At 25.6% G+C, this 72,089-nt stretch overlaps 2 protein-coding genes across 3 annotated transcripts; both read left to right on the top strand.

Annotated features, from left to right (window-relative positions):
* Positions 1-18,509: 18,509 nt before the first annotated feature.
* LOC145841865 (vacuolar protein-sorting-associated protein 36-like) lies at positions 18,510-19,879 on the top strand. The gene has a single exon (XM_082949153.1). The coding sequence runs from the start codon at positions 18,528-18,530 to the stop codon at positions 19,683-19,685; it is 1,158 nt and encodes a 385-aa protein (XP_082805279.1). The 5' UTR covers positions 18,510-18,527; the 3' UTR covers positions 19,686-19,879.
* A 295-nt stretch (positions 19,880-20,174) lies between these two features.
* Positions 20,175-49,499, top strand: LOC145841864 (uncharacterized). 2 transcript variants are annotated; one of them, XM_082949151.1, is made up of 16 exons: positions 20,175-20,526; positions 23,130-23,284; positions 24,617-24,814; positions 24,946-25,089; positions 26,268-26,306; positions 27,794-27,841; positions 29,183-29,405; positions 32,009-32,209; positions 35,288-35,461; positions 40,468-40,598; positions 40,946-41,152; positions 42,887-42,952; positions 44,237-44,381; positions 47,094-47,205; positions 48,635-48,694; positions 49,111-49,499. In XM_082949151.1, exons 1-16 carry the CDS (start codon positions 20,421-20,423, stop codon positions 49,223-49,225), a joined length of 2,124 nt encoding a protein of 707 aa, XP_082805277.1. In that variant the 5' UTR covers positions 20,175-20,420; the 3' UTR covers positions 49,226-49,499. The 2 variants fall into 2 exon arrangements, with proteins under 2 accessions (XP_082805277.1, XP_082805278.1); XM_082949152.1 differs by having other exon boundaries at positions 20,184-20,526; positions 47,106-47,205; positions 49,111-49,497.
* The last annotated feature ends 22,590 nt before the right edge of the window (positions 49,500-72,089 follow it).

The raw sequence follows: 72,089 nt of genomic DNA, 5'->3' as shown, positions 1-72,089 counted from the left end.
TCATTTAATACGAATTCTAATCTGCAAATTTTTTAATAGATTTTAAAATGATTTATTTTTTCTATAAAAAGTTTCTACATAATTAGTACATACATTTGATATAGAAAGTCAAAGGCAGTCAATGAATAAACGTAGTTTTGTTTACGAGCATAAAGTTATTGTTATAGGAAAATTTATTAATTTTTCAAAAAACATAAAACTTTAATGTCAATTATTTTCCTTATCTTAAAAGCTATCTAAAATTTTTTTTTTTTATTTTAGAGAACGCACCTTTGCCTTTAATTAAAAAAAAAAATATTTAATTTGGGGTTGGAATTATTTCATGGGGTCCCTCCAAAATTAAAGGTTTTTTTTTCGTTTGTTTTCATCAAATGGTATTAGAACCAAAAATAAATATTTTTTTTATAATTTTTTTTTTTGATTTCCCTTAGTTTGCATGTTATAAAAACTCGTAAATAGTTATTTTATAAATAATGTTAATATCTTTTACGATTTGGCCCAAAATCAAAATGTAGTATATTACACTATCATTTGCCTTGGCCATTTCCTAGATAAAAAATTGATAAAAGGAAAAAAAAAGTTAATAAGAATGTGAATTACATCAAACTTATTTAAAATAAAATAATTTTATTAAATTTGTTGTATATTCACATTCTTATTAACTTTTTTTTTCCTTTTATCAATTTTTTATCTAAGAAATGGCCAAGGCAAATGATAGTGTAATATACTACATTTTGATTTTGGGCCAAATCGTAAAAGATATTAACATTATTTATAAAATAACTATTTACGAGTTTTTATAACATGCAAACTAAGGGAAATCAAAAAAAAAATTATAAAAAAATATTTATTTTTGGTTCTAATACCATTTGATGAAAAAAAACGAAAAAAAAACCTTTATTTTTGGAGGGACCCCATGAAATAATTCCAACCCCAAATTAAATAATTTTTTTTTAAATTAAAGGCAAAGGTGCGTTCTCTAAAATAAAAAAAAAAAATTTTAGATAGCTTTTAAGATAAGGAAAATAATTGACATTAAAGTTTTATGTTTTTTGAAAAATTAATAAATTTTCCTATAACAATAACTTTATGCTCGTGTTTTGTTTTTATAGCTGAGATTTTTATTAAACATTTAATTTAGAAAGTGTAGTAATACATTTATCATATTTTTGCATAAGCTAAGAAAAGTTTGATTTTTTTATTTTGAAAGAAAAACGCTTCAGGATGGTTTTTGTAAGAAAGTTTATATCAGTAGAAACATTTATAGTGTAAGTGCACAATGATAAGATGCTGATTAATTTTTTTTAACTTTAGTTTTTTGTTGTTGTTTCGTTTTATATGTTAATTTTGACTTTATAAAATTTGTAAGTAGTTTTATATTATGTCACATTAAAATTAGCCTTTCTTTTGCAGATATTCTGAAATTTTTGAAAAAAAAAAAGATTTTTTTTGTCTTTCTGGATAAGTGCGTACTTAAGGCGGGGTGCGTACCAAAAAAAGTGCGTACTTAAGCGGTAGTCTACTGTACTGGTGCTTTACAATGTGACTTGCTATAATTACTGAATTTTATTAGCATATTAATATAGAAAGTCCTGAAAAAAAAAGCACAAAATATTTTTTCTTCCTTTTCGAATTGCTTCATGTGGATTTAACTTAAATATACTTTTTACTAATGTTTGTGAAGAATTGAACTTAATAGTTTGAAATGTGTTTTGATTGTTAAATTTTGCATACTTTTTATCTAGCTGGACAAAATTACTCGATTTAAATTTTAACTGTAAGCTTTTTTTGTTTGTTTACAAGCAATTAACCAGATTATATAGAGTAATCAAATAAAAACAAAACTTGTTTTAACTTTTTTTCTCTAATTTGCAGCACAAAGCTGTTAGAAATCTGAACTACCTAAACTGGTCACAAAATAGCATTTCTATGCACAAAATCAAGCTAGAAACTTAATTTTTTTTTTATCTTAATCTTAATCTTTAAGATTAAATAACAAGTATTAAAAGTAAATCGTGCAGATTTTTTCCTTTGATTTTACAGCTTAAATTTTTTGTCCACAAAAGTCATTGCTTTAATTCATAACTTTTTATACCCTGTGTAGCATACTACACTTTGAAAATAAGTTGTTAATTTACCTTTTAGTTACTATAAAAACATGTAGCAACAGTGAATATATCAATTTACACAAGTTTCTGTAAAAGATTTCGACTACAAAGAACTTTCTTACGTTAAGATATAATAAAAGCTTGTTTGTGATTAAGTTGTAGTTTAGCTTTTAACATTGACTAGAACAAGCTTAAAATATAGCTAAAAAGCTTTAGTGTTAGTTTAAAATTAAAAAATATATCACTACAGTTACGAAATTTATTAGTATGTACTTGTCAAGTAGTTATATACTAAAAATAATCTTTTAAAAAAAATTAATAGAATATATTCCTACTAGAATACTTTAAACAAATAATACAGCTTTTAACGTTAGAAATTTACAAAAAGTATTTATGTAAGCAATGATAAATTTATTTAACAGCATAAACTAATTCATAAATTGTTTGAATATTGAAATACCCAGAAAGAAACAGTTTTAAACTGTTTTTCACCATAATTTTATTATAGAGGTCTATTGAACAGGTAAAAGTATTTTGGTAATTTTATTGGAAATAACGTTTAACCAAGTCAATTACATAAAAAAAGGATTAATGACAATTTTTGAAATACTATATTTAAGCTGTTAAGACTTGATCGACGGCTTGAGCTTTGTGTTTATTTTTAGATCACATTTTGAACGAAATTAGAAGTTCATATAAAGATAAAACCTTTATGTATGACCAAAAAACATACAATTTACGGCTTAGTTGTCATTTTAGATAACATTAAAATATGGAAATGATATTTAGCATTTAAATTTTTGAATTATTTCAGAACTGTTCTAAACATTTAAATATTCTTTGAGCTTTATGAAGTTTTTATTTATTTATTTTTAAAACGTTTATCTCATTAAATATGTCGTGTATATAACAAATAATTTCTTATAAATTCTTTTAGGTACATTTTTAATGCAACTTACAAACTTTTAAAAGACTAATACTTAAAAAAATTCAATAATTAAGTTGCGTTTGTCAGGAAAATTCCTGTTCTTTAAAACAAATTATTACAAACCAATAATTTACTAATTTACTAAAACAACAAGTTTTTACTATTGTTATTGAAAAATAATAAAGTAGAACTTAAATTAATTTTTTTTAAAGCAAGCTAAAATTTTTGAATCATGTTTTTTGAAGTATTTAAAAGATCATTTATGATATTTTTTTATTAGAAAAATGAGTTTTTTAACTTCTTATTTTTACCTATAATTAAAGTTTAAGTTTCTTGAAGTGACAGTTCATACGTAATGATTAAAGAGATAGTTTATAGATATTAAACTAATCTTTTATGTTACTTAGAGTACATATTTGGTTTATACTTTATATGTAAAATAATGTAAATTTCAATTGAACCCCTAAAATTGTTTTTTTTATACATTACCAGATAGCCTTTAAAGGTTTTAGTGCGTCAATTTTTAAAAAATATAAAAAACAAACAAGTTGTGTTTTTGTTTTTAGTTTTTATGAAACTTTTGAAATAAAAAGTTTGCTTTACTAAGGACATTCGTTTTAGATTATAGCTATCATTAATGTTATCAGATGCAAAGCCAGTTAATTAGTCATTCATATATTGTTTTACTTTACAATTTGTTAGGAGTTTAATGTTTAAAACAGAGGTTATCAGCTTTTTTATGAGAAACGGCTTCTTTGCGGGTTATATATAAAAAATCCTTGGTGCACCATAGTATAAAATAATATATTTTTCATAAAAGTTTGTGTGTGTAAAAGTAAAAATGTCTCCCAATTAAATATAAAACAAGCAGCACTGATTATTCATAAGCATTCAATTACTTAAATATTAGATATCATGATCCAACAGTATTATATGTCATATATTAAAATTATTTTTTAAACTTTTGCTACAAAAAAATTATTTGAACATTGGATGCTTAATAGATAAATATACCTCGCAAGCCAGAAGCTTTTCAGACGTAAAGAAAAAATAGTCGAAAAGAAATAAATATATAGAATATATTTTCAAACATACCAACTTTAACTTTAGTTTTGTAATAAAAAAGCCTATTTAAAATGTATCTGAAATCATAAACTTTTTATAACTAAGTCAAAACACTAGAAACCAAAGAGGTTGTTTTAGACTAGTTAAAACAAAATTATAAGCATAAACATCTGATTTTAAAAACTGATTTAGTAAAAATGATGTAAGCGTTGTAAGATTTTGTTTACAATATAGTTGAAACGATAAATATTTTAAATATCAAAACATGCTTGTCAGAAAAAGTTTAATTGATTTTACCGACGAACTTTAAGTAGTCTTTTGAACGAGTGAAAAAGTTTTAGTAATTTCGTGAGAAGATAATTAAGTGCATAAAACGATGAATGACCTTAAATGAATTATTTGGATAAAGCTGCTAAAGGTCGACGGATAGGTAAAGCTCAAAGTATAATTTTAGATCATCATTTAAACTTAAACTAGTTTTGTGTATTACAATTTTATTTCAAATTGAATAAAATTTAAACAAAAGAATGTTTTTAGTAAAGTATAATTTGTAAAAAATGAATCTAGAAAAAAATAGGACTTAAATCTTCATCTTGCTCTAGAATTTGAAATTTTTTATTTTCAACTTAAACACAACAGGCATTTAAGTATAGATAGGTATTTGTTATATAATTTTTGATTGTAACTTTATACAAGATATGCTAGTGATTGTTTTTATGCAAATATACTTAATTAATTAACAAGCTTAATGTTTTCTAAAATATTTGTTTTTTATATACTATATTTTTTATTTTGAAAAAAATTAAAGTTGATGTCGGGAAATTTACATATGCATTGTTTTTAAACAAATTTCAACATTACTGAACTTTCTATTCTATAAAACAAACTTAAAGTTTTACTAATTGACAGCATTTAACAATAAATTTCAAACTATTTTATTTAAGTTTGTCGTTTACAAAACAAAATTTTTATTATTCATTAAATTAGGAATTAAAAAATAACTTAGACAACTTTTTTTAATCTTTTTCTTATGGATAGTTAACGAGTAATAATGTTTTAAATAACTTAGAACAAAGTTAAAAAATAACTAAGAAATTTAACATAGCAGTAGAGTATTTCTTACTTAAAAAATGTATCTTCTTTCGGAATTAATAATTAATTTTAACTTTAAAATATAAAATGTCAATAAAAAACAAAAACTAAACAAAAGTGTGTCTTGAATAATACTATATTAATTAAAGTACTTTCGAAACACCGAATTAAAAAAAGAAATTAACTTTAAAACTTTAAAATTTATTTTTATAAAGTTTTTGCACTTAACTTCATTTTGAATTTATAACACCTTTTAAAAGCCTTTGTTTAAACGTTTAAAACTTGTTTATTTAACGCTACAAACTTTTGTTTTAATCTTTTTGAGATTAGCTCTTTAGTATTTTTTTAACTGAGATTTTTATTTTACTTTCTTTGTTTCTTAAAAATGATAGTCTACAAAACTGCAATTATAATTTATTTAAAACTAAGATTAAATGTGACTTATATTTATCTTGCTTAAAAAAACTTGAGGTATTTGAAATAGCATAGTTATTTCATAGCTTTTATTACGTTTATTATTTTGCCTTTTTGATGTAAATTAAAAAAGGAAACGCTACAATATGTTTTTTTATAATTTGTAAAACTTCGTAAAAAAAACTAATTTTGTATTTAATTCTGATAAAACTTATAAATGTTCATACTTATTTTGGTGTTTTAGTTGTAAAATGCAAATTTACTAAAAACTTCTATTGTTTTCAGCCTACAGGTTTTATAGTAGTTTAATTTTTTATCTTATAAGATCTCGTTTTAGAACTGGTGCTAACTTAAAAAATTGATTGTTGAATATTTGCAAGAATGTAAACGTCATTTTCTGAATGTCAAATTTTGTAAACGTTCTGTTATAAACAAACAAGCTATATGAGTTTACATGAGCTTTAAGTGTGTTCTAAAGTAAGAGTTTCAGCTTCATATTTAAATGTTTTAATCTTTTGAGCTAAATATTTTTAGTATTCTTTAGATAGATAAAACAAAGCTAACATATGAGAGTCATGTATTTTACTACAACATATCTTATAACTATAGCACTAAAAGTCTTTTGTTTTCAGAGGTTTCAAACTGTCAGAAAATTAAGCAAAAATCTTGCTTTTATGTAAATAGAATATCCGTTGATCTTGTATTTTAGATGCATTTCAATAACTATAGTTTATCTTATAACTATTGCACTAAAATTCTATTGTTTTCAGAGATTTCAAATTGTCAGAAAATTAAGCAAACATGTTACTTTTATGTAAATGGAATATCCATTGATCTTTATTTTAGATGCATTTCAATAATTATAGTTTATCTTATTGTACTTAAATTGAGTCAATTTAAATGATTAACACAAATTTTCATTAAAAAATAACACTTTCAGTAGTCAAGAGATTCTGTAGCAAACAACTTTGATTTGTGATGTGCTATGCAGAGGTAATTTAAGGTTGAGAAGAACTGCCATAAACAATTGTATCTAATCTATAAAATCTTAATTTAAGACTTTAATAACATAATACAAATAATATACTTATAACTAGTTTAATTAAGGTATAAAAATAAAATTATACTGTTTAAAGGCAAAATTCTACAATAAAATAATTTCTTAGTTACAAAGTTTACAGAAAATTAAAAAAAAACTGTTAAGACTGTATTTTATTAAGTGTCTTAAATCTTCAGTAAATAGTTCATTAAAAAATTATTTGTTTTAACTTGTATCTTTCATTCTTTTAATATGAGTATATACACAAACGCTGTCAGACTTTGATAATAATTTAGCTTGAATTTATGGGTGAAACTCATGCTGAAATAACTCTAACCGTTAAAATTGAAAAAAAAATTGAAAAATCAATAATGATTAGAAATGTTGTTTGTTAACTTGTTAAAATGTCGCATTCATTTTAGTGTATGTTTCGATCAGTTTCAAATGAAACCCTTTTTATTACAGTTTATTAAACAATAAAAAACGCTCAAAATTTTTGGTTATAGGACCTGCTACCAGAAAAAATTATGGTTATCGAGTCGCACACCACGGAAACCTTTTAATGTTTTTTCCAGTAAAGTTTTATACTTTGTAAGTTAAGGACAGTTTTTGTTAATATGAGTCCAGTAAAATTTAAGTTGGATTTAACATTTTTATTTTATTAACTATAAAATCATATAAAAACTTTTTTATATCTATACTTTAGATCGAATTCTGTGAGCTGTTTGAGGAAAATAATTAAAATCTAATAAGTAAGATATAAAACTTTGAATTTTACCGTAATATGAAAATGTTTAGATAAGATTTACATTTTTTAAATCCGCTTTGCGGTGAAACAGTGCAGTTACGTTTCTTTATAAGTAAAACTTTAATATGACAATAGTTTATACTAAATTTTTTTACTACCCATAACGAGTTGTTATCCTGCTGCACTGTTTACAGGTTATACAATCGCATATAAAAATGTAGTACAAGGAGTTAAATAAACTTTAAAAGAAAACAATAAAGTATCAGCTATTCTAAGGCTTTTACCTTGGCTTGCTTAAGTAGGGTTTACATTTGCTAACAAACATCAGTTGAATATTTGAAAAAGATTATGCTAGATACTTTTTATTATGAAACGAAAAGCATACTAACGTTATTTAAATAGTAAACTTCCTAGGTCCTTTACAACAGTCACTATTTTAAAAAACTTTTTGAAAGTAACTTAAGTTCTTACTCAAAGTTTTACAGTCGAAATGTTTAGCCTACTCAATTGTATCTTTGGTAAGCATTAAAATACTAAAACGTAAAATATTTGCTAAAGATAAGCTATATTTATTATTTTAGACATTTGATAAACACAAGTATATTTATGACTCACAGTCACAGATAATCAAAACGTTTTTTCGTACACCGGGTCCTAAGACGAACTATTTTAAGCGTTTTTTAGTCGTTCAATAAATATTTCAATAATAAAAAATTTATCGCAGCATTGTTAATCGTAAAAGCATTCTTATAAGTTATAAAATTTTTTGATTATGCTTTTAAAATAAGTAATTTTTTAGTAAAGTTTTCTTAAAATAACATTACATATATTTATGCTTCCTGTATTATTGTTATTTGAACACAAAATAATTAATTTATTTCGTTTTTGATTTTTTATAATCAAAAAATTAATATATTTAAAAGAATTTAAACTGAGTAAATATATTAAATGAAAGGTACAAAAAGTTAATAGCTCAAAAAAACTTAAAAAAGGATACTGTATAAAATAAAATAAAGGTTTTTAACAGGGGTTGACAAACTTCAGCTAACCTGCCAAGCAAAACTTTTACCAGCGATATGACTTTTAGCTGAACGCTGAAAACGTTTTGTGGCTTCTTAGTAGCTAAATAACAGACGCCTAAAAAAGCGCTTGGTCCTTGTGAATGTAAGTTTATATTTTTCTTACTTTAACCACTGTAACTTTGCTATTCCACGCATTAAAGTTAACTGGAAGTGAAACAAAGTGCAGGTAGATTTTTATAAAAGTTCTACATTTACTAAATTATCGCATAAGATAACCATTTGTTCTAACTAAAACAGTTGTAACTTCTACTAAAACTTTTGAACACATTGAGCGTTTTAAAAGTATAACACTGTAACTTATACTATTACCTAATCTGAACTTAGCATTTCTTTTATTTTGTATAGTATAATACTGTGTTCTTTGTTAAAACTCCAGCATAATTTATTTCAGTTATTTTTCAATAGAAAAACTTTTAGTTGACAAAAATTTGAAACCAAAATGTAAATAAAAAATATATAGTATATACCAATTCCCATTAATTGAAAACAAGGTATATTTGTCAACATAAAAACGACAATTTTAGAAATTAGATTTAAAAAAGGAATTTTGCTTAGATTAAACCGTTTATTTAGATGATACGGTAACCTAACCGTTTAAAACTGAAGTTTTGGTATACTTTACCTTTGCTCCGTTTAAAAGTTGCACAAATTGTGTTATTCATGTGAATTACTTATGCTTTCATGTGTATTAGAATAGAAACAGTTGTAGAAAACTGTGTGACGTAAAGTTACATATCGTATTTATAGTATAACAACCTTTTGCCAAAAAAATAAATCAAACAGTTTTTATGTTGTAAAACTAATCAACAAGTTAATTCACACAAAAAGTTTTCACTTAAAAATACATAAGGCATTTACTTTACTTTATTATCTGATGGAACAGTGGTTTAATGGCAACAAAAATAACGTTGTAACAACTTTTACAAATTTAGTTTGGAAGTAAAAAACATATATTTGGCATTATTGAAATTAATCTTATGGTTTTATATAGAGCAAATTGATTTGTTTAAATTTTTAGCTAATTTAATCAATCAGTCAAAAGTAACCTTAAACTTGAATATTTTTTTAATAACTTAATTTTTTTTTTGTACTCATAAAACTAAAATTCTAACAATTACTTAGTTCTCATTAGAACTATTTTTTCACAGAACTAATATATTTAAAATTATAAACTTATCAACTGCAATAATCTTATAATGATAATTTTTGCAAAAAAATAATTACTCCTTTGTATCAAGTTAAATTTTAAGAAAAATTAATGCAAACTGGCTCATAGATTTTTAAAATTATTTAGAAAATACATTTGTAAATGTTTCAAAAAAACTAATTTTAACTTGAAGTATCTCTTAATCTCACTGCCCTGCTATAGCTTTTCACATAGCAAAGGGGAATGTAAAACATTATAACAACAAAAACAAAAGTTATAGGTAATTTCATTGATAACTAATTATGTAGTTAATAGTAAATAATTTCTAGATTGTAATAGCTGTAACCACTTGATGACCTAAAATGAAAATATAACATTAAAGCATTTTATTGGATAAATACTTTTTTTTAATAAAAGTTGTATTTTAGTTTTCAATCAAAGTATTCATTCTCTGACTGCATCTTATTATTTAGTTCACTTGAAATTTTCAAACTTAAAAGTTATACCTTTTCATATTTTCAGTTTTAATATTATATAGAATGTTAATAAATATAAAATGTTCAGCTGATCTTTTAGTTAAAATGACTTATTAATGCATTTCAGTGTTTACTTCTTAGTCAACAAATCAAACTGAGTATTAGTGGTAAGGTAATATAATTTTTTTAGTTAATTTGTTTTTCAGAAATAATTTTTCATACACTAATGACTTATTATAACTGAAATAAGCTTCTTTTCTTTACTGTTAATTTTTTTTATAGTGAATTATACTTTTTTTTTAATCTTTGTTTTTTATAAATATTGCTTTTTACTTTTCAGCAGTTTTTTTATCTAATACACTTATGGTAGCTGGTATTCGTTTTAATTTATAGATAAAGTTTAGTTAACTAATTTCAAAAAAAAAGTTTAAAATTTAAACAATAAAAAAAATTGTTAAAAAACAATTGAAGTTACCCACAGTTATTTATTTTCTTAATAATTTAAAAAAGTCTAATAGCTCTTTTTTTTCTACAACAAAATATATTTTACCAAGAGCAAAACTTAAATTGTAATTATATTTTTGTACTTATTTGAAACTTAATATTTGTATTAACTTAGAATAACTACAACTTGGTTATTCTCAATTAATAAAAACAAAATTCTGTAGAACATCCATTAAACAAAGTAAAAAATGTACTTGTTTTCAAAAAAATAACTTGGATATTGACAAATTTTTCTAAGACCATCAATTTCATAATATCTGGTTTAGAAGTTTAGTTTTTACTGAGTATTTTGAAATTAAAAGAATGAAATCAGAAAGAAAGACAAAAGCTATAAAATTAAGTCCCTATTAAACATAAACAAAGGCATTAAATAATATTGAAAGTGTTTTTTAACATGGATTTTTTAATTTAAGAAAAAAATAAATACCTGGAAAAATTCATAGTAAAAGTTCTAGTTTTAAATGATTTCAAATATAAAATAATGAAGTTTTGATAGTTACAAAATAACTAACATATAAAATTGACCATGATTTTATTTCAAAGAATTCCATTTTAAAACAATGATGTCCTATTTAACATTTTTAGTTGAATTAAACTGCTCAAATTTAATTTATTGATTGTTGTTTACTATTAACACATTAATGTTAAAGTTAAACACATTAAAGTTACAGTTTCTTTTGGTTTTTTTTTTGCCATAACTTAAATTTTAAAGTTAAATGAATATTTAAGCTTTTACTTCAAAAATCATGAAGCATATTAGACAACTTGAAAAAAAATTCTAAAAAACCAGTGGTCACCCTGTAATAGTTTAAATACTTCATTGATATATTCTTTTTTTAATGCAGTTCTAAAAAGAAGCTTTAATTTTGGCAAAGTTACTACACATATGGTTATAAAATTTCTTTAGGTAGTATTGAAGACTTTATTTTAATTAAGTTTTTGGTTTAAAATGATCTATATTTTTTACAGTCTGTATTTTGTAAAACTTGAGTTTTTTGGTTAAACTTTATAGTTATTAAATGATTCAACTTGAAATAACTTCAACTTATTAAGAATAGACTTTAAAAAGGACTTCTATATTATGTAAACAGATTTTTGTAAATATTTATGTGGTAATTTTACTTAAAATAATTAAGCTAAAAAGAAGTACTTGATACTTAAAAGTCATAAATTGATAATATTTAAGTTTCAAGAACTGGAAAACCAAGATATTACTTATTTTATCAAATATGAAAAATACTTTATGTATTCCATAGTTATCTAAGTTAAAAAAAAGTTGTCAAAGTTAAAGATAGGTAAGCTACTAAAGTATGGTTTACTTTATTAGGAGACAGGAGTAAAATTATTTAATTTAGTTGTATTTTTTATATTTCTAACCAAGCTACCCATTGCTATTTAAGCTTCTAGTAGTTCTTGAAATATAATCAATTTAAGTATGACAAATTCTATAGGTTACATATGAAATGCAAAAAACCACTATTTAACTAAAAATCTATTTCCTCCTAAAAGTTTTGGTTAGTTCTTTTTTAATTTTTCTTTCTAATTTTTATAAACTTTAAAAATAAAATATTGAAAATAAAGTTTTATTATAAATCTCATATTCTCTAAAATCTAAATAAATCTTAAAATATTTGTAAAGTTTATACATTTTAGTTTTAATATGTGTAACCTCCTATGGCCTTCATTTACTGAAGATCCATTAAATACTAACTTGATATACTTTGATTATATAAAAAAAAAATTACCACATAATTTTGTTTTGTTGAGTTTTAACTAAGCTACACTAATTATTGATATAAATAAACTTATGTTAAATAGATTTTTGATGGGAGGTAAAAATAATTGAATTGGTGGATAAATAGACATAAATAAAAACCTATCTCCTCTTATACTTTTTGAGATAAATATTATAAATTTTTATGAAATGTTCCTTGCAATATCCTAACAATTCTGTTGCATAGAAATTTTGAATTTAAACTTAAACTTAAGAAAAACAAAAAAAAATCAACAATAAATTTGCTTTTGTTTTTTACTCACAAATTAAAGTTTTTAAATTTTGCAACGAACAGGGTTGCCACATTTTCAGGACAACTTAGAATATTTTGATATTTTTTAAATAAATCTTATTAACTCAGAGTATTACAAAAATATACTTTAAACTCAGGCTTACTCAGAATATTTTTGTATTTATTTTATAAAATACTTTATAAAACATTTTTAAGATTTAAAAAAAATCAAGACAAAATTGTTTTATTCTACTTCAATATTTTGTTATTTTATACAACCAATTTTGTTCAAATTTTAGATTCTAGGGTATTTTGATATTTAAAAAAATCTTAGAATGAATCAGGATAACTCAGAATATTATGAATTTATATTTTAAACCAAGGTTGACTCAGGATATTTTGTTTATATTTTATAAAGCACTCAGGATAGTTTTAAGATTCTTTTTTAAATCTCAGGACAATTTTTTTAAATTCTGTTTCAGTATTTTGTTATCTTATACAACCAATAATGTTGTTCAATATTTTTATAGATTTTGAAATGCTTTTTTTTTTCCCTGCAGCTAGCTCTTCACTAATCTTAGAAATGTTATTGTGTTTGCACCTTTTAAAAAATCTATTTTTAAAGATTTAAAAAACTCAGGATGACTCTGTTTACGTTAAGGTGACTCAGGACAGTTTATGATCACTTAGGACAGTTATTTTGACTCAAAAAGTGGCAACCTTAAAAGAACATTTCAAAAAAAGATTTAGGTATTTATCTCAGAAAATGTAGAAGATGATGTATTATTAGTTGTTTTTATTTGATTACCATTTTAGTTTTCTCCTTTCATAAGGAACTTATTGTACTCTCTGACTTAAGATGGCTATATTTAAAGATTAATTTGAACCTTAAAAAGCTGTAAATGCAACATTAAACATAGTTAAAACTCTACAAAATAAGATTAAGTTGTAAAAAAGTTATACCTATGGTCTTAGTACATATTCAACTTTTAATAACTCTTTTCACAGTATCTTATGATCTGATTTAAATTTAAACTAATTTTAATTTTTTTATCTAATTTTATGCCATTTTGTAATCTAAAAGTAGCCTTTTTTTTTTCTTTGACAAATTATTTTACTAATTAAATACATACTTCTTTTTTCAAAGTGGTCTTAATTTCCGACATTAGTTTATACTTATGTAATAATACTGAGCACATGTCTTAGTACATAATTCGAATTTAGATGATTTACATTTAAAATTATCTTTTGTTTACCTACAATTGGTACCTGTAACTAATTGAATTATTGAAAATATTTTTTATAGGTGTTATTTAGAAATATTTTTTCACACAAATAAAACTAAGTTTTATTTATAAAACGTTGTATAAAACTTGTTAATAGTTTATAATAATTATAACACAAGCACATTGTGAACAATATTTAAAACGATTTAAAAAAAGTTTTATGGTGGCATTTTTTGTTTTTATGTAATTTTTATTACTTTTTGTAAGTTTTCTCAAACTTCCTTTTTTCAAAAAACAAGAAATACCACCATAAGACTTTCTTTAAATTGCTTTAAATTGTTCATAATGTGTTTGTGTGATAAATGACCTTATGTAAAAAAAAATTCCAGCTTAAAACTCCAAGGTTGCATTTTTTGGATCCCTTACATTTTGCATTGGGGTGGTTTTTAGAAAATTGGTTGGTGCCAAGGTGAAAGTTTCTGCAAATCATCTAAAACTTTGCACAGGGTGTTTTTATGATATTTCAAAAGCATTAGTTTTTCCAATCAGAAATTCAATAGTAGCTAAAAAATAAGCACCCTATAATATTTTTTTTATACTAAGTTTTAGTAATCTCTAATGTTTTTGTGTAAGTAACAAAATTACTAGGTAAATCACAAAGATTGCATATTTAAAAATTTTTTTTTAGTCTGTCAAATTTTTATTCCTTAAATGACCTTTATATTCCCTATATCTATACTGGGTAGTAACCTCATACTATAAATCTTCTACTTATTAATTGTTCCTTTTTGTTAAACTTTATACTTAGGTTCTTTTACTCAACGTAAACTAAAAACAGGAATAAAAAAAACACAATTTTTTTTAAATTCTCTGTTTAATTTGTAGTCTTATAGTAAAATTTATGTTACTGAACATTTTTAATTCTTTAGAAATAGTTACCACTGAAACAAAAGTTATTGTCAGGAAATTTTTTTGACAATTTTTGAAAAATGATCATATAATTGTATTTATAGATTAAATGACAATTACTTAATATACTTAATAATAAAATAGCTTGTGCAAAGAAAATAAATTTAAGCTTATATTTAGACAAATTTTTAAATATGTCTTTAACTTTACTCTCATTATACAGCAGTGGCTATATATGATAGTTTTTTAGGAAATTGTCTAAAAATATTACTGTAAGTAAATTTAATTAATTTAGCTTAAAGCTACTTTAAAGTAATTATACATATATTTCTAAATACAAGGTTGCTGTATTTACACTAAAGTTATTTTAAGTTTTATAGTCTATATTTACAAATCTATAGAGTTGGTACCTTGGTGATTTGTTTTTGTATATTTTATTAGTATCTATGTATGAATATTACCAATAAAAATTACTTTAAAGGTTTGGTTGGGTTTTGAACACAATTTTTTTATACATAAAATTTTGTTACTAGCAGGTATTTTTCAATTTTTGTATTCATCTAAAATTTAATTGTTCTCATAAATTTGAAATGTTTTGAAAACATGAAAAAGTTGAAAAAGTCTTTAAAGTTTGATATTAAAAAGTATAAAATATATAAAACTTTTAACCACATTTAGTAATATTCATACATTTTATAAACATCAACTTTTATATAAACTGTAGATCTTTTAATGTTTTTTAATTTATTTTATTCTTGATTGAAGTTTATCCAAGTTTTACAATAACAATATTTTTATAGTTAAAGTTTACAATATGAAAGAGGAATTTTTATTTAAAACTATAAAATTTATTTTTTAATTTAGTAAAATAAAACTAATAAATCAATTAATACACCATTTTAAAGTTTTAAAACTTGATACAATAAATATTATGTACAAATGTTTTACATTTGTTATCTGAAGTTTTTGTAGCACTCATCTTCTTTCATTGTGTACAAAAGTAAAACTAGTATTCTCTTCGAAGCAGATGAATAATTTTTTTTGATACAAAGAAGTTTTTAAAACTTAAGTTTGAATGTTTTTACAAATCGTGTGTTTAATTTAAAACTAATTTCTTGAGTAATCTGTGCTGTGTGTTTTATAAGCTAGATCAAGCTTAATCTATCTCTATTAATATATAATAATATTTTTGTATTTTACAGTTTTGTGATCGTGTTTTAACTATTTAAAATTCAGTTATATTATTTTTAGGTTTTTTAAATCTTAACTAATAACCGGTATAGTTTTGTCTTACTATTTTTTACTATTTTAGTTTTGAACGTTTATTTAATTTACTTTACAATTTTAATCCTAAACATTTCAGGAGCTTTGTCCAGTAAAACTTATTTAACTTAAAAAAAAAAAAAAAAGTATAAGTATTTTTTAATTTATAAAGTCATATGTTCGCAGTCTAAATAAAAGAAGACATGTTAGCTTTGAAAAATTAAATGTTAAATGTAAAAATCATTAAAAATTTCAAATTATGAACAATTTGTTCACAGATAACTGTTCACTCATAATCAGTTAGTTTTAATTTTAAGTGTATTTCGGCTCATAACTAATACAATCATCTTATTAAAAAAAAACAGTTTCATTACACATTAAACTTTGCAGCATGTGACTTGTGATTTTCTTGTGCAGCTTACTTGTTAATTCGCTTGCTGCTTAGCGCAACAATGGCAGGAAATTGCAATATAATACAATTTTCCTGTCAACTTTTGCACACAACTGCCTTTGTGTGCGAACCAGTTCTTAGGCGGGCTTGCTGTTTTGTGTATTAGAAAAAAAACACTGCTGTTTTGCTTTTTAATGCAGTGCTTTGTTTGAAAATCTAGTCTTAAGTGGGTTAGTATCGAAAGTTTGTATTATACAGTTATACTAAGCTTATCGTTTATAATTTTTTTTTATTGAATAAAGCTGTATTAAGTCTTATGTTACACTATTGTATATTTAGATTAAAGTTTTAAAATAAACAATAAAACTGGTTTAGTTTTACTGTTTTACGATTAGCACTGCGTTTTGATATGTGTTAAGTATTATGTTTAAGATTAGTTGTTGTGGTATAAACTGACAAATTTGACTTCGTTTGATGTTTCGAGACATGTATATTTTATGTGTATTCGACTTTTAAGTCAAACAAAAGTTGTTGCTTCTACTATAAACAATTGAGTTTTAACTTTTATATAATTTACGAAGATTTCTGTTGAATTAAATTTTTTTTAGCTTGATGCAAGGTCTAAAAGGATACTAATAAATGATTTTTGTTATATTGATTTCAAATGCTTTAAGATTGTTTATTAATGTTTAATATTTAAATTTAATTTGTAAGTTTTACATGCTTTTAATACTCTGTATGAACAAAGCAAACTTAATTAGAACTTTTTAAAACTGTCTTTTAAACAAGAACATTTAATCTTTAAAAAATACTTAAAATCTAAATTAGATTGTTATGAGTTAGCATTTTTAAATTGCACAATTAGTTTTCTGATATAGACAATTTATATAGTTTATTTTGATTACTGTATAATAGAATTATATTATAATACTTTTTTAAACTGTTTCATATTATTTTTTACAGATAGTATTTAAAGCATTTTAAATTTAGTTTAGAGAAATTCATCATATTTTTATCATTTTAAACCTTTGTTTATTCACAGTAAAATTTAAAAATTGTTATAATTTGTAGAGGAAGTGACTTACAGAAAATAACTTCAAAAAGTTATAGTACGTTAAGTTAAAGTAATAAAATTAGTTCTGGATAGTTTTTATTTGTTAAAAAGAACTTGTCCTTTATACTGGTAAATATTATATTTTTGATATTTTAAATATATATTTAAATGTTTCAGCTTAAAAGTTCAAATTCCTTTTTAAGATCAAACTTATTTTTTGATGTTTTGTTTTTAAACTACAAAGTTCATGTTAAAGTTATGTAGCTTCTATTTAGACTTTTGTAAAATCTATGTTGATGAAGTTGTTTAAAAATTTAGCTTGTAAAAACAAAAATGTTTAAAAATAGTTCAAAGTCCCAAGGTTGATCAAGTTTGCTGTAAAATTTACTCTGCAATTATTATTAAGCTAAAACATTAAAAGCACTACCTTAAACTTTATTTTTAATACAAATAATAAATATTTAAATTTTACAGCTTTAACTGTGTAATTTTATTAATGTTTAATAATTATAGATAATTCTTTTTGTTTTGAAAACTCAATTAAAGTGTTTACTTTTAATAAACTTTGCTTTTAATTTTTATTTAGTTTAAAAAAATTTAATTTAAGTTTTTGTTGTACAAATACACATTGGTTTTTATTTACACAGGTTTAAATGGCAAATATTGAGTTAGGGCTTTGTTTATAAAAGTTATTAAACTGATACTTTAGTAATACTATATGTCATAAATACAGTTGAGTGTTATCATTTTGATAAGCTATAAAATCAAACCAATAGTTTTAAAACTACAAAAAAAAAGCATTAGTTTATTTTTGAACTGAGTAATTTTTTTTATCCCAAAGCTGTTTTAAAGTTAGATTTCTCCGTTTTTAACTTACTATTTCAAAGTTTTAACTAAAATAATAATTTAAAATACTTTTCAGTAAAAATATATTCAGGTTGTTTAATTTTATTATTTCCCACAATACATCAACTATAATAAATATACAAGGAAATGTTAAACATTACTATCAACTGTTCAACAGATGATATTTTAGTTTTTATCTTTTGCAGAATTTTTAAAACTTTACTAAAAAATGGACCGATTCGAGTGGTGGTCAGGGAGCTATGAAGTTGGCGAGGAGAAAGTCCACCAAGCAACGAACATCCGCTTGTACGACGGCAATGACAAAACTTCATACCAGAACGGAGTTGTGACCCTCACCACTCACAGGCTAGCCTGGCACGACATTTCAAACAGCAGCGTTAAGATGTCACTCCACCTTTCTTACGTCATCAACACGGAGCGGCATCCTGGCGGCTTGGCCAGGTCGGCAAAAGTGTCATGTCAGCTCATGGAGGTGAAACCCAATAAAAAGCCGGGGCCTTACTCCAGGAGCAGCCATAATTCAATAAAAATGGGCTTTAAAAATCATGGAGACAACGAGTTTTACTTGCAGTTGAACAAGGCTGTTGAGAAACAGCAGTGGGTCTCCAAATGCCAAAAGTCCCCACAAAACCTGAACCAGCCTTTGGAATCCCTGAACATCAGGATGTCAGGTATTTCAGGCATCAGGAACAAGATCGAGGCGAAGAACAGGAAGAATGAATCTGACATCTCTGACGCCTTCCAGGACCTTAAAAACCTGATGGGCAAGGCGAAGGAGATGGTGGACCTCAGCAACGCCATAGCAAAAAAGATCAAGGAAAAGAACGGAGACATCACGGATGATGAGACGGTTAAGTTCAAGTCCCACTTGTTGAGCCTGGGCATTGCCAACCCTGTTACCAAGGAAACACACGGTGACAGTGTCCACTTTCATACCCAGGTTGCCAAGGAGGTTTGCAGGTTGCTGGGGGAAATAGTCACTAAGGAAGGAATGATGTTGCTAAGTGACGCTTACGTCAGGGTCAACAGGGCCAGGGGCACTGAGCTGCTCTCCCCTGACGACCTTCTCCAGTCCTGCAAAGTCATGGGACCCGCAAAATTATCCCTGTCCCTTCGAGAGTTTGAGAGCGGGGTTCTTGTGCTGCAGTCCAGCCAGCACAGTGATGACGTCATAATCAAAATGACGTCAGAGAAAGTGACAACCAATGAGAGCTTGTCAGCGCAGCAACTGGCAGACATGCTGAAGATTTCGGTTTTGCTGGCAAAAGAGCACTTGCTGCTGACTGAGAAAAGGGGAAATATTTGCAGGGACGACAGCAGTGAAGGACTGAGGTTTTACCCTAACTTGCTGTTGAGTAAAGTATAGGAAATAACAATAGAGAACCAAATACATTAAAATAAAATCATTGCGCTTGTCTATTGTTGATTATTGGTAATTTTAAAGGGCTGAGTTTTACATTAATTTGATCTAGATTAAAGCTAACAATAATATTTGAATGCTTTAAAATTTGTCATTTGTTAAGCAGAATAATGAACCTAGTTATCACTTGTTTTTGTTAATTCTTTAATATTTTAATATTTTGAATTTTTCTCTGTCTTTTTTTTAAATGTGTATATACTTTTTTTTTACCTAAGGAATATCTTATAGATCATGAAAAGAGTTTATTATAGATTTAATAAGTGCAAAGAAAACAATATACGTTTTTTTGAAGTTTTATTTTAAAATGTTTGTCAACTTTACCATTTTTTAACAATTAGTTAACTTCAAAACTCATTTTAAAAGTTTTTACTTAACTATATTGAGTTAAAAACACAATGCCTTATTTAAATTATTTTTTAATTGTGCTTAAAAATATCTTAAACTTTTTCTGTTTAAATTAAATCTTTTACTGAAATTTTTCAAGCTATATAGTATAATTTTTATTAGTTTTTTTTTAACTAGATTTCTAGCATACTCTAAATTTTGTCAATCTTTCACTTATTAAAATGTCAATTTAAGGAGTTAAAGTCCTCGTCTCACTCTAAAAATTGAAAACAAACATCACTGTTTATAAACGACTACAAATTAAATTTTTTGACAGTTATATATAGATAACAAGTAATGAAGCAGAAAAACACTTCAGCTTCAGGACGGAAGACCAACTCCAAGTTGAAGCGAAAGAGGAGACTGGCCAGGGAAGCTGCCAAAACTAAAAAATACGTCTACAGTCAGTTTTTTTGATATATGAATATCATAATAATATAAACAGTTCTGTCAATTTTAAAAGAAACTTTTTTCTAACTAAATTTATTATATACCAATTAGTATTTGTACACATTGATTTCCGCTTTTCCTTTCTTAAGGTAAAATATTGCACTTCTTAAAAAGGATGTGTAAACAAAAAAATACATCATCAGTTAGTTTTGTGATGTGTTAATAAGATTCTAAAGTAAACATCATCTTATAAAGTTTCCTACTAACAATAGTTGTTAGTTCAAGTTTTGTTTGGACAAAGACACTACCTATGAATAGTTATTACTTCCTAAAGACGTTCTCCTAGAAAACAATTTTAAAATATTATTTTATGTAAATACATTATTTTCAAGTTATATGTAAAAAGTTTTTATTAAATTTTACTATTAATAGAAAATAACTTATAAAATTAAACTTTTATTTGATTATTAGAGTTTGAAGAGAAACTACTTTAATAAAATTGCTTTCAATTGTTAAATACGCATAGTTTGACTGAATATATTAAAGTTTCAATAAACTTATACACAAAGTTTTTGTAATAGCTAATTTAAATATACTTTTGTAATTTATTGGTTATTGTTTCATTTTAAATCTGCATATTACTACAAAGAAAGCATTATTGACACCAGATTATCAAATATAGGCTACTATAGATAAAAAGACATCATTTGTTAACAGAATATAAAAACTTAGAGAAAGGTAGAAAAAATCAATTCCACACGTACTTGTTTGTAATATTGAATAATCTAGTGTGATTGTTTTAGTATTAAAAAAAGTGTCAAGAAAAATACTTCAGTTTAAATGATACAACTAGTATTAATATTTTTTTTTATTTTAGGTTCTTATGTTTGTAAGAAATATTTAGAGCCAAGATTAATAATACTTTTTGACAAATAATTATGTTTTAGCAAGTTTTTCTGAGCAAAAAATACAAATCTATACAGATTACTTTGCATAATTGCTTGCTTTGAGAAAAGTTTGTGAAAAAACAGTTTCTAGATCTGTAGCTTACAGGGTTGCAAAAAAACTTCGAAACCAGAAAAACCTGGAATTTGACAATTTAGGCTAAAAAACCTGGAATTTAAGAAATTTTGAAAAAAAAAACTGGAATTTTACACAATTTTCACATGTTGAGTAGAAAATTTTGATTTGACACAAAAAGTCTACCATATAAGTGAAAAGGTAATCATAATTTTTGTCATAATCAAATATTTTTATTAAAAAAACACATTTTAAGTAGCTTTACAGCATCTTTTCAATGTTTTTATACTATTTGACACAGTTTTCACCTTGAACTTAACTTTAAACCAAAATTAAAACCAAAAAAAATTTCAAAAAGTAGTGCAAGTCAAGCAGAGATGGTTTAGAGCCTACATATGCCTACAACTCCATGCGTATTATTTTTAATATCTCAAAACTTGCAGCGATGATTTTTTATGTATTGTCTTATAGAGGAAACAGCGAGGCACCGCGCACTAACTTCTTCAAAATCACTCTGCCCACACACTTCCTCCATCCAAACTTCTTTCATTCAAACCTGCTTATTTACTTTTTTGCTAAGTTGAAGCTAGCTGATTGTTTGAAAAATAATATGTTTTAATGTTTTGAAGAATGTTAAAGTTGAAAATAGTTCTGCCGCTTCCAGCAGATAGTTATGACAAAAAGGGTCTGTTTTTTGCATGTTCTCAGTAATAATATATAAATAGTATTTTGTTCTAAAGAAAGTAGTCTTAGTTTATTTTGAATTATAATTGAAAGTTAGTAGAAGTGGAACTTGATTTGTATAAACTTTGAGTTTTTTAATGATTTGGGAAAAGTCATTTTAGTGTGTTTTTAATTTAATGAACTTAAAATGGGAATTTCTCATGGTTATAATACGCGTCATTTATGACAAACTTTTTCAAATGTTTATGTTATATACTTTATTTTGTTTTGGCTTGAATGTGATAACCATGTTCATTGTTTCTAAGTTCAGTTAGTTTATTTTCTTAAAACAAGTTTTGATTAGTTTTGTTTCACTTTTTCACCCTTTTATACATTATTCATCTTTAGTTTAATATATTCATTTAGCAAAAGTTTCATCTCAAAGCAAATATCATTTTAATTTAATTTACCATAATCATTTGTTTTTTTTAAACCTAGAACATTTTATACAAGTTTATTGTTGCAGAGTTTTGTTTCAGCTATTTCATTTGATAACTTAAACAAAAGATATTTCTTTATGAATTTTATTTAAATGCATGCAATCTTAAGTAGTATAGATCTTTGTTGAGAAATAGTAGTGTCGATATACAGTAAAACTATTTTATGTTATCACTTTCAAAACAGCCTAATATTCATTATTATTTAGTCTGTTATAAACTATTATAAAATAAATTTTAACTAAAAAAGAAAAATCTTTAATTTATGACACACAAGTTCTGATAATTTGTTAAACTCAGCACATGCATTTAAGAGCCATAGATAATTGACAACTGTACCTCACACCTAAGTTTAAAATAACCAACATGGCAAATCAAACTTTGTGCTTGTGTAAAACTGAAACCTACTTGTATTAAATAAAAAAAATTACTTCAGACTCAACAGACGAGGAAAAGGAAAAGAGTCCGAATTCGAGAACCAATAGGAAACGGAGGAAGAAAGAAGGGAAAAGCGATAAGAAATTGCAGGTTGAAAAGAATTTGGAAAAGAAGGTTTCACCTGAAAAACCCACAGAAGAACAACAAGAAAAGGTATGTTTGTTTTATTTTAGTTTTTATTTTTTATAATTTTGTTAAAATCCAAAGTTGCTGCTGTATATTTAATTGTACTTTTGAGTAACATAAATAACTTGTACTTGTATGAAGCGTGTTTTTGTAAAATAATTGTAAGTGGTAGCGTATTATGTAATTTTGTTAAGAATGTTAAATTCCACATTGACGAGTTTGCCAAAGTTTATTTTCTACTAACGATTAAACTCTTAAGTAATCTTCAGTCTGAGCTATTAAAAAGAAATTAAAGACATTTGACAAAAACTCGAGTGGAGTTTAAGTTAAAAGTTATAAAAGCTTTAAAAAAGGAAAAGTATAAACTTTTACGAATTTTTTAAACACCGTGCTTAAATTTTTGTACGCTCAAGCGTTTGAGTAGGAGGAATGTTTGTTTGTAAACAGTTTGTCATCGCTCAAATAAACATTTAGTCTGTTTAAAGTAAACAGTGAATTGTAAGTAGCTGATGTGGTTTTACAGAGAAAACTACAGTTGTGAAAGTGTGTTTTGCATTGTAAATCAAGTTGTAAAAAGTTGTGTGAAAGTTGGTATTTGTTTTATCTAAAGACTTTAAATAATATAAATAACAAACAAGCAGTTTGTTTTTTTAAACATTCATGAAATACATTGCTTAACTTTTATTTCTTATAACAAGTAAAAGGGTCGTAAGCTTAAATTTTCAACCTATAAAAGTGTAAACAGCTAAGCTGCCGGAAGTTTTTATAAAACGATTGAGGAAAAATAGTTTGTGACAAATTGCTTGTTTATTATCAACTACTTAGAATTTAGGTGATCAGTACTACTAAGTATACTTATTTTGTCAGTGGTTCCTTAGTTTTTTATAGCTGTATGCAGCAAATTACTAAAAAAAATTATGCAAATTAGATTGCATATAAGTATTTTTAAACAAATTGTAAATATAAATGTGCACATTTATATTTAAATAAGCTCTTACGTTTCAGTAAATGGAGAAATCTTTTTAGTTGAGACAAATAACTATATAAACAAATTATAAAAAACAATTTTGTTTAATTTTATGTGCTAGTGCTCAATGTAAAGCAACTGATTAAAAAGTATAAAAAGCACACTTTTGAATAAAAGTGCACATGCAACCACTTTCACAATATTTCAACTGCTAGTCAAAATTTCGGTTTGGGCTCAAAGATTTTTTGTGTAAAATTTAAAAGCCCACAACTTTAAACTGTCAAATGCTAATTTGCTATTACACCAGTTGTTTCTCTTTCACGCGTATTTAAAATACTTTTACAAAAATTCACTGAGACGCCATAAAGCATTTTAATTTTCATCACACACAGAACGCGATTGAACCCAAGAGGGCGCCGGTCTTCGTCAAGACTCCCAAGCAGGAGGTGATCCCACCCAACCAGCAGCAGCATGAACAGTTTTCAGATGGGGAAAATCCCCAAACCGATCCCGACGAGGTGGTGGAGTACATCGTGGAGGACTTCAGCATCATATGCGCCGACTCCTTCGAAAAGTTGGAAGATCCCCAGGTAATTTTTTTTTTTTTAATTTGAGTCATTTCAAAGATAAATATATTTTAGTCATAAAAACCTTGAATTAATTATTCGTTATTGTCGTTATTAGAGTTTTTTCTGTTAATGCAAGAAACTACTAACCCCAGGTGACCAGGACAGTGTTCGACATGTCGTCCTATGACGAGGGTGAAGTGAGTGATGTTGGCACTTGTGATGAGGAAGGCGAAAATGAAAAAGTCCAGAACAGTCCCGAGACTCAGAGCTCGGGTATTCCCCTCGAAGAGTCATGTGTTAGTTGTTTATTCTTTTGTTTAAAATTGTGCTTTGACATGTAAAAAGCTTGTTTGAAATATAAATGTTTTTTTTTAATCCTAACTTATTTAATACCAGAACTAAAATTATTTTTAAAATGTAATTATAATCAACGCAAAAATATTTTTTAAGTATTAATAATTTTAAAATTGTTCTGTACTAATTGTTACTACTCTTGTTTAAAAATTTTTAATCTAAGACTTTTTATGTTTTATAATAATTTTTTTTTAACTTTTTATATTGCTAAGTTGTTTACAGTTTTTTTAAAACACTTTTTTTTTATAAACTATAAATTCAAAGTATTTTTAGTTTAAAGGCAAATAAACTGACTTTTTTTGTACTAAAGAATAATCAGTAAACTTTGATTGTTCAAACAAAACTTCTTTAAAATTTGTTTGTTTAAAATTGTAAACTAGTTGACCCAAATAAACAAATACCATGCCTTATTCATTGTGCTTTAAACATATTTTATTAGTTTTTCTCAAAGTAAATTACTTTAACTATTCTGGAAATTTAAAAAAAAATTAAAGTTCACTTAAATTTTTGAACTGAATTAAAAAAATTCAACTTGATTTTAGCAGTAAACGGTTAAAACTTTGCAAGCAACTGTTCAATGTTAACCAGGACAACAATAATCAATATAAATATTGATTTTTTGTGTGTTTACTAACGTTACAGCGTTTGTGGTCATTTGTCAATAGTGAATTTAATCTGAATACCAGTTTATGTGTTAAATAAGTTTATACTCTGTAAAGTTAGCACGTAGTATTATACGAAAATATTTTGGGGAGTTTTTTATTATTTTTTATACTTTTGGGTTGTGTTTTTCTAATGCTTTTATATAAAACCAAATGGTTGTTTGATTTTCGAAATAAAGTTAAAGCGTTTTATATCGTCTCACGCAATAAAAACTAAAAAAGACAAACAAGACAATAAAATGTTCATAATCCATCAAGCTGTTGTATAACATCACGAGTTTAATTAATTCTTGTTTTCACTATTCAAACACAGCATCAATAATTTTCAATTTCTTAGTTCTGAGTCTTTACGAAAACATATAAGCGATTAGCCTGCAGTGCACAGAAACCAGAGAATGTAATTAACGACAATAATTCAAATAAACAATCTGGTAATTAATCTTCTTTTTTTTCTTCAGACAAGCAGCGTGAGTACCAGAAGCGCGTGTGGATATGAAGTGAGTTATTTTACAAATTATGAAACTAAAATATTACATAACTTAACATAGTAAATAGTTTAGCATGATAAATGATTAGTTTTAAAAATTTTAATTAAAATAATTTTTTACTTAGTAAGTGTGACACAGTTAAAAGTTTTATACATGTGTAGTTTTTGACACAGCGAAATACTTGATGTAACTTTGACATGTTAAAATGTATAACATGATGCGGCGCAATGTAACATAGAGATTTATTTGACATGAACTTAATATCAAATTTTGAACTAAGACATACATAATTCAATATTTTTGTACAAACTTTGATAAACAAGCCATAGTGCCACAATGTTTAAAACAAACCAACAAATTAAAGTGTTATTTTGTTTTTGACGAAATAAATGTATAAACTTTGCTACTACGCGCGAAGTGCCACTTGTAATAACACTCACAGCTTCAAAATGACAAAATCAACAATAATATTTGTTTGCAATTCGAGCATTGCGGTTTGCAAGTGTCTCAACTTTAACAAATGTTTTTTCGAACCGCAGTTTTATGAAGCACCAACAAATAAAAAACATAAACGTTTTGCGAACGTCAATCACAGATTAGATCGATAAATTAGTTTTTCTAAAGCGTGATATTTTAATGTTGATAGCATAAAATGTTCGCAATTTTTTTTCAGTTTTGTTTGACTAACTGCGCAAATATTTGGACAACAGTTTACACAAGACTTTTTGTTTGTAAACGTTTTTTTTATTGGCTTTTCCAAACTAATAACGGGTTGTGTGTAACTAAATTAAGTGGGTTTTAAGACATTAAAGCGTTAAAACGCACATAATTGCCATTAAGTACTTTTTTAATAGCCTAGAAAGCTGATGATAAAGTTTTATTGTGTGCTTTTTATTAATAGTTTTATTTTGCCATTATATTTTAGAAAATTATACAGCAACAAGGGTTAGTAAGAAATATTATCATAAATAGTTAACTTAAGCTAACTTAATTTTTATTTTAGACAAGTTTTATGACATAGTTAACTATTTCCAAAAACTTTAAAGAAACAAAACTTATATAATAAAAATGTTGAGTAAGAAATATTAGCATTAATAGTTGACAAAATCTTTCCCAAACCATAATGACTGAATTCTTGTTTTAGATAAGTTTTATTATTTTGTTAACTTAAAAGAAACAAAAAATTATATATAATTTCAAATATGAATAAATTATACGATATCAGTTTTCGGCCGTAATCTCAAAATAAATCACTTTGAAGATATTAACATTTTATCATCAATTAGAATAAAAACAAATTGTGTTTTTATGATTTAATTAAACTGATAAAAAACTGTTTATGGACTAAGTATGTATTGTGTGTTATCTTTTGTTTTTAATACAATCGAATAGGTAACAAACAAAATGTAAAAGTTTTGGCTTGAATTGCAGTTTTTATTTATTTTTGCATGCTTTTATTTTACTGTTTTTTTTATTTTTTATTTCTTTTATTTTAGGGTGAAATTGAAAGTGATTCTGAGGAATTATCAAAAACGAACAAAAAGGTAAAAAAGAGTATTTCAATACATTGTTTTTTTGTAGTATTTGTAATTTTTTTTTGAGAAAATTTTAATTTTATGATTTTTCAATCTAATTTAGTGTGCTTTGGTGAACAGTTTTTTATTAAAGCATAATTTTTTTTTTAATAATCCCATATTAGTGATGACAAAAGTAGTTATGTTAAAGCAGCCAGTGTTCATCAATGCGCTTTTTAAAGTGTCGTTAATAAACTTGTTATATTTTTGATATTTATTAAGTTATACTTTAGAACCTATCAATCAGTTACGTTACAAAATGACATGTGTAAAAAACAACAGGTACTTGGAAAATATTTTAAAACACCATTTTCGGCTAAACCTCTTCTAAAGTTTTTGTTTCATTCAATAAAGTTTACTTATTGTTGTCCAATGAAAGTATAAATAATTAATTTGAGTTTCATATTTTTCTACGACATGGTTTTTCTCAGGTAAAAAATTACTAGTTTTAAATGGTATAGATTGTCAAAAATAGTAAAGTTACTTATGAAACAGCATTTAACAATGCAGTTTATAAAAAAATGTTCAAAGAAATAAAACCAATTAAAATGTTGTATCAAGTTTTTTTTCTAGTATAAATTGCAAAGAAAAATGTTCTTTTTAAAAAGCTGTTTAACAAAACAGTTTATAGTTTGTACACGAGACTTTTTCCCATCAAATTTAGTTTAATGCATCTAAATATCGGCAATTCACTTTTGCACATCGTTAAACTTTTTTATTGCTTTTCAAAGTCAAATTGAGTTCAAAGCATTTTTTCTGGGCAGAAATCAAACTGTGCTTCTGTAAAATGCAGCTGTAAATTTACAAGTTTGGGTTTATAAGAATGATCAAATTTTTTTAAACTGTTTTATCACATATTAATGAGATAATTGGATTCTATTATACAAGATGGATAGCTAAGTATTAGTTATGCAATTTTTATGTGCTATTAATCAAGCTTAAATGTTATGTCTGCGTTAAAAAAAATCGTCTGGAGAAAAGTCTAGTGTTTTGTTAGAAAAAAAGTATATATAACAGCAAAAAAAAATTGAATACGATAAAAAAACGTTAGAAAGCTTTTGAAAATAATTTTTAATATTTTGAGATAAGTTTTTGACTAGTTGTTTAAACTTAATACGAACGAAAACTTTTTTTCTTTTCTAAATGTGTGTAGCTAAAAAAAATATCAAAACTAGCTATACCAAATGTTTTGTTACATCAATCAAAAATGTTATTTCAAATTACCTTGATGGTGAATAAATGGTGGTCTTTCATAAAATTTAAAACTTTGAAAAGTTTTTTTTTTATATTTTTTTATAATCAATTTCAAAGGTGAAGCCCTTAACTTCGGTTGCCAAGACGACCAAGTCTCAATCCGGGGACCAGTTCTTCGTTCCCGCCCCCAGGGACCACCGGTTGAAGCCCCAGCACTATAACAACAGTGACAGTGACGTCATATTGTGTCCCACCCCTCCCCCTACGTCACTACATAACAACCAAGCGGTTGCTATGCGGAGGAGAAAATTGCAGAACTCAAAAGTCAACATGATACAGCGTTAGTTGCTACGTCATAGCTAGTTATTTAAATAATCAGAATAACGTTATTATTAAATAAATATAGAAAAAAAGTTTATAAATTAATACAAGTTTAAATTTTCCTGAAAGCTGGTGCATAATGAAAATAAAAAGTGAAGTTTGTTTTTTTGAAGCTTTATAGTTTAAATTTGGGTTTTAAAAAGTGAGATTAATACAGGTATGATTTTTTTTAAGTATCAATTACTTAAAAAGTTATCCAGGATAAATAAAAACAAGTTTTTAAATAAACAAACTTTGTTTGGAACTTATATGACTACACACTTAAAAATTCTATATGATTTCATGGTAAGAAATAACTTTTGGTCTAAAACACTTGATTGTAATTTAATTATCAACAAATCAAAATGTAAACAAAGTAATCTTTTGAAAACAATTTAATGCGATAATTGTGCGTTAAATAAGCATTAATTTTAAATGAACTTTTATTTTAAGTGCACGAAATTGCATATTAATCACAATTAAACGGTCGTCAAACTTTTTAAATTGTTTTATGGAGCGCCTTATTTGTCTTCATTTACAGCCACATGTTTAAACTTTAATTATAACGAGTAAAATGCAAATTAATTTTTAACTTTGTTTTTATATAAATGCAATTTTAATTAGCGTAAAACATTATGTCATTTAACAGCCGAGAAGTGTTATTAAATGCCTTTTTTATTGTTATTTGACAGCTCATTATGACAAAATTTAAGTTCGTAAAAAGTTAAATGGAAATCAATTTTTATTTGTATCAGACATTTAATGAGCGTTAAATATGTGTATTAATGCGTTTTATAACTTCCCGTGTTTTAATAATTTTAATTTACGTGGATTTTGAAGATTATGTTTTCAATAAAATTTCTTTCATACAAAACTAAATGCAGATTGAACATTTTGTTCTACTATACATTAATCAATTAACCATTTATGATACTAATACATTTTTAAACAGCATCAAGTTACCTATCTATATCTTATCGGTTTTTACTTCACGCACACTGTTTAGAGCTTATATTTTCACTAAACTTAATTCCATACAAAATTAAATGCAAATAGGATTTTTCATAAGAGGATGTAAATTAACGCGAAGTTTTGAAAAAAAATTCAAGGAAGTAAAAAGGCTGACCTTAAAAATAAACGAAGCTTCTTTGATTTTCGTCTGTGTTTTTGATTAAATTTTACATTTTATATGGGCAGCAAACAGTTTAAGTTTAAATTTATTTTTATTCCAGTTCTCGCCAGATTTTTATTTGATTTTTAGTTTTGTTTGTTGAAGCTTTTTAGATGAGGTTACACACAGATTAGTTGTAAGTTTAGTTTAAATTTTTGTAATTTTATTTGTTATAAATTATATAAGTAATTTGTTTCACTTAGCTTTTAATTCGTTTACAAAATAGATTTAATTTAGGTATGTTTTTTGTAATCATAATTTTAAGACTATCTACAATATATTATTTTTTTTTTTTTTTTGTAAATGTTTCCAAAGTATTACATTTACAGTATTAAAAAAAAAGTTTTTAATTAAAATTACCTACAGTTATTTAGCTTTTTAATATAAAATTAGTTATTTTTACTCTCTATATACTTAACTGTTTTTAAAATAAAACTTTTTTTATCAGTATTTTTTGAGTTTGGACAACATAGTTAAGTATTTAAAGAGCTTTAAAAGGTTTTTGGTTTAAAAGGTTTTTTTAATTAGTTGTTGACTTAACGTGTACTTTTTCAGTATATTAAATATTATTATAATCAATTATTTATATTGAAATTAATTAAGTTTCGTAATAAGTTCTTTAGGGTTAGTTTTTTATATATAGTTTGTAATTCGAAAATATGTATTTTTAAAGTAATGTTACATTCAACTTTTCATTTAAAATAGACTTTACTTAAATTAAATAAAAACCATTAAATAGTATAATGGGTATTTAGTTTTCTTATTAAAAATATTGCATTTTTGTCTCATGATAATTTTTTTAAATAATATACTAAAACTTAAGTTTTTACTAAGTATATTTAAAATTTATAACTATGTTTTTTCTTATCTTAAACACTAACAACACACTAAGTTAAACTAAAAATAATGTTATAATGTGGTAAACACTACTCATTGTAAAATTCATTTAATGAAAGCAATATTTTAAAGTAGTTCATTATTTTAGTTTAAAAGAACAGTTTTTATCAAAATTTACTGAAAGTAAATAAAAACCTTAATATTTAAACTATGAAAAAAGTTTAAACACTTTTTATTTAATAAAGACCAAAAATAATTTTTTAGTTAATCCTTGAATATTAAGAGATATTACATTTTTATAAACTTGAAAACTTCAGTGACATAACAAGTTATATAAAATTTAAATGTATATGTTTAAAACCTTGTGAAAATTGATATTTTTTAATTTATAAAGACTAAAAAATACTAATAAGAATCCTTAAATATTTATTAAAAGTATTCTCAAAATTTATTTTCTCTAAAGTTAAGCTTTTAGTCACATAACAAGTTTTATTGAAATCCACAAAAATAAAAACAATAAAAAAACTCTCACCAGCTCTTATCAAAATCCTCAATAAATATTTCAAAAATTCCAGTAACCAAGCAACCAGTGGCCAATCAGCAGCAAGCTGCCGGCTGCTCGTCGTCCAACTTGAACCAACCAGAAGGCTTGAAACGGCACGTGAAGCCGCAGATGACGGTGATTCCCCAGAAACAAGAAAACAGGAGGAGGGACCAGATGAACCATCAGTTGGCTGCCAGGCAACACGAGCTTCACAGGAGAAACCACGCGAGGGGTTTGTTTGTTAATAATTGTTATTTTAAAATACTTTTGTTAATTATTTGGTTTGTTGTTAATTATAACTTATTAAATTAACATTTTTTATTAATATTCATATATTAACTAAACTAGTTTTTTGAAATATTATTTTTGGGGTTCTTGTTTGCTTCGAAATAATAGTTGCTATTGTTTTTTTTTCGTTTTTTCAGACTTATTTATTTTTCAAACACAAACTCAACGGCAGAAACCAAACAAGGGTTTGTTGTTTGATCATTAATTTTTTTTTCTCAATTAATTAAGTACTTGATTTTTTTTTTTACTTTTCTTTTCAAACACGGATTTCGTAGGGAGGAAAAACACAAAGTGTTTTTTTGTTTTTTGTTTGTTATTAACATATTTTTGTTTATAAGTATTTTCTTTTTTTTTCAACCACGAACTTCACAGGAGGGGCTACAAAAAGGGGTTTGTTTGTTTTTTACAAAATTAAATTTAAATTTATCTTACTGCTTTTTGTCAGTATTAGTTTCAATTTTTTGATACTCATCCAAGAGTTAGGTACAAAAATGTAGCACTTTCAATTGAAGTTTTTAACACTTTATAGACTGGTTGGTGTTTAAACATTTTTTATTAAATTAAATGATATTTATTTTAATACAATAACTCCAAAGAAGGAACCACAGGAGTTTGTTGTATAAAATTAAAGTTAAGTTTTATACTTTTGATTTTTTTAGGTAAAGTATTTCGCATGTTAAGTGCAATGCAGTTCGATAAATTGTTAATTTCAGTTGTGTGTAACGATGTTTTAATTTTTTTATTGTGGTTTTAAAACTCAATATTCGAAAAATGTATCTTTTTAATTTTTTATATTTAAGACCCTATGACCACTTTATGGTGTGAAATTAAAACTGCTCTTCTTTGAAAAGTGTTCAAGTAAATTTTAGAATTGACGTTTTGAATTTTTTTCAACGATGATTGGTGCTTATAATATTTCTATTATTTGTGTTGATGTTTTTAAATTTTGTACGGAAAAATAACAACTACAATTATAACTTTTACTTTATGCCGAAATGTGTTTATGTAATGTGTACTGACATAGTTTTATATTTTATTAATTCAACCTCATATTATAATCGATGCCTTTAAGTTAAAATGATTTATAACATGTTTGTAGCTCATGATACTAAAAAATAAACTTATCAATTATTTATGTGATACACTACACTATAAATTTTATGAAGTAGGAGCTGTAAAAATAATTGCAACATAAACAAAATATTTCACAACCAATCTCTCTTATTACAATCATGTCTTTTGTATAACAATAGTTTATCTTTGTGAAAAACTCAATTAATTTTTTACTCGTCTTAGTCTTTACATCATTCGATTGTGTGTTCGTTTTAAAACTTAACATAATTTAAAAAAATATTCCTTGTTTTTCACAAAAACCATTTTAAAAGCCTTGTTAATTAACTTAAGTGGAACGTTCTTATACAGTTTGAGCAGTAGTTTATCGAGTTTTAGAAAATGAATCATGCTTACAAAATCCAGCATCAAACTTTGTTGAGTCAGTACTTTTACAGAAATACAAAAGTGCTCAAAAAATAAATAAAACGCTGTTTATTGCATTTGTGCAACGTGAATGTTATCTCGTTTGTGTTTCAACTTGCAAACCAGCTTTTCATCAACCCTTGGAATTGATGCTAGCAAACTTTAAAGTGGGTCGTAATCAGTTTAACGCAAATAATCGCAAAAATTCTGTAACGAAGCTGTTCTCTGGGCTCGACCATCGCCGCCAAGTCGATATTATCGATTATCAATCTCTAACCGAAGTTTCATAAAATTTTCGATCGATAATTGGTTTTCGAAACAAAAGATGATTCGTAATTTTTAAACTATTACGCTCAATAGATTTATCAACTGTATGAACCCAATGCTGCCTATTTTTCAATAATAAAAAGATAATTGTATGGTTTTTTTGTTAAAACAATACACAAATACTATTTTAATAAAACAAAGTTTTTAAACAGTGGTTTTGCTACATAAAGCTAAACTTAAAAAAATCCGAAAAAGTCTTTATTTTAGATAAATTCATAGTAATCAAAAGTTATTAATTTTGTATATTTTTCTTTTAATAACCATTTAGCTATTTGATAAAAAAGATAAAATTCTAGATATTTTTAATTCCCTACAAAACACTATGTACAAATTATTTTTTTACAATCTTAATTTTTTTGAACCCTTTATTTTTCTAGTGTGCTTAAATTCTGTTTTTTTTTTTAATTTAACAAAAAGTATTCTAACGCTAAAACTTTATTTTATTGGGAATTTGAAACGCGTGGGGTTGATGCGAAATTGTTCTCTGCATGAAAATTGAATTTAAAATAACTCGTTTTCATATTTGCTCAGGTGTTTAGCGCAGAAACTGATATAAAAGCGTGGGTTGCATTTCGGTTTGAAATTTCCACTCGTTTTCAGTTTTGAATTTGTTATTTTTTATTTCGATGCAAAAATTTTAAAATAATAAAAGCATAAGTGTTTTTGTATGCGTTTAGTCAGAACTGACATTTTTTAAACTGATTTAAATTGTACAAAACAAGATTAAAAATGACAAACGAAAGTAGTTTTTCTACTCTTAAAAGCTTAGTTTTTATGGAATGCTTGTGCTTATTTTAACGGGTTTCCTTATTTTCTGCAAAATTTCTTTTTCCAAAAATAAACTTATGTGTTGAAAAAATAGTTGTAGTTAAAAATAATTATGATTTTAAACCATTTTACTAAACTTTCTTAAAATTTTTAGCAATGACATTGACAAGCTAATGGTTTTAATGCAATAAAGCCATTTCGAATTTAGCTTTTTGTAGTTACTTTAGCACAAGATTTTTACTTTAGATTACAAAGCACACAAATTCTTTTTTAGCTAATTGCAGCATACCAAACATGATTTTTTCTAGAACAGACTGATTTTTTAACGGTTAAAAACAACACAAAAATTTTGTTAAACATTAAAAACAAGCGAAAACTTCCTGTAAAAATTAAATGTTATTTAATAACAATGACATGATTAAAGCAACTAATTTTTGTTTTTCTCTCACAGCTATGACAGGCCTGCCAGGTCACCACGCCGGCATGGCTTCCGGATCCCAACTGCACAACTTATCCGCGTCTCAGTTATCCGCACACAACTTGTCCGCCGCCCACCAGGCCGGATTATCGGGGCATCCGTTATCGGGACTCCACGCGTTGAACCCGCACCACCAGAGCTTGCTGGGTGAGTAAATTGTTAAAAAAAAAATATAAATAAATAAAAAAAAAAAACAGGTTTGTAAAAATAGACATTTTGAAATGTATGAGAGTTTGTTAGGTGGGAAAGTATTAACAAAAACATTAAGTTAGATTTAATATTAACATGTAGTAAATTTGGTAAAGATATTTGTCAAGTGAAATATCTGTAAATTAAATTGAGATATATTTCAGATATGTATCAATAGATTATTATGTATAGACTGTCATTTTAGTTTTAGTATCCCATCATCAGAGCTTGTTAGTTAAGAGTTTTTAAAAGAATATAAGCTTTAGTTGCAAGATCACTGCATGTTTAAGTTTTTTGTTTATTCTGTAATTAAAACAAAACTTAATATTATTAGAAATTGTTAGAGTAACAAAAAAATTGTTGTAATTGTCACCATCAAAACTTGTTGGGTGATTTGTTATCGTCAAGACTGTTTAACTTGTATAAAAAGTACAATGTGTATATAAAACTAATAGTTGTGCAATGAATTTCATTATAATTGTTTCAATATTGCTATATATGTGCAAAAGAGGAAATAATAAGCTACTTGTATGCACAAAACCAACTGTTATTTGAGGAAATTGAATACTTCGTTTTATGATATTGCAATTAATAAGGTGAAGGGGAAGTAGTAATTTTATCAGAGTTAAGCAGGTAAATTTGGGTTTTTGGATTGTTTTTCGAAAAAACTAAACCTTTATAAGCTTATTGTTTTTTAAAGATTATAATATTGTATAAAAGTAGGTGTTACATCTTTTACTACAATCAAAGTAAATACTTTTGTTAAGATAAACTACAAAATTGGAAAAGTATTTTTCTTTGGTTGAATGTGTTTCTAGTGAAAATTAAGTTTTTAAAATAACTGTTCAACTTACTACCGAAACTTTATCCGATTCTTTATTTTTTAAAAATATTAGCAATTAGAGCTTCATTTAAAATTCTATTCTCGTTACGCACCGCTGAAGTTTGTTTACAAATTGTTTTCATGTTTGTTTTGTTAAACCACATAAACTTCACATCATACTGGTTATACGTTTTATGAAACGCACACTTCTGTCATTATCAATTCCAAACGAATAATTATATTTGTTGTGCTCGTCTTCTGTTAACAATTAAAGCAATGTTTGAAGTTTTAAAATGAACACGTTGTGTTTCCACTGTGCAAGGATATTTTCGCTGATAATGTCTGAACAGCTTTTGAAAATATTGAATACCTACAAACTTTTTTCAAGCTCGAAATAGAATATTATAAACTCTTTAAAAATAAGTTTGGTAGCAAGATTGATAGTTTTTAAACGCTTTAAAAAATATTCAAATATTGTTTTAAATAAAAAAACATCATGCATTGATGCTTACAGTTCACACAAAGCATTAGTTTTTACGAGAGTTGTATTTAAGTACCAGGAAGAAATTGTTATATTTCTAATATAACACAGTTCATTTTTTTTATTCAAAATCCTTGACTCTGAAAAGTATAAAATTTTCAAATAACAAGTCGTAATGAAAAAAATTTCTTCGAAAAACGAATCGGAAAAACCAGGTGAAAACATCAGCTGACTCGGCCGAGCATATTGAAGCGACCGTTCAGTTATCACAGTGTGAGAACCGCATGAATAATTCACGCGTTCACTTTCTGCTGGTTAATTTTCCTCTGATAATTTGCTTGCCTGTTGGTTTGAAGATGAGTTGTTTCCGAAAAATATCGATCTGAGTTGGTTTGCGTTTAAAATTAACTGTTCGGCGATTCAACTTAAATTGATTGTGTTTATTGAGATCAATATTTTTTAACTTTTTGCTGTGATGTTGTAATTTCTGTTAAACATAGCAAACTTTGGAGAAGTGTTAGGCGTTTCCTTAAAATTTCCGAAATATGTTGATCTCTAAAATCATTTACTGTTTTTGTTTTTAATTTTTGATAAATTTTAGTTGATCATTAATTTGTTTTATAATCTGAATAATCTGTTGTTTCTTTTTGTTTTGTATAGATAAATATTTTATAAAATTTTATTTGTTTTAATAATTTTAGATGATGTCTATATACGTCTATTTAAAATTATAAACATAAATATTTTTTAATCTAAATTGTATATCACAAGTTTTATTTTAATTTTTAAGTAAAACACCATTATTTACTTATAAGCTCCTCTTTCTTTTTATCACCTTGAAAATTGGTTTTTTCCGTTTAAGTAGTTTATTTTTGTAGTTAATTCAATTTACTAGTACTAGTAATAGTTTTTTTTAATGTAACTGCTTTTGAAATTGGTGTTTTCCATGCCAATATTTTATTATTACAAATATAATTTAGTATTTCTAAAGTAAATAATTTTCCATCGTTTTGCTATAATTTATGTTTTAACTTATGTTTTTTTAACTTAAAAACAACTTAAACTGTACTATAGTTTTTTTATCAATATACTTATAGAGTTGAAACAAAGTAAAAATTTTCAAGCAACTAAAGATTTTTTTTCTATTCTTTACTAATATTTTTAGAAAAAAAAACAAACAGTTGTAATAAACGAACTTGAAAATTTAATACTCATCTCACTTTTTTCATTTGAACTCTGTTTATTGAATTTTCTTCAAGTTGATTTAGCAAAAACTGTTAGTTGTGTCGTGTTTTATTTTGTTATTACGCACTATTAGAAACCAAAATTTATACGACTTGTGTTTAAGAAAAAAATATCTACTTTCTCATTTTTATTCTTGAAAATAAAATGGGTAAAAGATCAATTATCAAAAACAATCTCATTAAATTTTTTTACAAATTGTGATTACCAACTAAATTATTTGTTTTATGACGTATATCACGGTAACGTTTCTGTCTCTTTGATGTCGTAATGCTGTTAATTGCATATTTGTATGACGTCACAATTCGTTTCCTTCTCACAAAAGTAAACTTTCACCTATTTTCTGGAAAGTTCAGTTTTTACCGAATAAATGATTGAATTAATTGAAATGAAAATAAATGATTTTAATTGTGTAAGATTTAAAAAATTATCTAGTGCTTAGTATAAACTACAGTTTTTGTGTGCTAAAATTTTTTAGAACTTATTTTGTCTTAATAGAAATTATATCATATTTTAGATTTTATCTACTTGAACTAATTTATTTTTAAAATCAAACAATAGCAATAAAAATATTTAAAATTACTTTGATTTTTAAAGTTATGTAATGAAATTTACTATTAATGAACTTCTTTTTTGTATTTTGTGTTAGTTTTTTAGTTAATTGCCACATAATAAAATTGTTTTGTTCGCAAATGAAAATATATATTGCGAGTTATAAAAAGTTTACGCAGATTTGTTTAAAACAGGCAAAACAAATATTTGGATTTAAAATTTATCATATGAAGAAAGTTGTTATAAATTTAATGCTTATGTTATTTTTAACTTAGGTCAGATAAAATACTTATTATCATCAAAATAGTTTTCTCAACATACTGTATAAAAAGCTCAGAAGAAAATTTTATCGAAAATGGTAAATAAATTAAAAAGCATCAATCAAAAGTTTATTTATACCCAAACAAATCCATCAAAATTGTAAATGATTTATTTCTAATTATTATGAACTCTTTTTTTTTGTGTCTACTCTTTAACTATCTTATCATGAAATGTTTGTCTTTTTTTTATGTAATATTTTTTAACTTGGTTCAATTAAGTTTAAAAACAAAATTTGGCACTCAGTAAGCTAAAATGTGTTTACTTAAATAAAATATTGAAATTTTCCCTATTGTAGAATTAAAACAGTACACTACCAAAGATCTATATCTTAGCTTACAGTATGTCAAAATTTAAAAAAAAAATCATGAAGTTAGCCGAAATACAACAAAATCCCTTAATGCAGATTTCAAATGAAGTATGAATAAAACCATACCATGCACCCAAATGTAAATAATAATACATAAAAATTTATCAAGTTTAATTTAGCTCAAACAAAGAAGCCTGTTGTTTGAAACTTTCACATCGAAAACTTTGCAAAGTTCAGGCGCGTTTCTGATCTGAGAAAATTGCCGCGAAAAGCCGCAAAATTTACATTTCAATCTGCTTATCGTGATGTTAATTTGTATATGAGCTAATCTAAAACACAATAATACAAGTCATGAAAATTACGTTTGTAGTTGTTATTTGTCATTGCGTAGCTTGGTTTTTATTTGTGTAAAAAAAAATGAACGGTGTAGCTTTAATTAAAAATTAAATTAAATTTTTATAATTTAATTAAGCTAAAACTACGCAATGTGTAAAACGTTTTTTTTTTTTTGTTATTTTACAAACTTATTGTAAAAACAAAATAGTTAAACAGATTTTTTACAATCTTAGACTAATGAAATTATTTCATGTGATGTTTTTGAATAAAAAAACTTTTGTTTCTGTTAAAACTCATACACCGGAAATCAATTAAATGTTTATTTTGGAGAAATGAAAAATTCTAATGACCGTATTGTAATTAATTGCTTTGTTGTTCATATTCTACATTAAACCTATAAAATTTTTGAAGTTTATTTCAAATAAGTTTTGTTAATTAGTAAACCTGTTTTAACATGTTAATAATGGGCCAATTACTTTTGTTTTCCACAAACTAGACTAGTCAGTGTAGGTGATTTAAGATTTACAGTTAGTTTTAACAATTTTATTAAGTTCCACACACCTGTCGCTTGACCCCACACAGTGTTTTTTCTCAAACTTTTTAAGAAAAAAGACACGAATTTTAATAGAATGATAGCTTACTTATCTAATACTTCACTACTTCTTGCGACTTGTTATACAAATAAAAGTAATTCAAAAAAAATATTTCTTTGTCGTAAACCAATAATTCCAAACTTTGCTATAGGTTTTCTACAATTTTGTAACTTTTTAATTCGTGTTTTGCATAAAAGAGCATGACATTATTTTAATCTTTACAGAGCAGCATTACCATTAAAAACCATAAAATAATAAATTATCATGAAATAGTATATATGTTTGTTAATGTTTTTATATCATCCACAGAGCAACATCACCAGTCCATGCTTCAGTTGGAACTCAACTCGAGGTTTTTGAGGGAACAGCAGCAGTTGCACTCGTACCTCGCTAATCCGCACATGAGTTATCTGAACAGATTGTTACCAACCCCGCCATCCGTCAGTCTGAATAATTTTAATTTGTTAAAATATTTATTAACGCACTTTGATTTAATTATAATATAATTTTCTTCTCAAACTGAGTTTTTCATTTAGTTTTTTATTAATTTATTGATGAGTTACATTTTGACTTTAAACATTTTACTGTTAATAAGTTTGACTTATGCCTTATCAACTTACTTGTAAGGAAGCTAAGTCTTGTTAGAAACTTTCAAACAAACAAATATAATTATCAAATCAATTATAGACATACCTAAGATTTTATTTTAATGAGTTAGTAGTTTTAAATAAGTTAAACGTTTTAATTTCCACAAAAGAATTAAAAAAATGAAAACAACAATTCACAGATTCCCCATCAAAACTCCCCTTTTACTCAAGGTGCTTCCCCTTATTTCGGCGCCTTCCACCCCAAACTGCACCCCACAACAGGCAACAGCCCCTACAACTTTTCTTCCCACAACAAGTTGCCTAGCAACAGGCTGCCTACCGCCCAACAGCTGAAAATCCCCCAAAGCGATAACAGGAACAAGGTGCCCCTGCATTTTCCTCCCCCCGTGAGTTTTTCATTAAAATTAAAATATTTCAATGTTTTAATTTTTGTGCTTTTTTGAAAAACAAAAAAATACTTAGTGTGTAAAAGTTTACAAGTCACAAATAAATGAAAAGTTTATAAAATGAGAATTTTATTTTGTTCCTTTTTTAGATATTTTTCAGAGGTTGATTAAAATTTCTTGTAAATGTTAAAAGACTTTGAATGAATATTTCGTTCAATTTTTTTTAGTTAGTTTAGCTGTTAAATACCGCCCCTGTGATGAGTTGTGATTATTACTTTATTGCGTATTACTGTTTTATTTTTTTTTCTAATAAGTTTTTTTTTTAATTTATGTTTATATATCAAGAGTTACAGACTTACTTTTTTTTATTAGTGTTGGGTTTACTAGTTGTTAACTTTAAAAAAATTATTTAGTAAAGAGTAACGTTAATTATGTAATAATTTTAAACCTTGAATAAATAGTGGATGTAAAAAAAGAATAGTTTGAAAAAAAATGTTAAGAATGTTTTGTTATACAAAAATAGATTTTTTTTTACAAAGTAGGTTTATTATAACTTGTTCTCTTATTTGATTCAAAATAGATAAAAGCTTATCTCTATATTAAAGTTTCCTTTACTTAATTTGATACAGATAATCTGGTTGAAACTTAGGCAAAATGTTTAAACTATTCAAAAATCTTAACAACAGACTACAAATCCTGCAAAGTATTTTAATTCTTATCTAATAAAAATGATTTCATGACTTTTTGTCGTGTACTTTAAGATTTGTTTGTACTTTGAATAATTCATCAATGAGTCATAACTTCCTGCAATTCAGCTGTAGATCCGAAATTAAATCAGTTTTTTTGTTTTACAACGTTTTTATATAATTTTTGTTATATTTTATGTTTTATAGGCTATATATAAAAACAATTATGTTTCAAAAAAATCTACAAAGTTTTATTTATACTCATATTGTTTGGAGTATTTTCATGCATATAGAAGAGTTATAAAGAAAAACATAGTATGACGCAACTATGAATTTCAAAATTTGAAGCTTTTGTTTGAATGATTGGTTTACATAGACAAAAAAATCACAGAAAATATTTGACATACCTAAGGACGGTTTAACAATTTCAAATGTTTTAATAATGTTTTTTAAACTAACTTTTTTTGTTTAATTTGAAAATTTTGTTTTAGACATATGTTAGTCATATAGCAGTCATAAATGTAACTATAAAAATTTTTTTTTTGATAATTGTTCATTGATACTTTTTTTACAAGTATTACTTTTTATTAATTCTGTTGTAACTTTAACTACTTTGTACTAAATGAATCTGGATAAATCAATCTTTTTATGTAAGGAGTTAGTTTAGATACCTATATAATTAAATAATTTCTTAGTTGTTTTTGTTTATTTTTAATATGATGCACCATTTAAATTGTCTACAATTTTTTTTAGTTTAGGTTTTTTTATCTCCACAAGACAAACTAGTTGTCATTATGAGTTTTTATTGTAACTCCTTGATAGACGTTTTTTTTAGAAACAGTTTTAATCTTTATTTTATTAACAGATAATTATTTTTATAGTTTTTTTAAACCTGTCTTATCTAGAAAACCTTAGTTTTCCAAGACCTTTACGATTTTTTTGTTTTATATTTTTTCACCACTCAATTTAGACACCATTTATTAGTCAGTACAACTTTTTTAAGTTAATTTTTAGTTTTTTATTGTTTATTAATTGAACGTAAATACAGAAACCGAGGGGCAGACGTTGCGCGTTGCACGTGAAAATAGCCTTCATGATCCAGAACCACCAAAAAGTTTGTTTACTATATACTGTGTGCATGTACATATGCCAATCATTAGTTATACTAAGTAGAAGTCTGTTTGTTTTTTTTGTAGATTCTTCCCAATCAACAGTATGCGTTTTAATTTTTACTTGCATGTATATTGTGTACATGCACTAACCAACCGTAGATCAAGCTCGGTAGAAGTATCTTTGTTTTTGTAGAATGTGTCTTCAATAATAATGTGTTTAATTTCGATATGCATGTATGATCAGTATGTATATATGTATATAACCAAGTATGCAATCATCAACTACGATAATTTGAATTTTTTTTGTAGATTTAGTAGTAATTTTTAATGTGTCTCACTAAAATAAGTAAGCACGTCTTGAGCTACTTTCATTAGATATTTTACTGCTTTTTATAATACTCATTTTGACTGACCAAAAAAAATTTAAATTTAAGAATCTGATGTAAAAATCAAACTTTGTTTCTAGTTAGTTTTGAAAAACTAAAAATATCATTACTTAATTTCCAATTTATTTTTTATAAAAATCATTTTAAAGAAATTGTAAATTATTTAGTTTTCGAGTTTTGAATGATAATTGTTACTTACTAACACTTATTTACAAATTTAGTAAACATTAGTTTTTGTTTCAAACTTATAGCTTGTTTTGTTTTTAAGTTTTAACCAATATTTACTAACATTATTTAGACACTAACAAATTTTAGTTGTTTAGTTTTTGTTTCAATCTCATAACAAATCGTTTTTGTTTTTTAACTTCAAGTTTTAATCAATAGTTAATATATACTAACACTGTCTTGAAAATTAATAAGTTAAGTTTTTTAGTTTTTGTTTCAAACTCATAATTTTTGTTAAATTCAAGTCTTAGCCAATCAACGGAGTTACGTCAGTGTCATCCAGATTTATTACACTGACGGACACTTTGAACAAACAATTAATTATGAAACAACTTTTTTTTTTAATAAACGCAATTATTCAAAAAAACATTATTTTACAAAGTTTTGAGCATAGAATTTAAAAACTTATAAGTTAGTTTACTCTAGACCAAAAAGATCTTACTACCAAATACTAATGTAATTTCCATCATGTTTTTTAGTGTATGAACTGACTAATATGCTGTGATTTGTAATTTTAAGACTTGTATTGATCAATTAGCTATCACATGTACATAATGATATACTTAATAAAATTTACCTAAAAAAAATCTTATTGAAAAAAATTATATTCTTTTAAAATTATCTAAAAAGTTTTTTTTTTTTTGTTTTTTTTTATATAAATAATCAAATAAATAGAAGCAAAAAAGAGAAAAAGCGGGTATGATGCAACCTGCTAGTAATCAACAAAAAGCAGCCAACAGTTCATTTTATGACAACCAGCAGAAAGTGGCCAACAGTTCATTCTACGCTCCCAAGACTGCAATTCAGCCTCAAAACAGCTGTTAGTTTCACTTATCAACTATTTGTAGTTTCGAATATTAAAAGGTTTAAAAATGGGACCTCTATTTATCTTTCTTTCTTTTTTCTTAAATGATTTTACACAGGAATTTAAGACATGATTCGTTCAAAAACAATTTTATTCAAACAAACAAAAAAACAAGTAAATTGATTTTGGCTAACTCTTATCAAGTACTTATGTTAGCAACTAATTTTAAGATTAAATTTTGAGTAAATAAATAGTTAATTGATTAAATGATATTGTAATTTGCTTCAAAATCAACAATTTAAAGTTCTAAACTTAATAGCTTTAAGGAGGTTAGTTATATTTTATATTCACAGTTTGTTATAAACAAAACAATGTTTCACTCTTATATTAAGATGTAAGAGACCATCAGTTGTTAAAATAGTTCTAAAAAAAAATTTTTAACAACCTTCTGTCAATGTAATATACAGCGCAAGCAAATGACCTGCAATTTTTTTTTTATTAAGTTCTCCCAACGATTCATACCTGCTCACTGATTTTTCTTTAAAAAACAACTAAATAGCTTGCAAAGTTTTCAACTTAATCATAAAGGTGATTTTTTTTTTCGTAATATTTTTATTTTAAAAAAAATCACTACACTCAAACACAAAGTATTTTTTAATAACTTTTGTTTAGTATCCAAATATGTTTATTTTAAAAATTCAAGTCTTCTCACCTTTAAATCCTCACAGAAACAACTGTTTAGTCGGCTCTATGTTTAAACTTTATAATTTCTAAAAGACCTCATGCTTTTAAAGTCTACACAATCCAACTAAAGCTTTTACACAACAGATTATAAAAGTTATTTCGCATAACTTTTGAATAATCATAGTTCCAAAACTATTTTCGTCTACAAATGGCGGTTTAAAAAGTTCAATTCTGCTATTTTCGAAGTTAAATTTTCATTGTCCGTTAAAAATTGATTTCCAAACCAAAACGATGAAGTTCTCACCAAACTTTGGTTTTAATTATTCATTATGTTTTTTCCTGCGACTTTTTCCAACGTGTAAACTATCATGTTTAAAACTCTCTCTTGGGACAAAAAACAAAACTAGATTCGTTCGAGTTTTGCTTTAAAACAGTTTTCAAGCGTAAATAGTAGTTTAATAACAGATTAGTTAAGGTTTAAGCTTTATATACTCTGTTATTTATTAGCCCTTTTCTAATTTCTATAAGAACAAAAACATTTTGTGTCAAACCATTTTTTTGTTTTTCTGTTTAATTATTTGTAAATGCGAGTTGTTAAATAAGTTATCGGAAATACTAAATTGATCTTTTAGTTTTTTTATGAAGTTTCACAATGAATTTTGGTCGGCTAAAAAGAATTTGAATTTAACAATAAAATAATTCATAAGATAATATTCAATGCAAATCAAATGAAAAATATTTAACATGAATTTCTCTCGCACGAAGCGACATGAATAGGTTTGAACTTTTAATCCCTTCAACAATAGACCTGATTATATTTATTATTACATTGTGTGGTTTGTGTAAAAACATGTTAATTGTTTTCTGGTTTTAATTAAAAGTTTTTCTCACTAAAAATAATTCTGGTTTTATTTCTGATTATAAACTTCTAAATGTAAAAAATAATTCTGAAAAGTTTTATCATTAAAGTTGTATTTTGAGAATTTTTTTTTTTATTTTTACACGCCAGTTATATTGTTTGTATTCAAAACAGTTTCTGATTTTTTATCTCTGATAAATCATAACTTAATCTATTTAAATTTGTCTGTCAAAATTATTTTGTCGTAATTTTGTATGATTTATTCTCTAAACTAATTTGAACCATGCATTTTACAATCATTAGAAAATTTTGACTTGATTTTAGTTATTTTTAAAAGAAAAATTTGTTAATTCTTTAAAGCTTTTACATTGATGTTTTCTTAAAATGTATCCTTTAATTAAAAATTTTAAATAAAATACTTAATTATATTTAACAATATATTTGAAATTTTAGTTCCAAATTGTATAAGAAACTTTACTAGTTGTTTAAGACCTTTTATCAACTTTTATTTAACTATTAAACAACGTTTGAAGCTTTTTAAAAGTTGAACACTAAAAGTTGTTCATAATCAAAACAAAATATTTGTCGCCACCAACGCAAAATGCAAACTTCAAAATGAAACCAGATACCTTTGAAGGGTGCATTGATGTGGTGTTCAAAGTTGAACTTTGGCTAATTAGACGCTATTAGCTCCGTGAGCCTTTCAGCAGCATTTGTGAAGACTTATCTGGTTAACGCTTGTTTACAGTCTCAACTGAGCATTACTGACACAAGCACAAAGTTTTAAGAGCCTGATTAAAAATGCTTTCCTTTTACAAATAAACAGAAATCGCCTTAGTATTTGGCCAATCTTGTTTTTTTTATTAATTTAAAAATTGGATTTATGTATTCCTTTTTTATATATGCACGATAAGTTAAAAAAAAATCATTTTTGTTTTGTTGTTAGTGTTATACTTATTTAGGTCTTTTCAACCTACCATTCTTGTAAATATCCATACTTTTGGCTAAATATACAAATTAGACATAATACAAGTATTTTTGAAAACGCCTTGCACAAGTGAAGTTAAGCATTAACTTTTTTTTAGTTTTAGTAATTTACATTTCAACCGGCATTTGTTTTCAAGTTGAAATGTATCAAGCTTTAGTTTTCTGCAACTTAGTATTTTATCAAACTCAATAATTAGTTATATTTTCAGCTCAATGGAAAATGAACAGTGGAAATTCGGCACTTAACCTGCAGCAGAAACCGCAAATAAAACAAATCCACAAAACTCCGACGAACCCGGCTTTCCAGCTGTTAGTTCGCAATTAAAATTATTTATTTAACAAAGTTTGTTACATATATCAAATACATAGGAATCTTTAATGTACGTTGCTTGAATATCAGTGTGCGATAATTAATTTGATTATTAGATTATTTTGTATTTATTTCATAAACTTTTCAAAAATATTTATTTTGTATGATGATATATAATATTTATACTTTATAGTTGCTTAATAACTAAAATCTCAGATTAATTTATACCTTAAGCTAGTTTGATAATTTCAAAATATTGTTACGTTCGAAAATTATTGAAGCATATTGAACATATAAGTGTTTATATTTTCGAATAATATGTATAAGCACCACATTAAAATTCATTCAAGCATGAAAACCAAAATGCAAAATATTTAAATTACCACCAAATTACTTTGAGCAACCGTTTGTAATAAAACTTTTTATTTTTTATCAGTTTTCATATCTAAAAACTGTTTTGTTACGTGTATTTTTATCAATTCTCGCAAAATTGTAAACTTTTTGCAACTTTCTTGAAGCTTTTCGGTTTTTTTTAACATAATAGTTTTCATAATTTACTTTTATAAGCTAAAATTTTAATTTGAAAAATTAAAATATAATGTTATTAGATTTAAAATTTTTGGAAGTTATTATCAATTCGTAAGTTTTATATGAAGTGTTAGATTAGACATAGTTTTTTTTTAAGTTTAAAACGTCGCGTGGAATGAAGTCTTAATATTTTTATTTTCTTTATTAAAGTCAAATACTTTAAATATATTGTTTGCAAGCAGAACGTATGTTTGGATTATTTTAAACAATAAACAGTGCAGTTATGGTCAGTTGCAGTTTTAAAATAATATTTATATATATATATATATGTCTATGTGTGTGTGTTAATGTAACAAATCATTATAAAAAAATCTGAATTAAAATGATTATGTATTTTTATTATAAATTACATAAGAGCAATTGTAAATTATTTAAACAATTGTAAATTATGTAAACAATTGTAAATTATATATGTAAGAGCGATTGAAAACTTTAGAAATTTTAAACGTAAATGAAAATAAATAGAAAAAAATATAATTAATCAACCTCAATTAGGGTATTTACAATGAATTTTTAATCATGTTATGAACAGTCAAGGTTAATTGTAATTAAATCTTCTTTTTTTTCAACTATTATAAACTTCTATTAAGAATGTTGTGATCTTAAAAACAAAATGTATGTTTAAAACTTAAATACCTATATAGAAGATAAAAACTCTAAAACCCATAAATATTTTTTGTAGATCTTAACTTTAAAAAGTTCCAAATAAAAGTTAGCCTAGTAACTTACCCAAATCTTAACTAGCTTAGAAACAAAAATATAAAAGTCGAAAAACGTATATCAAACAAAACTATCTATTAACATATCGTTTCTTTTACTTTAAATTATTTTATATTTCAGGCAACAAAGAATAGCTGCTAATCAAGCCGCCATGACTCAACTTACAAGGCCATCGAATAAGTTTGTTTTGTTAATTTGTATTTGTTTTTATACTTTAAATATAACGTTTGATATCAAGTATTAATTTAAGTATGAACTCTTTTGTTAATGAAATAATTTTAAAAAAGAAATTAGATAATAACTTATTTTTTCAGATCTCAGTAAGAAAATAATTACAATAACTTTCTTTTTAACATTTGAATACAAACATTAATTTTTCAAATTAAAAAAAAAATTTAACTTAAGTTTTTCTTTCCCAAATTTTTTGCTTATTATTTTTTAACTTTATGCTAATTTTTAAGTTTAGTTTAAAATTTTTCCATTGAGCATTTACAAAGCAAGGTATTTTTAAGTAAACACATTAATTAATTGAGAACATGAAATTGAAATATACATAAAAACTTAAGTAAGAAATTAACAATTAATAAAAATAACAGGGACTTCAGTTTCGGCCACAAAAATACACCTTTTCTCCCACATCAGGGGGTTTTCCCCCCTCCCCACTTCTACCCTCCGTACCATCACCATGGAAACCCGTTCGCACCAAGGTAACCATAGACTTCGCACCAAGATAACCATGGACTTCGCACCAAGGTAACCATGGACTTCGCACCAAGGTAACCATGGACTTCGCACCAAGGTAACCATGGACTTCGCACCAAGGTAAACATGGACTTCGCACCAAGGTAACCATGGACTTCGCAAGCAGCCACCTAAAAGTTGTATTGGCAATGAAAATTTAAGAATTTTTTCGTTAAAAAATTGGTTATAAAAAGTCAAGGTTTACAAAAATACTAATTTTTTTCATCAATTTACACTGAATTTCCAAATCGACTTAAAAATATTTGAATTTAAAATTTATTGACTGACTTACTTTTAGATTTTATTTAACTGATTTCTAGTTTTTTAATTATTTTTAATATGTTTTACACAAAATTTTAATGTAGAATGTTAAGTTTTCGGTTTTAATTAATCAGAGTTATTAATGCAGTTTTAACCAGTTTTTTTTTTAATTTAATTCCAAAAGGCAAGCTCAAAAGTTATAATCAGGAAACTCAAAATAATTAATAACTTTTCACCTATTACACACTAAAACATTTTAAAAGAGTAAACTATTTTTATGTTTAATAGTTGTTTAATTTTACTATGTAAATTTTTAACAAGTAAAATTTGATTAAGTTTATCTAATAAGTACTTTTTTTCAAAACACTTGATATTTAATTATAATAGAAACAGTTTTCCAAATGTTTTCAATCTAATACTTTAACTTGTAATTTACGACTAGGTTTTTTTTATTTTCGTAGAAAAATACAACATATTCTATCAAAATGTTTTCAAAAGCTGCTAACAATATTTATTGAATTTACAAACTAATTCTAGTTTACTAAATTGTATCAAAACTTCGACGTTTTGAATTACTTCTTTTGTTTAACAAATTTTTTTAATTAGTACATCAAAAACTTTTAACTTTTGAGACAAAAATTTCTTTTGGTTTAATTTTTGAAAAAAAATTAGAAAATGGTTTATTTTTATTAATTTTTCAAACTAGTTATTTTAAGGATTAGTTGTTTAGTTCACTAACCTCACACTAACTAAAAGTGTTGCCATAGTTTTAAAAAGTGTTTTGATAGCTCTAATGAAATTCTTACTCGTTTTCACAGTTTCAAGATTATTTTGTCCTTTCTATTTAAAACGACTTTTACTTTTAAATGTGCAATTAAAAATGATAATTTATTGGTAAAAAACTCACTGTTTATTAGGTGTTTATAATTTTACAGCTTGGTTTAATAGTATTTCAAAATTTTATTTCTATTCTACAAAAATATAAATTCTTATCAAAATAATTGCTCGTTGTAGTTTGTTTCCTATTCGTGCCATTCAAAAAAAATAACCAAAACTGTTTCGTTTTTTGTTTAAAACCTATTTTAATGTTTTATAATAATTACTAGAGCTTTGTTTGAAGCTTTAAGTGTTTAGTTTATAAATTTTAATTACTTATTAAAGCATTAATGTAAAAGACAGCCTTTTTTATTGTAAAAAGGGTATAGCTTTTATTTAGATAATAACTATAAATTAATTTTTGATAATAAAAATGACACACTTAATTTTGTTATGACAATTATGAAAGCTAAAACCACTAAAAGCATATTAAATTTTAAGTTCTAAAATTTTTTAAATACCAGAAAAAAAAATATTGTGAAAATTATCAAGTAATTATTAAGGCCATTAGGAGTCCAAGACATTTTACAATACTTAGCGTTGGCTCTCAGTTCAAAGCTTAAATTATTACTGTAAAATATTTTAATGAAACACAAAAGTCTCAATAATTTTTGAGGTAAAGTCATTTGATTAAAATTATTCGGGTACAAACGCATGGAGAGGAAGTTAATCATTGCCAATTTTCTAGAAGTTTATAAAAATATAATTTATTTATTTCTTAAGCAACTGACTTTAAAGTTTTTGAAAATTTTCCTTGTATTACATGTTAAAACTATTATTACAATTATTTTTTAACTACAAAAAAAAATATTTTACTGAAACTAAAAATCAATTGATATTTTTTATGATTTTTTTTAATCCTACATTAAGATCACTCATTATTTTTATAAGTTTAGACTGGAAAAATTTTAGAATTGCCTAGTTAATACAGAACATAGATTTTTAATAAATTGTCTTTTTAATTTGGTCGTTTTGCAAGAAACCTAATGAGCTTTGCGTCCTTATATCTTGAAAACAAATTTGAATTGAAAAATGGGTAGCTGAGTTTAACACCTTTAAATTAAAATCAACTTGTTAAAAAGCTTTTTACCCCCTTTAGCTTTATAGTATTACAAAAAAGTTTTAGCTTATTTTTGCCTCTTTGTTAAATTTCAACACGTATCTTATTAAATTAATCCTAGTTTTTTAGTAGAAAACAAAATTATGTTTAGTACATAAAAAACTTATTTTAATTTTGTACGTAAAAATCATACATATTAAATAGGTACGATGGTTATCAAACTAAGTTTCAAAGATTTTTGAACTATGAATTTTGGGAACGGGACGATTGCACGAAGACGATTTTGCACCAAGGGTCAATTTTTCACGAGAGTAAAAAATACAAAAAAACTAGAATAGAAATTTAACGAGAAAAGATAAAAGAAAAAGTTACCGACCGAGGTAACAGTGATAGTAAAAAAGAAAACTAAATTAAAAAAATTTAAATTAATACAGAAAAAAAAACTTAACCCGTGCTAAAATATCTCTGTGCAAAATTGTCTGCTCGTGCAAAAGTAACCCTTCGTTCAATTTTATGCCCTTGTGCAAATCAGTCTTCGTGCAATTTTGTTCCTTCGTGCAAGTTAGACAGCTACCCATAAATTTTATATCGGTTTTACCGAAAAGTTATGGTGAATTTATGTAGGGGTGTAACATAAAAATAAGTTCAATAAAAACTTGGTCGTATTTTTTATTTACTTATAAAACTGTTCAAAGCTAAAATACGGTATTGTGGCTGTAGTTTTAAGTAAGAAAAAGGCTATAAATTTTGAATCATGACTGGTTACTATAAGAAATTGCTAAAGAAATACTTTGAAGAAATCTAGTTTTTACAACTTTATTAACTTTAACAGTACTTTTGATAAAAAACATTAATGTACCACAAAAACAATTACTGACTTTTTTTAGGACACCTCTAATGCTTACTAAAGATCTAATGACATTTCTACAAACTATTTTTCTAATAACTAAAAAACATTCTTTTAAAGCATGCATGGCAAGCTGCGGCCTGCGATGTTATTTTAGCCAAAAACACACCTTTTAAAATCAAAAAAAGTAAGACTTTGTAGTAAAAACCTACAATTAAACTCTTAATTTGATAATTAGCAATTACTAGTGCATATCTGTTGCTAATATTATCAAATTTAGAATTTAAAATAGTATTTTTATCATATAAAAATTTTACTTTACCAAGCACCGAGCTTTGACCTGTAAGGAAATAGAAGGGTCTCACACTAGCTTTAATATTTGTGAAAACATAAAGGAGATGCTTGAAAATTAGGATATTAATTTGAATCGCATTCACGTTTTTCTGCGTGAAATGCATTTATGAAGGCTGGTATGTTGTTGTTAGAATCCTCTTCAGCACCCTGTTTCATTCACACGCTTTAACTGATAATTAAAGATTCACTGTTTTCAGAAAATAACATAGTTTGTTGATAGCCAAGGCTCATCAAACTGTTGACCACTTTAATTATTGTTTTAAAGCGTGCGAGAAGCTAAAAAAAAATCCATGTCACTTTAGGTTTATCAGTATCAATGCTAAAATCCTTGCTAATTGTGCAAGATGTTGAAACAAGGTGGAACTCAACCTACCTTATGCTGTAAATTAAAAACAATTTTCCAGGATGCGGCCGGATCTGAAGTTGAAAAATATAAATGGATCTGGTTCCGGCTAGATCTTAGTTTGAAAAAGTATATCTGGATCTGGTCGGATCCTAATTTAAAAATAATATCCGCATCCGGTTTCTGCCGGATCTTAAATAAGAAAAAAAAATCGGATTCAGCCGGATCCTAAATAGTGGATCAAGTAGATTACTACTTAGCACTCAGTCAAAATTGCCAGAAACTTTTTTTTTTCAAAATCTAGCTGTTTTCATTTCATTGTGTAAAAATATTATTATATATTTGTTTAAATTATAATACAGTAACCTGACATCTAGGTACTTAATTTGAACACAGCGCAAAAGTACCTACTTATAACATTTTGTTATTTAACTACCTACATTAAGCCTAATACAAACATGTTAAAAGTCACTGAAATTTACAAATGACAACAAAATCCCCAAAAACTAAAACTTTTATCATAAAAAACACATTTGTAACAGCGTCCTGGACAAGCATAATTAGTGGTTAAACATTAGTAGTCGTAGACAAGACGTTAAAAGGTACCCGTGGTGTGAGACTCGATAACCGAAAGGTTCTTTGTGCACCAGGTCCCAAGACCAAATATTTTGAGCGGTTTTTTTTTTTGTCGTTCAATAAACTATAAAGTGTTTGGTTAATGTATGTATTTATAGGTAAGTATTTATGTATGTACATTTGTATTCAAATGTGTGAAAACGACCCTTCGTACAAAAGTATCTATGTTCATAAGTATCTTCGTGCAATTTTTTGAACTCGTGCAATTTTGTCCCCTCGTGCAATTTTGTACGCTCTTGCAATTTATACAGCTACCCAATAGAAGGGTCTCACACTGGCGTTAATATTTGTGAAAACATAAAGGAGTTGCTTGAAAATTAGGGTATTAATTTGAATCGCATTCACGTTTTTCTGCGTGAAAATGCATTTATGAAGGCTGGTATGTTGTTGTTAGAATCCTCTTCAGCACCCTGTTTCATTCACACGCTTCAACTGATAATTAAAGATTCACTGTTTTCAGAAAATAACATAAGTGTGTTAATAGCCAAGGCCCGTTAAACTGTTGGCCACTTTAATTATTCTTTCAAACCGTGCGAGAAGCTATTATTCTTAAAGGTGATGAATGGAAACTTGTTAGCCTCCTTAATAAACTACTGGAACATTTTTATATAGTAACGCAGCAGTGCAGTAAAAACAACGCGTTGCTGTCAAGTATAATCCCACATGCAGCAGTACTAAAAATGTTTTTAATCATAAAGCTGATAGTCTACCAGGTCAAAGTAGTTCTACGACCTTGGCATAAAATATAGAAGAGGCTTTCAAAAGAAGGTTTTATACTACTAACAACAGCACACGAATAAACCTTCATCATAAGACTTGTTTTTACACACAACATCTACTTGACTTTTTCCCTGCTAACCTCAAACAGTAGTTTGTAAGGATACTGAAATCAAAAGTAAAAAATCATAGTTGTCGTGAGACGGGTCAAAGACGGTAAGTTTCTCTTGCACTGCCTAATAAACCTAAAGTTCAACTACCTAAAAATGATGTTCCCAAAAATTTTTTGTTGTGCTATTTTACATTCAATTCGGCGACAAGATTCAGTTGAAAAAAAATTGAGAAACAAATTAAGTTTTTTTTTGGCTGAAGAAAATTTATCTACTAAAGAACTTAAAGAGGCTGAAGTCTTGTCTTGGTGGAACTCAAGCAAAAAATAATACCCCATCTTTCCAGGTTTGCAAGAAGGTATCTTTCGGCACCACCATCTTCTATTTATTCTGAAAAGTTATCTTCAGAAGCTGGTAACTTGTACGACGAATGCGAAATCGATTACTTCCAAAAACCGGTGAGAACTTTTATTTCTTCATCGCAACTTGAAAAAAACAAGAGTAATTTATTTTGTAGCTTAATGGCATTAATATAATTAAATGTTATTTACTAAATTACTTACTTCTATATATATAAACAGTCGCTAAAGAAGTTATTGTTCATCTTATAGTTTGAACTTTGTAAATAAAAGTATAATGTAAAGCTTATTATAAAAAACATAAAGTAAGTTAATTATTTCTAAAACATTAAAACAATTTATTTTATAGCAAAGTATTTGTATTACACAATTATTACTAGTTTATGGTATTATAATTCAATTTTCCAAGTTAGTTTCTCTATTGTAGCTACAAAAAACTTTAAAAAAATTAAAATCTGGATGCGGATGCGGCCGGATCTGAAACTAAAAAATATAAATGAATCCGGTTCCGGCCAGATCTGAGTTTGAAAAAATATATCCGGAACCGGTCGGATCCTAATTTAAAAATAAGATCCTGATCCGGTATCTTCCGGATCTTAAAAAATAAAAAAAAATCCGGATTCAGCCGGATCCTAAATAGTGTATTTAGTAGATTACTACTTAGCACTCAGTCAAAGTTTCCAAAAACTTTTTATTTCAAAATCTAGCTGTTTTTATTTTACCGTGTAAAAATATGATTATGTATTTGTTTAAATTATAATACAGTAACCTGACACCTAGGTACGCAATTTGAACACAGCGCAAAAGTACGTACAGTAACCTCTCGCTTATTTACGCACATTGTGTCCACAGAAAAAGTGCGTAAAGATATGAGAGATCGTAAAGAAACGAGAGGTACCAAATATACTCACTAAAATGGCTGTTTTATAATATTGCTTCTAGTTAAAAGCAGACTGGGCACTTTCCCACTTTTAACAATTTGTTTACTTTATTTATAAATATGAAAACAACATAAATAAAAATGGTAAGAACCATTAAAAAAAATCAGTCACAGTCTTTTACAACCACTTAGAATAGATCTTTCGTTTATTAAAAAACAAACATTTTCAATTCTGTAGAAAACAAAAAAATATACTAGCAACTAGAGAAAATTAAGTACCGTAAATTAAATATTTTTAGCAAGATTTAAAATAAAACTAAAAACTACCATATTATTAAAATACTGAATTTCATACTATTACTTTAAAATTAATGGAACACTTATATTTGAGATTAGTCAGTTAAATTTGATATAATTTTTAAATTTGAGAAACTGAAAAAAAGACACTTTGGAAAATTATTTTTGTTTACTGTAACTAAGAAAAACTATTTCTATAAACAACAAACAATTAAAAAATTCTCTAGTATTGTACTTGATAAAAAAAATATTTTTTTGATGACATTTTCAATTTTTTATCATTAAAACTATTCCTTAAAAACACTGTTTAAATTAATTTTTGCCTTAGTTTTTTTAATCCACCATTGTTCTGTGTAATCTAAATTAGTTCTTATAGGGCTTTCTAAAAACTGGACTGTGTAGGCATTTTCTATTTTTTCTGGTATATTGTTTTTGTGAAATTTATTATAATGTATAATTAGAGCAAATTGATCTTTTATTTCATGGTTTAGTTCAGTTTTATTGTTTTTCCATATGTTTCTGTGGGCATTCCACCTCTTAGTAAAGCTATTCATAGTCTGTCCAATGTATAAATTTTTGCATATGTTGCATGTAGCTGCATAAATTCCATAATTTTTGCAATTTAATTGTTGTTTAATTTTCATATTTTGTATTGTTTTGTTATTACTTATCATACTTTTATTATAGTTTCCAAAATTTCCACACAAAGCACACTTTCCACATTCAGCTGTTTTGTTGTTTTCTGTTTTTGTAAAATTATTTTTGTTTATTAATATATTTCTCAGTGTTTTTGGTCTCTTATAAGTTAATCTTAATAATTCTGTACTGTAACATTGTTCATTTTTGCTAAAATTTATAAATTGTTTAAAGCTGGTTGCCCAAGTCACTTTTTCATTTTGTTCTGATTTTTTTATGTTATTTGTACTAGGATCTTTATTACATACTTCATCTAATTCATTAAAGGTATTATTTATTAATTTTTTACTGAAACTTGATCTACTGCATTTAATTTTTAAGTTAATTAGTGCCTTTTCATAATCTTCTGTTTTTTCATTTAATTTTTTAAGTCTATTAGCTTCTGATAAAATTATTCCTCTAAAAACGTGTGTTGGATGGTAAGAATTGCCATTTAAAAATTTTGCTAATTTTGCTGTGGGTTTGGTGTGGTTTACTGTTTTAAATCCGTTTATTTCTGAGCTATTTATAATATGTAAAATATCTAAAAATTCCAGTTGTTTTCCTTCTTCTGTATTTGAGATTTTTTTAAATTGTAAATTTAGATCATGAGATTGAAATTTTTTGGTGAGTTCATCTTGAATAAAAATAGCTTTATCTGCTGGGCCCAAAAAAATAATGTCGTCTATATATCTTTTATAAATAAAACACAATTTTAAAAAGTTTAAATTTTTAGTTATAAAGTGGAGGGCAATATTTGCCAGTGAGACGCTGAAATTTTCTCCTGTAGGTATCCCTTGGTTATTCTTGTATAGACTATTTTTAAAACTAACATAATTGTTTTCTAAGCAGAACATTATTGTTTCTACTATTTGTTTATTTTGTTTACAGTTATAATGAGTACAAACTTTCAGGCAATCTTCAAGGGAGTTTTTTATCAGAATTCTTTTTAGGGATGGGTATAGGTTTTTAACATCTGCTGTGATTATATTAAATTCTTCTTTAATTTCATTTTTTTTCCAACTAAATAATTCTTCTAGGTATTGGTCACTATCTTTGCAATATTCATTAATTTCAGTTTTACAATACTTTATTGCAATATTTTTAATGAGGTTTTGGAGCATGGTGGTGATTCTGGATAAAAAACTGTTGCCTATAGCCCAAATTATTCTTGTAGGTATTTCTCTTATATTTTTTGTTTTCACTTGTTCCGGATTTAATTTATGTGTTTTGAATGTTGGATATATATGTCCTGGGTTGTCATTTTTGAAGTATTTTGCTTTTGGACCTGTAATTTTCGATAGTATTCCACTTTTGTTAACTTTTTTTCCTATTGTGTGGAATAATATGTTTTCATCTATTACATTAATTTTGTTTAAATTTTCTACTTTAAGTTCTGCTATTACTTTGGTTTGATTTATAAAATTGGTTAAAGATGTATTTGTCTTGATTTCTTCAAATTTTTTAAGTTCTTCAGAAACTATGTGTGTGTAGTCTTCAAAATTTAGTATTAAAATTTTTCCATCTTTGTCTGAGTTAGTTATAACTATTTTATTTTGGTTTACTAGTTTTTTTAATTCTTTTAATGCTATTTTCATTTCATTATTCAAGTTATTTTTCATTTTAAAATTTTGTTTTACTTTTTCTTTTAAGTCTTCCATTTTTCTGTGTATTAGTTTTGTATAATCCTTTATTTCTTTGCTTATGTCTGTTTGTGGGGGTAAGGAAAGTGTGGGAATTTTTAATTTCGTTGGAATATGTGTATTTTGATCTGTTTCTTCTATGTCTTTATTTTTATAAAAATCTTTCCACTGGGCTCTTCTTATATGTTCTGTAAGGAATTTAAACTCTTTTTTTTCTATTTCTTCTGTCCATTGTGGTGTTGGGACAAAGTTTAGTCCATGGTTTAGTAGTATTAGTTGGTTATCTGTTATGTTTATACTTGATTTATTTAATACATTTTCTTTTGCTGAGTCAATAAGGTTATTTATTTTTTTAAATTTTTGTCTTGATCTGTACCTGTTTCTGTCATATTTGTTTTTATTTTTTAGTTTTTTGCTGTTTTGTTTGTGGAAATTTTTTAAATATATGTATATGAAAACAACAGATATAACTATACATATATTAAAAAAAAGAATTTGAATTTCTATAAAAATAATGATACGAGTAGAAACTATTTTACTATTTTAATAATAAGTAGAAATTATCTTTATTTATATGTGACTTTTATATTCTATTCTACTTAGCAAATTCAATTTATAATTAAGAATTTCTTTACAATTATAAAATGGTGTTTATTAATATATAATGCAAGACTGCTGTATTACTTCTTGTGTTTTAAACTCATTATTTCATTATACTTTCATTATTAAAAACAGTCATGTTTATTTCAGAATTTTGATTTAATCTTTTATTGTTTACAAAATTTCTGATATACTGAGGTATAACCAAATGTTTATCAATGAACATAAATTTACAAAGTCTAAAGATATAGAGAGGCGTGTTAGCATTCAAAAACATATTTAAATTAAAAATATACATTAAACCTAATTTGTGCAATATTAAAAAAAAATAAAATTTTTATTTTCTGAATTTTATAGAATTTTGAAATGCGTAACCAAACGAGAGTGCGTAACGTCACGAGTGCGTAAAGATCCGAGAGGTTACTGTACTTATAAAATTTTGGTATATAATTACATACATTAAGCCTAATACAAACATGTTAAAAGTCTCTGAAATTTACAAATGACTACCAAACTCCCAAAAACTAAAACTTTTATCGTAAAAAAACACATTTGCTGAAAATATATTAGATGACTATAACGTCATGGACAAGCATTATTAGTTCTGGACAGAACGTTAAAAGGTGTCCGTGGTGTGCGACTCGATAACCTAAAGGTTCTTTGTGCACCAGGTTCTAGAACCAAATATTTTGAGCGGTTTTTTTGTCGTTCAATAAACTATAAAGTGTTTATTTAATGTATGTATTTATACGTAAGTATTTGTGTATGTACATTTATATTCCAACTCAACCCACACAAATTTTTTATCTTTTTTGTGTTTCCTTGTACTTTTATACAGGGTGGCAACAAAACCTGGAAACATGGAAAAACCTTGAACTTGACAATTTAGTCAAAAAAACGTGGAAAAGCATGGAACTTTGTACAAATATCGTTAAAAACCTGAAATTTATTGAAATTTTAGTCTTTCAACTGTTTTGTTTAATAAAATTTGTAAACTTTATCATTTTTGGACCAAAAAAAAAGTGTACAACAAGTTTTTACTTTAATTAGTGAAACTACTTTCTTTAATTTACAATTATTTTGAATGTCATGTATATTCAGTCAACAAGAACCTGTTTCTGACTAATGCAATTTTATAGAGTTTAGATTTAGATTATAAGAAAACTAAAAGCAAGAGAAAATTAAGAGCAACAGCAAAATAAGATCAGAGCAAAATAAAAATGTCTGGTGCAATATTTTATGCCCAATGTATTCACAGCAACTATAATAAAATACAACTTTATGGTATAAGAAATATGTCATTAGTTGCGCCTAGGTTTTTTAAAGTAGCTATAATAAGTATCATTTAGTTAGGTTTTATGTATTTTATTTAATTATGGTTAATAGTTTGGACTTGGACTTTAATAGAAAACCTTTTTCAACTTAAGATTAATTTACTACTAGAAATGTTCAAAAAAGGACTTCCAAAAATCTAAAAGAAATTCTGAAAAATTTGGAAGAAATTTTTAAAAGTTGAAAGAAATTTTAAAACTTCAAAAAAAATTTGCAAAAACCAGTGGCCGCCATGAAGTCATAGTGCATGCAATTAACTATTAATTTTATATAAATAAAAGTCTATAAAAAATTAATTATTCTTTAATTTTTAAAATGTAATATACAAACATGTTAAAAATATTTAAGTAGTCAGGCGCTAAAGAGCTGCGAAGACTTTTACACCCTAGAGCAGCAATTCTTAATCTTTTTTTCGTTTTTTACCTTTTTTTTGAAGATTTTTACCAAATTTACCCCAAATTTACAAAATAGTATTTAATTTGAGGAAAAAAAATAGACTTTTTGAACTTTAAGTTTACTAAATATAAAAATTACTAAAATTTAATTAATTTATTTAACTTTATAAAATTAAAGTTAAATATTAATTTATAAAACAAAATAATAATCAAAAACTTTAACTTACATATCTTGTAATAAAAAAATTTACCCCCTAAAACAAGGTAATTTACCCCCGGGGTAAGTTTACCCCAGTTTAAGAATCGCTGCTCTAGATTTTTATAAGCTAAAAATAATAAATTAGGTTGATAAAGTCTATTGGTCAACCATATCCAACAGCTTTGGATTCGTATATAATTTTTTTAAATTAATATTCGGCTGGATCCGGGTACTTGGATAGATAATCAAATCTCACTGTGTTATTGCCCAAGATGTTTTTCTAGTCAATAAAAAATGTTTTACATTTTAGTTCCAATAAAAAAAAAGTTTATTTATTTAAAAAATGCCATGAACATTATCTTTATTAAAAATATTTACATGACTCGGCAAAACGTTGTGTAAGCTTGATCTCATGTTTTAAATTTTTCAGTCGGTATAAATTTTGTCACAATTACTTTTATAAATTTTTATTTTTAGCATAGGAAATAAGGGTTTAATTTTCAACCTTTATCAGTATTTTTCTTAGTTTATCAAACATTTTCTGTATATCAAGTTTGTTAGTTTTTACATTGAGGAACTAAATTACATAACAAAAGATATAATTTCTATTTGTAAACGAGTAGTATATATCTTAACTAGATGCAACCCTTTATGTTTTATTTGTGGTAAGTCATAACATTTAATCTATTTTAAAAAGCAATAACCAAGATCAATAGCCTAAGTCCGAACTTCTAAAAAAACCTTAATTTGATATTCTTAAACTTTAGATACTTTTTTTATCAAACGCTAAAACTACTTATTAATTTAATAAAATGAACAAAAGCTAAGTTGAATTAAGTTGCTTGTTATTAGGCTGACATCAAAACAGCCATTGTGGAGATAAACGTTTCGCCAAAAATTACTCTAAAATAAAGTATAAAGGTTTTAAAAACTTATTAAGTCTTCAGAATTGTTCATTTCTAAAACTAAAAAAAAATTGACAGAAACTACTTAAGTCCAGTAGCAGCAAACATGGAAAAAAAATTACTATTGCTTAATTAACGTTTACCTTTAACTTTAATGATTTGTTTGAGTACTGCAGAAGATACGCTCGTTGGTAAGTGTGCAGCCCAGTAAGTTAAAATATTTGAGCTTCAGTCTAAAATTCGTCTGAACTTTAACTTTTTCTTTAACACATATGTGCGCGGAAAGCCGTCTGTTAGAAATAAGACAAATTTTTACAAATAACTAAAATAGCCATTAAAAATTTTCGTATCAATTTTATTAAAGGTCCCAACGTGTTTTGATTTGTAAACGAAGTAAAAACATACTTTAAAAGAACTTCATTGTAACTGATTTTAAAAACAACCCTTTTATTAAACTAAAAAAGCATGTTTAGCCTGTAAGTAATGTGGAAACATGTAAGAAATCAACTTTATCTAATAAACCCTGCTGGGTATTGCCATAAAATGTGAACTTGCCGTTCTTAAAAATTAAAACTTGCTGCAAACATGATAAGAGGCAATATTTAGTTTTCGCAATACTTTAAAGTTTAAAAAGTGCTTTTGGTGAAAAAGATCTTAGTACCACATAGATAGATAAAAAAGTTTATTTTTAAGACGCCTCTACTTTTTACTTAAGATTTAAGAAAAAATATAAAAAAAGTTTTCAAATGTTCTTTCAAAAAATAATTAAACTTTATTTGGACTTTATTAATTTGTTTGTATTTTATACATTATTTCTTCTAATCTAGAAAGCCACTTAAAAAATACATTTAAATACTTGTGCAAAACTAAAAAATTTGCATTTAAAAAAAAAAAGACGCTGAAAAATCCAAATAACAAATTAAAAAGCGCTATTAAATTTAATTATATTGAATATAATTAAAGAACAACTATAAAAAATCAACGGAGTATGACCTCAGGAAATATTACCTTTTGAAATTAATTAGATTTGTTATATTCCTTTTTATAAAATAAAACTTGGTACTTTTACACAACAGAAATTACCAATACTTCTTGTCAACTCAAAATCTTCTTCAGACCATTCATCTTTTTCTGTGTCGTAACACAAGTACTTTTGCGCATATTGGTCATAAACAACCATCATTCTACCTATAGAAACGGCTTGAAAAGGTCTCACTATGTTAGCTCTGCAGTTTCTTGCTGGCTTACTTATCAACACGAACTTATGGTAAATAGAATCGAAAACTTGATGTTTTTCGATCCAATTTCCAATTATAAACAACTTTCTTCTCACAGCCACTTGACTATGATGAGACCTTGCTTCTAACATGCTGGGCATTTCCACCCATTCATCTACTATGTGGTCATACGCTTCAACTACATTAAAAGGTCTTCTGTTATCGTTATTTCCACCGGAAACGACCATTTGTCCTTGATAAGCCGAACAAGCTGCACTAACTCTTTTTATAGTTCATTTTTGCAATTTGTTTGAACGTACAATCTTTTGTATCAAACGCTGTATCAGTATTGCTAGGCCAATTTCCACTAAACTCTTTACGTATGACCGGTAATGTTCGATCTATTTCACCTCCGCAAATATAAATCTTATCTATCAAACCACAAGCACAAAAGTATTCGAGATATGCACAGGCGTCCGCTACGCGTTGCAAAGTTTTACTAAAAACCGAATACTTTTCAATGGATTTATTTTTACTCCTTCCAAAAAAACTTCGCCCGTAGAGTGTGTAAACTGCCCCTTTGAAATAAACTACTTTGAAATACGCTCTACTTGTTATCATCTGTGAAGAAGTAGTTTCAAAGTTGCTTAAATTTCTACCGTCAATTTTACGTACACTTTTTAAACAACGATTCCGATCAGATATTCCTCCACAAACAAGTATGTCAAACTTGTCGTGATCACAGTATCTGTAACGATCAGCAATGTTTATTGGGCGACAATTGCTTTCCTCATTTAAAACATTTTGTATTGTTTTCTTGCACTCATCATCTCTTGTCAAAGCCAAACTTTTGCGTAGCACGCATTTCAAAGTATTTTCTGATAACAAACGTAGACGCACTTTTAGTAAAAGATCTTTTGCAAAAACTCTTCTTTCCTCACTATTGTAGTTCAACCAGTCCTCAACTGCATTGAAAACTTCAAGTTCAGAAGTGCAGTGAAGAACTTGAGAGTATTTTCATAAGAAGAGCGAAACTTAGCTGCAGAAAGTTTTCAGTATCAACAACTACAGTAAAGAACCGTTCTATGAAACTCAGAAAAATCACTACCAAAATTTTTTAAACTATAAAAAGCAGCTATCTCGTAAAAATTCGTCACATTTTCAATGGTAGTTTTGTCTTTAAAAACTTTTTAAATCTTGTTTGCTTCAATTTCATTTAGCAGAATCTTGCTTATCTTCAAAGATGAAATAATTTTTGTGCTTTCTGTTTTAAATGCTTTTGTTAAACGAACAACAAAATACTATTTATTTAATTATTTAAATACTTTAACCAGAACAGCTAAACTATGTATTAAAAATTAATTTTGTTTTAATAAAACAATACCTGTTTGACTATCACTAGTTTGCAAAACTTTTTTATTTCCAGCAACGCTGACTCTGCAAAACTCAACAAATTCTAGTCCTTTTAAACTTTTACAATTTTCTTCAGTAGTTGTGACTTTGTTTCTTTTCGATACGAAATTGCTCATGATTTTTGGTTTTTATAACCAGCTCTGTGTAATATAATAATTAGAAGTTGATAATTATTAATAATATTATAATTTAAATAAACAAACTGTTTACATTAATTTTGTTTTTATTAGTAAACTACAATCATAAGCAGCTATATTATGCGTTTTTGAATTCTGTGCTACCTAAGAAATACGAATTAATTTTTTTTTTCTAATTTACTGGAAAAATACATAAAATATAAAAGTTTTCTGTAAGTGATCTGACTTACAATTTTGTTCAAACTAAGTTGTTAAATATGAAAAGAATCAACACAGGATAAAATGAATGTTTTGAATTTAGTTATTAAAATATTTGCAATTGATAACTTCATAATGCAGTCAGTAACTTATACTAAAAAAGATATGAGATCCTTTTAAATAAATGAATTTCTAGGTAACTTTCATAAAATCTTGAACTAATATTTTAAACTACTGCTGGGATACAACCTGTACTTTATTTTTCAAATTTAAAGTGTTAATATATCCATTTTTTAAATAAGATTTATGAAAATCAACTTGTATTACAAATTTTTCGGGCGGAAAGTCCAAAATATGTAAAACTTTAAAAAGGTATGTTTTTTATCATATGTTGCATAGGTGGTTTTAAACAGTTTATACCCTTTATAAAGAAACTTTTGTGTAATAAATGGACATGAAACATAGCTTTATACTTTTCTATACCCAAAAAGTTTTTGTTTTACTAATTCATAACTACCTTAGTTTTAATTTTAAAGCTTTTATGTATTTAAAACAAAGTATTAAACAAAGTAATAAAGAAATTAATACTTTTCATTTAATACTTTTTAAGAAAGTTTTAAAACTCTATATATATATATATATATATGTTTAAAACATAATCATTCTAAAGTTTTAATTACTTTAAGTTAAATAGTTTTGTTTTTTATTTCTTTATAACTTCACGAATACTTTGATATTATTTTAAAAGCTTTTGTGTACAAGGATTGAATAAAAATGACAAATATATCATGTCATTAATACATTGTACTGGTAACTTTTTACATCTGTTACCTTTTTTAACTATATGATCAAATCAATGTTAAAACGCATATTACAAATAAGTTACGCAAAAATAAGTTTTTTTTTTGTTATGTATTATCACGTTTTAAAAATTAAAATTATAAATTTAGTTCATTTAGTTTTTAAAACAAGGTCTGCATACAACACTGAAAAGTTAAACTGTATTGTGCAAAAAATAAAAAATTATAATTAAACTTAAACTTAACTTAAGATATTCTATAATACTTGTAAAAGTTAGGCATGACTTTGTAGTGGTTAAATTTTATATTAGAGACTATTATACTATAACAATGTATAATTAAGTTAAGAATTAACTACTTAAAATCAAAATCAATAAATTTATTATAAGTAGGAAACATTATTTAAAAAGAAAGTTTATTTTAAAATAAACAACATAATAACAAATAAGTTCAGTTCTAGAACTTCATCTAGAATGTCGTGACTAAAATATCACTTCAATTACGCTGTGACTTATTTATATAATTAAATCTTATAAATGTAAACTTTCTTTAGATTAACTTGCTTTCTGGTTAACTGATTTTATAATATTTGATGTTCAACTAAATGTAACAGCAGTGAAACTGGTATTCTATTACAACACAATAAAACTAAAACAAATTACATATTGTTTATATTTTAATATTTGATAACAATTAGAAGTATTAACTTGTTCCTTAATTATACAAACTTATAGTTTATTACATGTGAATTTTAAAGTTAAACTATAAAACGAAAATACTGCGAGTTAAAACTTATTTCCATAATTATAAAAGATATGTACATAATGCTTTAAACAAACAAAACTTGTTTTTATATTACAAAAAAATGTCTTTTTTATAAAACTAATATTGTCGTTTAGAACTAAGTCAGAGTTGCAAACATTGTTTTATTTATTAAATCTAGCTGTTTCCGTTTTGCAAGGATATCAAATGATACCACTTATTATTATTAAAAACTAGCTTTTGTGTAGTTTATTTGTAAATTTAACTTATTTGTTCCTAAAACTTGCATCAGTTTATTATTAAAAAACATATTTGTCAGCAAAATTACAGTTGTTAAGACTAATTAAACAATTTATTTCAATTGTTTTACTAGACTATTCGTTTTGTTAACTTTAAAGTCTATCTATGCCTACTTAGGAAATTATTCTTTATATTTTATCTAGTATTTTGACAGAGAAAAAATAATAATAATACTATTTTTATGTTTACTAAGATATTTTTCTAAAACAGTGGTACCTTAACTACTTTGTTATCAAGCTGTAAGATCACAAAAAATAAATGTTGTAGACAGCTGAAGATAAAAATTCATAAAAATTTTTTTTTATGTTTTCATCGCCTTGATAGTACAAGTGATTTAAAGTCCTTATCTAGCTAATTAAATTTGTTAAATAGTGAATGTTGAGTTTGTAAGGTATACACGTTACTAGAAGTAACTAGAGAATATTACTATTTTCTGGTGCTAAACTTCGGTCAGCTGAAAGAGATTTTAAATAATATTTAATTTTGATGTCCTAAAAAAATTGTTATAACCCATTTGTAAAAGGAAAGTTTTTATAAAATTTCTTACATTATTCAATTGAAAATTCTTATGAAAGTAAATTAAAGGTGATTATACTTTTTTTATAATCTCGAAGTACAATATTATTTTTTAATGTTTAATGTTAATTACTACAGATTAAGTACACTTAGTTGCTTCTAGATAATAAAATTATGTCAAGCGAACTTTTATTAACTTTAGTTATATAGTAGTTTAAATATAGATTATACTAAAGCAGATTCCCTCACGTCTTAACTATGATATTTTCTTAATAACAATGTTTAAATTTTTAAGTTTTGATTCTTGTAGTTCAATAAAAACTGACCATTTTGTTTCAACTCGTTGACCACAACTTTAATACATCTCAAAACTTTCTTTGAAGTTTTGTAAAGGTAAAAAAAATGTCTTTTTTAAACTTATAGATACTTTAATTTTATTAATAAAGTTTAATGTTAAAACATAGTTTTTTGAAGTGGCCACTAAGCTTTAAAAGAATTAACTTCTTAAAAACTAAATATTTTTAAAATCAAATTGTTACATTACTAATATTTTATTAAATTAAAATACAAATAGTAAACATAATTGGGTTTATTCATACTGATGAGCTCATTGAGCGAAAAACTATTTACAAAACAATTTTTTGAGAAACTTTAAGTAGATCAATTAATTAAATTAACATAATAATAAAAAATAACTACAAAAAAACGAAAATTAAACTACATTAACTCGGATTGTTACTTCTAAAAAAAAAATTTTTATTAACATATACGTTTATTCAAGTTATATTAAACATATACTAAAATATAATACTTAATAGAATTCTTTTTGAGTAAGATTAATTTAAGCACTGACAAGTTCTTTAAATGAAACTTAATTTGTAAAATAAAGTCTTAAAAGAATAAATTCAATATTTCTCCTCTAGTAGTTAAGATCTCTTTATTTTTTGTCTAAAAATCAAAACATATAAAATAATGCTTTACATTAACTTCAATTTCTAGTAAGTATTTTTCAAGCTACAAAAGAAAATACTCAATGCTTTTGAAAAAATTAGTTGTACAAGCAGTCTTGACACGCCCCTCTGGAAACACGTCAATAAGGTACGCTTATTACTCGTCAGAAATAGATATTCACTAATTGTAGCTGTTTACTTAAAAAGTTTTAGTTTTGTATGTTTTATATAAATCAAAATCTTTTGGCTCAGTATTCCACTAACAAAAGTTTTAAAAAATGTCAAAACGAAATGCTTTAACTCCGGTACGCACCACAAACCCAGAAAAAAAAATTTGTACCTTACAAGTTACAGATTGCAAAATGCGTACCTTACAGATTTAAATGAACTTTATTCCTTTCAATAGTAAGTAGTACAACTAATTTAAAAAAAGGTTTTATTTCAGTCTTTCTTAGTTTGTTTTATTTTAAAGTTGATGCTTAATATTTATCTAAAACTATTGTGTTTATGTGCGCTAATGCTATTATGTCCGTATGTTCGTTCATTTTACCTTATTTAAATCATATAGAAAAATCTTTGATTCTTCTCATTACTTTACAGGAATGCTCAATGATGATTATTCTTTACATGCTTTATAAATATATATAGTTTCATAAAAGTTTATATAATTGTGTTTAGGTTTATCTGCAAACAGTAAACAACATTTCTTAAGTAAATATATATTTTTTTATGTTTGTTCAGACTAAAGTAAAACGTTATTTTGAATATATGTTTTAGGAACCAACTATTTAAGTTGTGTATACAATTTACACAAGTATATACTTTTATAATTTAAAAAAATACTTTATCTCTTTTTTTCTTCCCAAAAATTAAAAAAATATTTCTTTAAATAATAATAACTTTAGTAAAACGTGCATAGGTAATGTCTTACATAAAAACAGTTTAGATTTAAAAATGCTTAAAAATCATTTAAAATAGTCATAATTAAGTTTATTAAAATAAATTTATTAAATTTTTTTTTTGCTTCAGTAACCTTTAGAAAATTGAAGGTCTTTGAAATTTACAACCGGGCATATTTGTATATAAAACTATAAATCATTAATCTGATTATTAAAAACTATAAATTTGGAAAAAAAAAAACGATGACCCATGAGAAAACAGCAAAGTAAGTATTAAAACAAATGTTATATTATCTTGCTAAAACATCGGATATAGTAAAAATTCAAAAAAAAACCTAAGGAGCCCCACTCAAAAATTCTAATCCCAATACAATGATTTTTTTTTCAAAGGCAAAGGAGCGTTCTCTGGAAAAAAAAGACCCTAGTTATCTTTAAAGATAACGAAAATAATTGGATCTAAAGTTTTGTCATCTATTAAAAACTGCAAAAAATGCTAGTTGAGCTAATTAACGCTCGTTAACAAACTGTGTATTATATAAATGTTTGCATAAAGTTTAAATTAATAAATATATTTTAAAATAGGCAAGTTTTTGAGAATTATAAATTGAATAAAAAAGTTTAAAGAGCTTTAGTTCACATTACTTAAAAAAACTTTGTTTGATTAATTTCAAACAAACATTTATTAAAGTTAAAATAAGCAAACATATTTGTTTATCTAAATTAACTTATTTTAAATTTCAACATAGAATTCAAATAAATCAAAGTAGTTGATACTTACTATTGTGTTATACATTAAGAAATGTTTATCTAATTCTAAATAATCTAAAAATTTATTAACATAAAAATTGGTGTTAAGTTACGTTTATTTAGGACAAAAAGATAAACTGCTGTAAAAGACTTTCAAGTTTAATTTTTTTAAATGATTCAGGTCATTCTTTATATAGGTAGATTTATAACTAGTAGCAATTAGCAAGTATTAAATTTAGCGTTTACAACAAAAAATAATGGTAGCTATATGAAGTTAAATTATTCTATTTACGGGTAAGGCTTACTATTGCAATAAGCATTTTATTACAACAAACACATGTTGTTATCAGACCCAATTTAAAATTATTTTCTTACATAAAACGAAGATCAAACAAATCGATTTAGCTTTTAATTCAAAACTGAACAGCTTCGTGCTAAATGAAGACAAAAGTGAAAAAAGACAAAAATGTCCTTTCCTTATACAGTTTAGCTAAGATACACAAACTAGATGATGGCGCTGACTTATCGTTGAAATATATAGAACTTTGTTTTTCAATGGTAGTTGAATCCAAAAACTTTATGCACTTTGATTTTCGTCCTGTTGCAAAAATACTTGCAAGTTCAGAATTGAACATTCACTCAGAAATATAAGTATTTCATGCAGCAAATGGTTGGTTGAAACACAACATTGAAGAACGTAGCAGCTATGCCGAACAACTGTTAACAAAAGTTCGTCTCACGTTGCTTTCTAATGGAGCACTGAAACATCTTCTAGATAAAACATCTGTGTTTAAAAACTGTGTAAGAATATTAGAAAAAGTTTTAGCTAGCAAAGAAAACTTTTTACTGAACAAGCCAAGTTGTCATATCACAAGAAGGTGCTGCAGTCTAGATTTGTTCAACATACTGGTTTGCAGTTGGTTTACCAACTCAAGTTCCAAACCTCTTCGAAGCGCCTCACACATTGATGGGAGAAATTTAAAGACTGTTACTGTTTTACCTCCGCTAAAAAATCAACGTAAGTTACTATCAAATAAAGTCTGTTTACTTGAAAGGTGAAGTTTGTGTTTTTGATGTCGTTGAAGAACTGGGTGATTGTGAAGATATTTTGAATTGTTCTGTTAAAAAGTATTTACTTCTTACTAACGCTTAGAGTAGCTGATGTGTATGAAGAACGCGGTTACCGCGACTTTTAGTGCTTGTGCATTTATGGTTAAAATTTTCATTTTCGAGGGTGGCTAAGTCAAAAAATGCATAGTATTAGTTCTTGTTTATAATTTGATACGAATGACAGCACTTGGAAAGAAGTTGCTTAAATGCAAGAAGCAAGACATAATGCAGCTTGTGCAAGTTTTGAAGGGAATATTGTAGTTTCAAGTGGTTTCCATTCCACACCAGCACTCTGCTATTAAACAAACACAGTAAAACCGTATGATGTTTCCGCTAACAAATGTCGCCAACGCCTGATACGTTTAATAGCAAAAGTATCACAATTTAGTTGTTGCTAGAAACAAATTGTTCGTTACTGCATTGTTTTCGTAAAACAATGAAGTTTTCAACAACACCAGTAGAATGTTTGTTGCTTTCAAGACACCATATTACATGTTTATAAGTAAAGCTGTATCGATTGGAAACAAACTTGCAATGGCAAAAGCTTTCATTTCAAATCTAATTTGTTAATACGTCGATAGAGATGAACGGTTTGCAGAATCATGTGAAGTTACAAGAGATATCAAAAAGTTTTGCTGTTTAATATTACCTCAGTGTTAATATACTTAAGAGAAAGAAATACAGACTTGTACTTTTAAAAGTTTGTTGTATTTTTATAACACCAAGGATTAAGTAATGTTGTTTTTATAAAAATTTTATCCACTTGATTATGTTTATATCTTGTTTGTATATTCAGTCTGAAATAACTATGTACATTATATACAGCTTTTGTTTATGCGAAACCTACATGTTTTAGGAAGAAATAAACTGATCTGCATTCAAACGTGGAACTATTTTGTCTTTGTGACACTGTATTTCAAGTTTCTAGTTAGTTTTTTGTAACATTGCTTTTTTATTGTTTAACATAAACGAAACAACTTCCTTTATTTTTTGAATTTTGTTTGTGTAATTGAAAAAACTTATTTTAAAAGTTAAAATTCACTTAGTCTTTTACAAAAAATGCTTTTTTTTTGAATTATTTATCATTTTTCTTAATCTCTACAGCTTGTATCTAAAAATACATTTTTAAATAAACTAAAGAATTGTAAACTTAATTCTATCAAACTTTTTTAACAAATTTTGTTTTGGTGGAAGTCACATAGATATTCTTTATTGTGTTGTTATTGATATCGATAAACATTCTTAAATAACATTTGAATTTCTTAATTTCAAACTTTATTTTTATACTATTTAAAT

This window comes from Thalia democratica, chromosome 8, assembly GCF_965202585.1.
Source record: "Thalia democratica chromosome 8, ktThaDemo2.hap1.1, whole genome shotgun sequence".
Classification (NCBI taxonomy): domain Eukaryota; kingdom Metazoa; phylum Chordata; class Thaliacea; order Salpida; family Salpidae; genus Thalia; species Thalia democratica.
Note: the sequence above shows the minus strand (reverse complement) of the source record. Positions and strands in the feature narration are given on the sequence as shown.

Coding starts and splice junctions, on each gene's coding strand:
- LOC145841864 (XM_082949151.1), top strand. CDS start 20,421: ATGAAGCAGAAAAACACTTCAGCTTCAGGACGGAAGACCAACTCCAAG. Junction 23,285..24,616: donor CAGAAGAACAACAAGAAAAG/GTATGTTTGTTT, acceptor CATCACACACAG/AACGCGATTGAACCCAAGAG. Junction 35,462..40,467: donor GCACCACCAGAGCTTGCTGG/GTGAGTAAATTG, acceptor TATCATCCACAG/AGCAACATCACCAGTCCATG.
- LOC145841865 (XM_082949153.1), top strand. CDS start 18,528: ATGGACCGATTCGAGTGGTGGTCAGGGAGCTATGAAGTTGGCGAGGAG.